The sequence below is a fragment of the Tasmannia lanceolata genome, unplaced genomic scaffold (assembly GCF_043159265.1).
Source record: "Tasmannia lanceolata isolate RefF3 unplaced genomic scaffold, GAP_Taslan_0.1 ptg000008l, whole genome shotgun sequence".
In the NCBI taxonomy this organism is placed as follows: Eukaryota; Viridiplantae; Streptophyta; class Magnoliopsida; order Canellales; family Winteraceae; genus Tasmannia; species Tasmannia lanceolata.
The window spans coordinates 4,525,502-4,579,645 of NW_027518685.1; the positions used below are offsets into that span (position 1 = coordinate 4,525,502).

Sequence of the window (54,144 nt, forward strand, 5' to 3'; positions counted from 1 at the left end):
TTGGATACCTCGTGTTTTTGTATTTGGATTTGGATGAGTTGGATACAAAATACATCAACCATACTCATGCTCATGTTATACGAGGGAGGGAGGTACGGACGGACGAATGTCTTGCTGCTGTTGCTGCAGCAAGGTCGAGGAGCAGCGAGGGTGAAGGTAATTGCCACAAATATGGATTTCCAAATAATGTCTGGCAAAAAAGATTTGAAAATCAGATTTTTTATTTCCCCCACTGTTGTAGCTGATTTGGAAATCGAAGGATCCGATCGAGCTCCAAATCTCAACTGCAAATGTGAGAAATCCAAATCTAAATCTTGTGGGTATCCAAAAGTGGCCTTACTTATTTTCTCACTGTAAAGTTGCCTAATAAGTTGTTTATATGACATTTTCTTACTCAATAGTCAATATCCCTCAGCTTTGCAATGGAAAATGATTCCGCTAGCGCTGTAATGGCTTGCGTCCTGCCATGGCGGTGCAAGCATTGGCCGTTGTGGTTTAAAATATTGTGATATACCCACCATATCAATACATATCTATATCAGAGGGGTCGGCAAAATAGATTTTTGTTTTTCCAAAATTTTCAGCCACTTAGCACCATCTCCTCACTTTTGCCCTCTCAAAATCCTCACTCCGGCCCTCTCAAATTCTTCCCCTCTCCCACCACGGGATGAAATAATATTCCATGGGAAAACAATTTCATTGCTGCCAAAAATGGCCCAAACATTACTGACGAGATTATCCATCCATTAGGTGTAGGACTAGATCTCATGTTGGAGGAGAATAATGCTGGAACAATGATAGTCCATGCTGGTCTCTTATATAAATAAACATAAACAGCAAGTACATGCTTTCAAAAGTACAGGTAGAGTTTAATCTTTGCCATTGAATGATCCTTGAATTTGTAATCTGTAAAAATGGAAGGCTCAGATGCCTTCCCAAAAACCTACAATCCAAAATGCATCCTTGATCACTAGCCGAATAAGTCTAACCGGTGCCATATTTACGAGGAGGCGGCAGCATCCCATCGCCAGATTGTGCCATCTTCACAGCAGCTAAGTATGGTACTGTAACAGATCAAGCAACCAAGTTACTCTTTTTTTATTTTGGGTTCTGGACTAATGACCTACTCTTTCTTCATTATGTCACAGATAAATAATACTTTTAACAAATTCACCGTATACTGTATTGTATTGGAGAGCTCGCTATACGCTGAACTGATGTATTGAACATTCATTGATGCATAAAAACAACTGAAATGGATCAGAATTAATACCTTCCGTCGAATGACATGGCCGTCTGTCTAATTGTAGACTTACACTGAACATGAGACAGCCTGCAAATAAATAAGGAATTTCAATAGCCAATATCAATAACAATCAGATTTGGTAAAGAAAATTAAAAGTGTAGTAAACCTATCGATTACACTGACTTGGCTATGAGAACAGGTGGACTGGATTGGAGTTCCCAAATGTATATCTTGCCTTCCCTGTTCCCTGTTAAACACAAAATAGCACCTGATGAAAACTTCTGAATATCTACCTAGAAGAGAATCATTATTGAATTTTCCAAAGTTCTAATTCCCGGTACGGGGCAATGCTTGGTCCATTAGGTTTCTTTTTTACTGCTATTGATTAGGTTGATTTCTCATGCATCATGAGCCAAGAGGCAATTTCACGTCTTTGCTAGAATTCCCTGACCAACATAAGCAATTACTGACTGTTGGAGGGCATAGTGTACTACATACCTTTTGATCCTGTTTCAGCAAAAGTTACCAACAGTTTAATGAAATTAAATACTATAACTACTCTTACCAACCATCTGGATTCATAGTCCATTTTTGTTTTTATTTTTTTGCCTTCTTCCTTTTTTTTTAGGTTCTGTATCTTCACTATTTAATATTGTTTAACAGTTTAATAAACAATGTTAGGATGCATGCCTGTTATCCCTGCTGAGAGTACATAACAGATTCAATGCACAGGGGATCTACAAATAAAGTAGTACAACATCCTTTACCTATTGCTGCGGCATTGTAATGAAAATCACACGAAAACTTGATAAACCAAATATCACATTCCGGCACAGGATATTTCTGAAGAACATCAACCACACCCTAAACAGAAAAGAAGATCAGAGTTGTCAAAAAAATAGTGCAGGGATAACCAACTTGAAAGGTATATGGCTGTTGGTCTATGCAGATGGAATGGAAAATATAGACCTGTGAACAAAGTCAAAACAGTCTATAAACTCTTGCATTGCCAAAATAGAATACATGTGCAAAAGGAACCCTCACCTCTCCAGGACTCTGTTCCTTGGTTATTGGTTCCCACAGAACGATTTCATTATCAACGCTCTGCATTATTTCCAAAAAGTTGCAATTAACACAACTGACACCTTACTGAACACTCATTTGATTAGGTTTATAATATATATATATATATATATATATATATATATATATATATATATATCAGCCCAGGGATGCAAAGAACCAAAGAACAGTGCACGCGGTACGCATAGGTAAGAGAATCAATTAGATATGTATAATCCCGCAACCCACCCACCCCCCCCCCCCCCCCCCCCCCCCCCCCCCCCCACACCCACACACACACACACACATTAATATTAATAATATAGGAGGGGAACAATCGACAAGATTCCTAGGCAGTTTTTAAAATTGAGGGTGCTCCCAATAAATGCAATAAGGTGGCTTGAGGTGAAATGCATCCTCCTAGGCAGCAGCAGTACCCCAGGTTTTATGCAAATATATTTTGAAATAATAACAGAAAACTTCATAATCCAGGTTTTATGCAAATATATTTTGAAATGATAGCAGAAACTTTATAAAAACAGAAACAGAAAATACAAAGCTAATCAGGAGATTACCCTGCAAACATAAGAGGATCTAGATTCTAGACACAACCCTCTTAGCAAGAGCCAGCAGTTCTTTTAGCATCGCGGAAAATATGAGAAAGTGTAGAGGCTGGGGGTTGCTGTCAATGATCACTATAATTTGGCAAACCCCTCTTAGCAAGGGAATCAGCATTTTCATTAGCATGTTGGGAAATATGAGAAAATTACAAATGTTGTGTGCTGCTGTCAATGATCTCTTTAATTTGATCAATAACAGTAGCATGCTTTCACGGACTCAGAGTATTGCATCTAGTCCAGGAAATGGCATTAAAAGAATCCACTTCCACGAACAGGGGAGATCTCCAAGGTTATTGATGAATATTTGAAGATTACTGCCATTCAAAGAATATATATTTGAAGATTGCTCAACAAAATTTGTGCCTCCGCTTCATTATAATCAGTTCTGCTGGTCAGACCAAACGATTCTATTTTTTTTCTTTCCGCCCAAATGGTCCAGACCACCGCAAAAGGAACTAACTGCAAAATTATCCTGCCTCTCTTGAATGTGGGAGCATCGCCAACTTTCAAGGAGACATTTGAAGGACGTAGCTCTTTTCTTTTCCTAAGCAACCTGCATGCAATTCGTTGATAATCTGCTCTTGTAGTAAACATCTTGCATAACTGATTCTTCGTTGAAGACAAAACCACCATGAGCATGCAACTCTGCTGATTGCTCCATTTCACTTAGCCCAAATGTCTTTGAAAATTTTGTCTTCAGCATATGGTTCCTTTAGACGGTCAAAGTCCACAACTATATTAGCCATGCTGACTAATAAACTTGTCCCTCTACTCAACGTGCCTGGCACTTTATTCTTTTAACTAGCTTTATGCTTCAGCACAAAGGTAGAGAAGAAATCCATCTAGCATGCATCTGCTTAACGTTAATCTGACTATGAATAAAATTTAGATCTTGATGTTCAGTGTAAAGAATAAACTTCATCTGGATCAAGACTTGCTTCTAATGCTGCAGGGACCTGATACACCACATAAAGCTCTAGCTCGTTAGTCAACCACGTTGTGCAAGCACCACTCAACTTCTCACTGAAGAAAGGTGAATGGCCTGCCCTCTTAGGATAGGAAAACTCCCATGCCAACAAATGATGCATCACACTCCACTACAAATAGCTTCTCAAAGTTCCGCAATGCAAGGCAATGGCAGAAATTTCAAACAAACCTCCTGTAGAAACTCCTCGTCTTTAATGGTTTTACATGTCGGTCATTCCTTGATAATCCTTGAATACTTGAGTTGCTCCCAATATAGCCTGGAACATGGGGCTGTCTATCGTAAAACTATACGTCATGTTTATAAAAAAAGTTTATTCTCTTTCAATACAGCAAGTACCTTATTTGGTGATCAAAATACTCTTCCTCGCTATGACTGAAAATCAATATATCTTCAAAATAAATCACTATGCATAGACAAATGGAGTAGACCATAAGGATTTTCTTTGGTAGACGATGTCCTTCAGCTTGTTTGGTCACTTCTTTGTGGGCGTCATGATCGCAGCTCATGATGAATCAACACGAGTAAAATTCTTGTGGTTGCCAGATATTTGATCCCTTGCATTGGGCTTTCCCAACCAACTGCATCTCAACCATAGTCGTCATCTTGAAAGTGTCGGATAGGGTCCAAATCAGTTGTGCATCATAAGTCGATCCTGGATGACCAAACGTAATCTACCTATTTTTTTGACTGATGAAAAGCATATTCTACCTATAAACCTTGCCACTTGGTGTGATTCAGTTTCTGCCATATCGTTACGTGAGGACAATTGATAAAATTCCTCGTTGTATTTTCTCACGGAACGACTCCCTCGTTTGGAATTTTGGTATTGCTAGAACAACACTTGATCATAATCGTGTGGTAAGGCTTCAAACACTGCTACCATCATGGATTCGATCTTCGGGAGCACGGTTTGCGTAGTTGTGGCGATTTGAACCATTGTTGGCCATTGAACCAGGAAAGAACTTGCTCTGGTACAAACAGGCATAGCGAATGTCGCAAAAAACACAGAATAAGAGATCACATCTCCAACCTCAATCAACACCTTGAAGCCAAGGGAAATTAGGGAAAGTTACATTGTATTCAAACACTATAATCATTTTGGGTTACAATGCACTATCTATGCCGCAAACTCCCAAAACCCTAACTTGACCTGAAATATTAAAATAGAAAAAATCCTAATGCACTCAAAACTCTTTGTTTGACCTTTCATGAATGTGAATTCTTAAAAATGATTCAGAAGCCCCAATATCAACTAAGATAGAAACTAAAAATAGTACACTAAAAAACTAAAATTTGACCATCTTCCCGGCCTTTTTTGCAATGATACGGGACTCAGACTGATGACACTGTTCATCCCTTGTAGGGGTCATCAAGACAATAACAACAACAAATCATGAACCCCAATAGCAAAAGTCTGATCAGAAGTTGGTTGTTTGAAGCTTTGATCCTTTGAATGACTTTCATTTGATCCTGGTCGTTTAGAAACTCTTCAGCAACCTGTTCTACATCCTCCATCTTGATTCCACCACAAAACTCTTTTAACCATTGACCTTGATCCGAAAGACCTCTTCAAACCACCAAAAGGATATAACTCAACTAGTGAATTTGTGAGCAAGAATCACCACAAAAATTGAGTGACATCTGCATATTGCTACTGAGATATGGAAGGAAGTCCCCTCCCCAAAGATAAACCTTCAAAAATCCCAACTCCTCTACTTTAGTAATGAGTCTATTAAGAGCCAAGAGAAACCTTCAAAGAAACCCGACTCCTCGACTTTAGTGATGAGTCTACTAAGAGCCTCCCATACTAACGTAAACAAGAAAGGTGAGAGAGGATCTCCTGTCTCAAACTCCTAGAACTCTTAGAAAGGCCACAAACTTTATCATTGATGAGTATAGAAAAAAGAGGTGAGGACATACATCCCATAATCCATTTCAGTCATCACTTTTTAAACCACAATCTAATCAAAAGATAGTGGATGAATTCCCAGTCAACTCTATCTTAAGCCTCCTTCATATCTAATTGCAAATTAAACTTGAGTGCCTGTTCTTTTTCCTTGAGTCAAGGCATTCATTAGCTATAAGAACACCATTAAGGATTTGTCGATCATCAAGAGAGAGGCCCATTGGTTCGGAAAAATCTGATCTTCTATCGCCTTTATCAACCTGATTGCCAGAATCTTTACGATTATCTTATAAAGACTACTCATCAAACTAATGGGAAGGAAATCCTTCACTCCTTCGGCTCCCTCTTGCTCAGGTATGGAGTGATATAAGTGGCACTGCAATCTTTGCCCCTGGTGCCACGATCATAGAAATTAGCATACATTCGTCACATGTCCTCCTTAAGGAGCCTATGATTCTCATAAAACAGCAAAAGTAAAACCTTTGGGACCCAGGGCTGTATCGTTTTCAACAGCACCTCTCTAATCTCCTCTCTTTCAAAGTATGCCCTTCCTTCTGCAGGGAGGATCTCCCATGTCCATAGGAGGCCAATAACTAACAGCTAAATTGACCAATTACAGAGTGAGCTGTGTAGTTCTTTAAGAACTTAACAGAGAATGCTAGACAGAACATTTTGGCAAGGTCTTACATTTCAGTTTTATCATTGTAATTTTGCTTCTTTCAAAAAGGTTTGATTTTCGGCTTCCCCAAAACTAATAAACGAAAAGAAGAGTTTCCCTGTCTGTATTTTTTTCACGTAAACTTAACTTTGTAGTTCTGATTTCATGCCTATACTAATGCTGAAAGCATTCACCAAACATTCCGATTTTCAATGATTGTAACATGATCAAATAAACTCCCAATATAGATAATAAAATCAATTGATAATGAAAGCAATCACAGCTCATGAAACTATGGATGCAGGAGTAATTCACCTTTGACAGGATGAAATCACCTAGCCATCTATTGCAATCAACATAGTTGGAATGAACTGAAGCTATGAAAACCTGGAAGTATAAAAATCATCTCAGCTTGAACGGCTAATACTCTTTCTATAAAGAAAATAAGCAAATGACACTTACAGGAAACTGAACATATTTCGTTGGGAATTTGGAAGGAAGGTCAGTCCATGTAAATGACTTCTCAACATATGTCCAGAACTCTGCACAAGGTTGCATATGTCATGGCAAGGGAAATTATCACAGCAAAACCAAGCTAATTGACTTGTATCATAAAACTAACACACAAGAATCTATAACATATATTCACTACCTTTCATCGACCAAATCTTAACAGTGTTATCCATGCCACAACTCGCAATGCGGTATATGTCAGAAGGATGAAAATCCTGCAGGCTAGCATTTGAACATTATCTATTCTATCATAGTTCATGACCGAAATTGTTAAAACGGAAAAAAATGGAAATGATATTGATACCTCTAGTTTGTTACTTACAGCCCCACCAGTTGGTTTAATGTTGAAAAGATGTGAGCAGAAACACTTTAAAAAATGTATAAATAGGTGGGGTTGTAAACATCAAAAGAAGGGAATGCAAATATCACCCTGAGAAAAATGGTTCCTTATGTCAGCACTTACCACACTCAAAACTTCATTGCGATGGCCACCAGCTCCAGCAAATATTAAAATGCATATCCCAGTATGCACATTCCATAGACGAACAGATTCGTCCTGTTTCAATATTCTCTGGATTATCAGAAAGATCCATGTAAAAGGCAAACAACGTGTAACTACCAAAGGTAGGAGCATTTACCTTGCTTGCAGACACTATAAGTGAAGGTTTCAAAGCTTGAGTCCTGATTTCATTTATTGACTCCCCATGGCCAACAAAACTCTGCATGTGTAAGAGCATCCAAAATAGCATTTATTTCAATAAATGATATAAACAGTAATATAATGGTGCGTGCATTTTAGTAAGAATATGAAAATTTCTTACAACACAAAAAGAATGTGGATCTCTCATGGTCGAAAGGGTTTCCGATGTTCGTTGAGGTAGCATTGTTATTTCTTCTTTGTTTGTCTTCTTTGTTCATTGCCCTATACTAGCTCGGTTGAGTGTCTTTCTCTTTGCTTTTTAATACATTCCCATCATTCAAAAGAAGAAAAAAAAGTTTCCCGTGGTTATTAGCAGTGTATGGAATGGTTATAGTTCCCACTTTCACGTGTTTTTCCATGTAAAATAGATAATGAATATGAGGATGGACACAGTTTTTGCCAACCAAAGGAAAATGTAAAATTATAATCACAATAAAAAAGTCTGACATGGAGAATTTGGATAAGGAAATACCTTATGTATCTTTTCATTGCCAGCATCAATGACACGGATTATACCATTGATTCCACCTGCAACTAAGAATGGGGTCCCATCAACATTGCATGCCCAACTTAGAGTGTAGAATGACTCATCCTTCTGAAATACAAAGAACACGAAAATCAAATAAATTATTAGAAAAATCTGAAAAACACCAATAAATGATAAGACGTTCATCTTAAACGGAAGAAGCTCCAACTCACGTCTTCATCGACATATGCTTGCAGAACCGCGATTACACCTCCCTCAAGGCATTGGTAAATAGTCGCCTGAAAAAACATGACACTTTTTTCATCACCTTTATATGCAAAATTGGAGAAACAGTAATAGACTACGTAAAACTGGCAAAGAGCTCAACTAAAAATCAATGTGTCAATTACATAGAAATAAAAAATCTTAAGACAGCTATTATTTTTTAGTTGCAGTTTATACATCAGGGCAACTAACGACTCATTTTCAGTTTGATGTAGATGAGTGCTAAGGTGTCTGGTGTATATGACTTATTAGGCTATCATCAATCATCCACTTTCTGAAGGGATGTTGAATTACGAGAGGGTGCTCTAATCATCCACTTTCTGAATTGTTTTGTTTCACTTGACTCTCATTTTTTTTGTGGGATGTAACTAGAAGAAAAGAATATGGAGTTAGATTTCGAAGGCTGAGTTGTTTTGTTTCACTTGAACCGCTATCTTTTGGTGGGATGTAACTCGAGGAAAAGTTCCTTGAAGGCTTTAGAAAAGCTTAGCAGTGCAGAGACTGCGAAGACTGTAGAGGATTCCGGTACATGCTTTGAGTGTGTGTAAAGAAATATCATGCTTGTCTGAGTATGCAATCTAATTGGAGTGTGGGTGCAATTTGTATCTGTAACTAATCTCAAAGGGTGTGTTTGGTTGCACAAAATCCCAGCAGCAGTCGGAATTTTGGTTGGATTTGGGATGTCATTCCTCGTTTGGTTGCCAATATTGCATTGAACTCCCCGACGACTCCTTGTGATGTCTTCTAGGTAATTATTGCACGTCTGCTGAAGTGGAATTCTTGTCCTGTCCTTATAGTTTTCAAACCAAATTCCTCAAAAAAGGTGGAATTTTGCTTCAAAAATCTTGGGAATGGTGCTCTCTCTCTCTCTCTCTCTCTCTCTCTCTCTCTCTCTCTCTCTCTCTCTCTCTCTCTCTCTCTCTCTCTCTCTCTCTCTCTCTCTCGTATATATATATATATATATATATATATATTGGAAATGACACCCGCATAGGCTCATACCTATTCCCCTACTCTCCGAGTCTATGTCGCGCAACCAAACACTACTAAAACTATTCCCCGAGGTAATTCCAACCAAATCCAATGCTTGTCTCCTCCCTGTTGACTTCTTATTACACTACTCTCCGAGTCTATGCCCCGCACCCAAACATGCTGAAGGGTAATTTGTATGGAATCCTGCAATCTTAAAAAATTAGATTGCACATTTGCACACAAATTGCACCCAAATCTAATTATACCGCACACCCAAACTAGTCCGTAATCTTAAAATGTTTAAGGTTTCCATTGGATGTACGTCCTAATGTCCTATAGCCAAGAATGCTTTAGGTTTCAATTTGATCATTTTTTTTGCAGCAGTTTATACGGAAATTGTAATCTAAAAAGGTCCAAATTACATCCAAATTGTCTAGTTGCTCCCTTAGGGGCTGGATCATGTGTTCATCAGCCCTCGATCAAAGATCCATAATAGTCTAGTCGAGGCCATTGGTGAGAACAAGATGAAACCCTCAATGCCAAATTTGAGAAAATAAATCAACTCTTTTAGGGGAAAATAGGTAGCGTAAACTAAAAATAAAATAAAATACATCCAAATCAATCAATGGCCGAATTTGAATGCTGATAAATGAATTTGAAAAGGCAAAATTAGATTTCAATACGTGCAGAGATAATCAAAAGAGAGGAATAATAAGACAAAAAAAAAGGGGGAATTAGGGTTTTTTTTTTTGGGGGCTTACTCGATTTCCTCCGACGGTGGCGAAAACGTTGAAATAACGAGCGTCGACGAAATTGAAAGCAATGGCGTAAAGAGGGCGTTTCCCTTCTTGAAGTCTGTTGGTGACTCTGTACTCTTTTTTTTTCGACACCGTTAGGGTTCCCACCGCTGGTTCCGAACCCAGTGCCGTCTTCGCCGTCGAACGCATACTAACTGTACGATAACCCTTCTTCCGACTTCCTACCTAGTATGAAGTACAATGGAAAACACTTTAAAAACGGAATTCCGTCTTGAAAATAAAAAAACGACAGTGGAAATGTCAATTTTCGTTTGTCCGATAGGCAGCCTTGTTTTAGGTCATATTTTATATGGTGTGTGAACGTATTGTCCACTACGGCTCACACCGTAGGATGATCCAAACCGTCCATTTGATGGGCTACAGCATAAATAAATAGGTTGTGGCCAAAAAAATCATTTCCATAGGATGATCCCAGCCCTCCGATCTATAGAGGTTTTCATAGTATGCATTTCCTTTATACATTGTGGAAATTATTTTTTTGGGCGGGCCTATCAAATGAACGGTCTGGATCATCATATGAGAATTAAAAACAAAACAAAGTAAATCTTCTAGGAACCAATTATCTTCTTAGACTCCGTTGAGCCGTCTATGAGCATCTCAAACTCATATATCAATCTTATATGCCAGATAAATGTTTAAGGTAGATGAATGAGCAACAAAAACTTAGAGAGTTCATACACACGCACCTTAAGAATAGAAATAAGCATAGTATGAAATAATAACAGGATCATGGGCGAGTAGAATTTCATAATACAACTCAACAGTTCAAATCGGAAAACAATAGAAATACCACATCTCTCGTGGTATAACCGCATTTAACCTATCCACTCAGCCAATGTCAAACGATGACATGTTACCCTCGTGACGGATTGTTCATACTTGATGATCGTGACACGAAAATCTCTAATACTCTTTGATGTTAGAGTACAGACAATAATCAAGAGGTCATGTACATGCGTTGAATCCAAGTATTTTAACACCGTATATGACAACATTATTTGCATGGTGTATAAACGAAAAGGAGGTTGTCCAAGGTTTTCTTTAATGCACAAGAACGTCGAAATCCGATAAGAAAAGAGGAAGATGTTATTTTTCGAAGTCGACAGAAATAAGGTTTCATGGCATATGAGATTCATACGGGGATTTTCGTAACATCAGGATGACCATTTCAAACAACATCCTAAACTCTTACAACAACAAATAATCTATTGAAAACTCAAAATAGAAGAAATCAAGAAACCATAACACATCCTAATAGATTTCCAAACCTAAATAGATGAAGGAATCAAGAGAAAGGAAATGGGAGAATGTGACTGATCCCTTACATGATCCGATCCTACTGAAGTCCCTGCGAACTTCGTTAATCGTCTCATTCCTCTAAGCGTCTGCAATAGCCACAAGAGAAAACCCTAATTATTTCACAAGTTGCATAAAAGCCTAGTATTTATAATATGTCCAACCCTATCATGAAACATCCAGGGGAGAAATTGTTTCTCCAAGGCAATCAATCTACTTGGGTCCACCAAGAAATTATTTTCTCCAAATCCAATTTAATTCATGGTAAATTGTAATAATAAGTTGAAAATTAGCCAAAATAACCAGATTCGTTATTATGTATCTTATTTACCAAGTAAAGCATGCGCTTTAACTAGTCACTCGTGACAGTTTACCTATTGTTAATTACACACAAATACCTAATTTGTTAAAGTTTTATTCGCAGGACTTTAAAAAAAATGGAGTCATTACATTTTTAGCCATTGAATACAGACACATTTTTAGCCAGTTGACTTTTGTTCGTGTTACGTGCCTAGATGGGTGCCGTTGGAGTGGAAAGATATCGGATTTTAGAAGATCTGATAAATTAGGCAGGTAGCGTAGATTAAGCAACTAGGATTGATTTGAATATTAGTCATTGTTAGGTTAATCTCTATTTAGTTATCTCCACTATTATCATAAGATATTTCTAGATCTTTCTATGTTTATATTTGAGTGCTTCGTATAAGCACTTGCTACTATCAATAGAAATCAGTGAAGAAACTTGTTCGAAAAGTGTCTCTTGTGCAAAAAGGAGGAGTGGATCAAGAGGTTCATCCTCCCTCTAAGAAGATCATAGCCATTGCAAACCGATTTAGGTAAGTCCTTCTTTTATTTTAATACACATCATCTTCATATTAAAAGTACCAAAATTATGCAAAATAAGAAAACTGATCACGCGCATTCATAATGCATCATGTTATTATCGTATTATGCTTCCCAAAACGTATTTTAAATATGAAGCAGGTCGTGACTACTCTAAGACTCTAAGCCATTCATGGAGTAGACTCATGCTAAATGGTTAAGATTTAGTGTTATAAGCCATTCACGTCTTAGATCAATATTCATAAAAATTGTAGTACAAAAATTGAATAGACATCGGTTTAGATCCAGCGACTAATAAAGACATTGGCATGTTTGGCTACCATGATTTTTTTCTTCTCCCGATAAACTAGTGTCAGTGCTGAGAGAGGGGTGGAGTGGGGAAGTGACTAAAACTCAGGAAACTAGTATCTCCAGATGGTGAGAAGTGACTAAAACTCAGGAAACTAGTATCTCCAGTTGGTGAGAAGTGACTAAAAATCTGGAAACAAAAAACTCTACTCAAAATACGATCGATTTTTTTTGTGATTTTTAGCCACTTCTCACCCTCATCTCATTCATGCCCTCTCAAATCTCTCTCATTCTCCATGCACCCTACCTCTGTCACCACTTGCGGAACTAATTTTTTCATGGAAAAAATTCATGGTTACAAACATGGCCTTAAGACATTAGCAAAATGAGAGATTTTTAGCCCATGGTCAATCTTACGTAGATCCTAATGGTTCATCTCAATATAGGCGCACCCAGTGTACATTAATATACCTGTCACAAGGACGCAATCGGTACTACAACCCAAACTCGCCTCGTCTTGCTGTGTCTTGGGAAGTAGTCGCTAAAAGCTCCTTTGGAGGGCACTCTTGGTTAAGCGGGTTGGTTGACCAAACTTTTTAGGGGGGAGTTGGCCCCCGTGACATGCTGACTCCTCCCCGATAGTCCTAGCAGGTGTAGGCCGAAACCTTGGTGGTTTGCTAGTGGGGTGTGCGAGGACTTGCTTGTGCGTGTGATGCACACAACAGGAAATCAAACTACAGCTCATGTGCGTGTCCTAAGGGAGCTTTGGGTGCGAACTGAAATCTATCCAAAGGAATGCTACCGTTTCTTTGGTCGAGAAAGGGGACCAAAGAAAGTGCACGTTGGGTTGGGTTCCCACTTCCACTACGCGTGCGGACGGTGCAGGAGGCTAACTATACTATACTATTTGATGTGCTTGTGATGCAGGGTGATCAAGAGAGCAGGTTCAAAGTTAGCCACATCATGGCCAAGTTGAGTAGTTTGATGAAAGGCTTGATGGTTGTGTACAAAGTATCTGGAGGTGCATTGCAAGACCTAAGCCTAGTAGCCCATTGAACTACTCAGAGATTGTGTGTACAAGTGAAGCATCAAGAGGCGTTTAGCGTGCAGTGCCTTCATAGCCTTGCATTGGTAAAGGTTGGCCTTAGCATATGCGTATGTTTAGGCGCCACAAGGGATATTCTGCTGCTAAAACAAAAGGCCCATGGCGCTGGGAAGTATGGTAACAAGGCGCATCTAGGAAGCAATCGATAATCATCTATAGATAAACTTCTAATAAACTTACTTGTGCCTATGATTTAATGACATTAGCAAAATGAGAGATTTTTAGCCCATGGTCAATCTTACGTAGATCCTAATGGTTCATCTCAATATAGGCGCACCCAGTGTACATTAATATACCTGTCACAAGGACGCAATCGGTACTACAACCCAAACTCGCCTCGTCTTGCTGTGTCTTGGGAAGTAGTCGCTAAAAGCTCCTTTGGAGGGCACTCTTGGTTAAGCGGGTTGGTTGACCAAACTTTTTAGGGGGGAGTTGGCCCCCGTGACATGCTGACTCCTCCCCGATAGTCCTAGCAGGTGTAGGCCGAAACCTTGGTGGTTTGCTAGTGGGGTGTGCGAGGACTTGCTTGTGCGTGTGATGCACACAACAGGAAATCAAACTACAGCTCATGTGCGTGTCCTAAGGGAGCTTTGGGTGCGAACTGAAATCTATCCAAAGGAATGCTACCGTTTCTTTGGTCGAGAAAGGGGACCAAAGAAAGTGCACGTTGGGTTGGGTTCCCACTTCCACTACGCGTGCGGACGGTGCAGGAGGCTAACTATACTATTTGTCTTATGCACCGCAGTTTGTCTTGGGGTTAAGCCAATCTCTAGGCTTCTCCATGAGTCCATGCTAGGGTGGCTTTGCCCGCCCTCACGAGGTGTAAACCTTGCGGATTAGTCCATGGGGCATCTTGCTTCTTAGATGACCAAGCCTCTGTGCTTGGCGGATTGGGATGTGGCACAATGCCTCATCACTTTGTGGGTTTCGATTATCCAAAGGGTCCCTTGATGTGGAGGTGTGAGGGCCTAAGTCTTTAGGCCTAACGGAGCAGAGCATGGCCGGACCTTGCCTTGCTTCTAGAAGGTTGGAGTTGCCTTGCGAGACTTCGGTCCCTGCGTATTGGCTCAAGGCATAGGTCCGCACTTTGAATTGCCGGCTTGTTGGACTTGGCGGATTTGTGTGTAGCATCGTCATGCCTTGTCCTGGATGGACTTTGCATCGGGCTTAATGGCCTTGTGTTTGATGTGCTTGTGATGCAGGGTGATCAAGAGAGCAGGTTCAAAGTTAGCCACATCATGGCCAAGTTGAGTAGTTTGATGAAAGGCTTGATGGTTGTGTACAAAGTATCTGGAGGTGCATTGCAAGACCTAAGCCTAGTAGCCCATTGAACTACTCAGAGATTGTGTGTACAAGTGAAGCATCAAGAGGCGTTTAGCGTGCAGTGCCTTCATAGCCTTGCATTGGTAAAGGTTGGCCTTAGCATATGCGTATGTTTAGGCGCCACAAGGGATATTCTGCTGCTAAAACAAAAGGCCCATGGCGCTGGGAAGTATGGTAACAAGGCGCATCTAGGAAGCAATCGATAATCATCTATAGATAAACTTCTAATAAACTTACTTGTGCCTATGATTTAATTATCCTCCCCCCCCCCCCCCCCCCCCCTTTTTTTTTTTTCGAGCTATAATTAGGGGTGCAACTCGGGTCAGGTTGGGTCCAACCCGACCCGAGTTCCAACACAACAAGGTTCAACCCGACCCGACCTGACCCGAGGGACCCCTTTTGCCAACTCGAACCCGACCCGACCCGACTTCAACCCGACCCAACCCAAGATTTTAAGCTTAAAAAATTAAAAAAAAATATTAAAAATGTTAGGTTCACTCGGGTTGGGTTGCCAAGCCCTCAACCCGAACTCAACCTGGGTTGAGAAAACCCAGCCCGAGCCCGAGCCCGAGCCCGAACTTGAACCTGAACCCGAACTCTAACCAACCCGACTTTTATCTGGGTTGAACCCATTGGGCTTGGGTTGAGCCAACCCAAGTTGCACCCCAAGCTATAATAGGGTAGTGATATATTGACCCCATTCCTTCCCCGGGCTACTCCGCCTAACGTATTTATGACTACTATATTTACATTACACAGGTTGGGACCAGGGAGGAAAAAGGGACCAATAGATCAATCTCCTAGTCACGTATCACCAACTAGGGGTAGGGGTGCAACTCGGGTCGCGTTGGGTCCAACCTGAACCCGACATGAGCAACCATTTGGTCAACCCGACCCGACCCGACCTGATCCAAGTTCCAACCCGAGGAACCCTTTTTGCCAACCCTAACCTGACCCAACCCGACTTCAACCCGACCCAACCCGAGATTTTTAGTTTAAAAAATTTAAAAAATTATTAAAAAAGTCGGGTTCACTCGGGTTGGGTTTCCTAAGCCCTCAACCAGAACCCGACCCGAACTCAACCCGGGTTGAGAAACCCGACCCCGACCTGAACCTGACCAGAACTCAACCCAACCCGACTGTTTCCCAGGTTGAACCCGTCGGGTTCGGGTTGAGCCCGCCCAAGTTGCACCCCTCTAGGGGGGCCCAACTTTACTCTTTTTGGGCGAGCGTATCATAATTCATAAACGACCCCCTTGTCTTTCAGCAGAGGTCCTATGACTTATGTTAGATGGAAAATTGGAAACCTCACACGAAGCAAGACAGAGGGTATTTTCGTAATTCACGTCTCTTGTTGGGGTCCGAGTCCCGACCTCCTTTATCGTCTTCTTCTTTTTCAAGGGTATTTATTCCTTCACTCGGAAATCACTCCTAAATTTTTCTCGTTTTTCTCTAAATTAGGGTTCCCATCTAGGGTTTCATATCACTCTCATCTGATTATTTCCTAACACTATCTCAATCGCTTGCAAGAATCTCGTCCCAGTACTTCCCCTCCATTCGGTTCGAAAATTCTGATTCCTGTATATATTCTCATCGATCGGCGTATAATCCAAACCCTAGGTTTTCTCGTTTTTTCTCCTCTTCTCTCCGAGGAATCGAGATTGCTTATTTTCCACAATGTTAGAAAAGAAACTATACAAAACGAAGCTCTGCATACTCTATGAGAGAGGCCACTGTCCACGTCAGACCTGTTCTTTCGCTCACGGAGACGCCGAGCTTCGACGTTTCTCTGGTTCTTTCAGTGGTAGGAACTAACCTAGGATTAATTTCATTTTAGGAAATATACTCAGTAGTAAAATTTTGGATTCTTTAGTTTCTTATTTTTTTTAATGCAGCTTTAATTGTGGTTAATGCGTGATCCATGTGCCCGCTAGGGTTAATGTTAGTGAATGAAATCGCGAGCTGTAGGAAGTTTTTGGATTTAATTTTTGTTGATTTTTTTTTTTACTTTTTTATACAGTTCATTCTGGATTTTTATTGTTTTTTTTTTTCTATGTTTTCTCATTCATCCATTGTTTATTTGATACATAGATTATTAAGATTGGTGTTTAGGTTATACCCTTGTGGTGATGGACTGATGGCTCACTTGTTTGCTATTGCATTGGTTTGAGGAAATGGGTTGAACTGTGATGACCGTGGATTGGAATTTGATATTTAACTCCTTAATCATATCTGACGAGGATGGAAAAGCGCTGTCAGTTTATTTGATGGAGAATTGCACACTACAGTGGTTCAGCGTATGGGATTCTTATAGATGACTAACTTGATGCATTACCCATCACTGGAAAGGCTTATGAATAAATTGTTTTTTTTATCTACCAGGTCCCAATTATATGACACTTCCAATTTGTTTATCTAGTTTCAGGTACTTTAGATTCATAACTCAAGCATCTTCTTTCGTGATGGTAAACAATGATAAAATTCGGATGCATGAATCGAAATGCATGTGTGAGTTTGTTCCAACTCAAGGATGTAGATGAGATTGATAAATGTGGATTGGAAATAAAATTGGAGATTTTAACGAAACCGCTTTTCAATGTGGCAATGCAGGGTCCATGATCTAGATAACATTTGTGGTTGCTTGAATAGTTTATGGAAGATAATAAGACTGAGAAACTTAACCAAATCAATGACTGAATATGGAGACCATCCTTTGATTTTGGTTTGCTGACAAATAAGCAGCAGTGTTTCATCAATTGCCTGTCCTCCCCAGCTGTTGCAAATGATGATATAATTGCTATTGTTGCTGTTGTCCTTCACCTGTTATTTCTAGTTGAATAACTAAGCAAAGTTAGAGAACGTCACATGCTTGAGAAAGAACTGCATGAAAAATAGTACAGATTCATAAAATGTTAATTGCAAAAATGTACAAAAACACACAGGAGTGGTGCAAACTGCATGGGCCACATATTGCCCCAGTAATGAAAGCACAACATCCTATGCTTTAACTTCTTAAAAGATATATTGTAGCTCATCTTTCGTATTCAATAATCTTAAATAAAAGGTTAGAAGTGTTCTTCTGCTCAGCTTTTCTTTTCTTCTCCTTTTTTTTTAAGCTTGCTCGTTTTTCCTGTAGTTTGAATGTTTATCTACTTTACATGCTGTTTGTGATCTTATTAGCATTTCCCTTAATTTATTCTAAATAATTTTGCAACTGAATATCATTGTCTGATGAGAAGTTACACTTGTAGTTTTCTTCAGAATGAGTCATGTCAAAATACTACACAGATGAAATATATTGCAGAGCATATGTGGAGAAAATCCTGGTTGTTTGAGTTAGTAGTCAAACCGATGATGCACGCGTTCTTTTCAACAATATCAACTACTATTATAGCAGCGACATGGGATGGCTTTCTTCTGTATGAAGGTTATATTAAGTGAAAGATTTAATATCTTTTGCATGATGAAGGACCTTGCTCGCTGGTGTTTCTTAATGCAGCCACCCATTGCGACATCTTTCCATGGCTACTCGTCCTTAACATGTCCTGGTAATACTCCCTCTAAATAAGGGAGAAAATTTATGTGAGATCTTAGTAATTAGGTTTTATATTTCATGATTTCTTAGATAATTAGCAGCAGGTTCAGTGAATATCCAAATGTTTTTTGTAGTAAGTCATACAGTCGGTTCAATGGTGGAGCACATGGTATTCACTTCTTCTATGATATCCTTCTTGAATATTATGGATAAGGCATTCCCAGTATGGAGAAATAGTGCAGCTTATTATGGGATGTTCCGGTTAACAAGGCTTTGGATGGGAGATTCTTTTAATTATTATTTCTAATTATGGCACTGGCAGGAAATCTATACAGTTCAGGTTACATTATTTTTCTTATTGCTCCAGAAGGCAGCCGTATCAGCTATCCTATATAAGTTGGTTCTTTGATATTCAAAGGATTTTCTCAGTGTTATAAGCTCAAACAATAGTAGGATCATATCTATTCATTTTTATTGGGGCGTTATTTTGCTTGGTCTTTTTTTGGTACTGGGGTGGTGGCACTATTACTATTCATTGTAATGTTTCTCATGTTACCCGCGGTAAGCGTAGCTTTTTATATGGCTTTGTCACTTTTGTGGGTTCCCCCACTTGAATTTTAACTTTAAAAAAAAAAGGAAAAGCTTCTCCTCTACTGGAAAATTTTTATTCGTTTCAGGTAGGCGGGATTATCGAGGCAGCGACCTAAGGGAAAAGCTCGACAGAAGGCATTCTCCTCGTCGGAGGTATTCCCCAGCGAGGGATACAAGGGGCCGGCATACACTTCATGGTCAAAAGCCAGTTCCTTATGACAGGGGTAAATGGTCTCTTGAGTATCTCATTTCTTTTTCCTACTGATTGATAAAGCATTGCTTGCTATACAGAATTTGCATTATTATAGCACATTGAAGTTGATGTTTTGATTCAGCATTATGTGATTTTGAGAGTTTTGATAAGAATTCTACATTTTTATCTCCTGCACTAATGTCCACTTCCTGATCCATCCTGCTGGTTTTGTCCATTGCATCTTCGTTTGCAGGTTATAGCCCTTCAAGGTCACCTGAGAAAAGGAGGTAAATGACGAATTCTTCATGGATTGGGCTCCTTATACCATTTGTCTCTTCATTTTCTCTATAAATGTTTTATTTAATTTAAAAAGTTTTTAGATATTCTTTTGTCGGCCGATGGATGATGCTTGAGTACTACTTTGATAGAATATCACATACGCATCTTATTAAAAAATACGTATCTACTTATGTTCATGTTATTATGGAATTGAAAAGTATACAACCATCAACTCCCAATGTAATGCTTAGGAGTCAAGAGGGATAGAATGACTGGTTTGCTGGTTTGCATGTGGCTTATGTTTTTGTTTTTTTTCTTGCTCAGTGGATACACATATTTACAGTTTGAATGTGTGCCGCTCTGGTCATAGGTATGAAACTCAACTGCAAAGAAGGGTTGGGACACAATATGTTATGCTATCGTAATAGGATGATGTCTGATTACTATAACAAGCTCCACTGATGTAAAAGCCAGTTTCCTTTATGGCCTAATGTGACTATAACTATTTACATCCTCATCGAAAATCAAGCTACATTTCCATGTGATTTAGATTTGACATAGAATTTTAAAAGCCATTTCCATGCTGACATAAAGAGGGCGACCCTTGGCACAACGGTAAGGTTGCTCCATTGTGACCTGGTGGTCACGGGTTCGAGTCACGGAAAGCTCTGCAAAGCAGGGGTAAGGCTGCGTACATCTAGCCCTTGCCAGACCCCGCAATGACAGGAGCCTCGTGCACTGGGCCGCCCCTTTTTTTTTTCCTTCCATGCTAACATAAACATGTTAGTTTCATTGTGTGTAATACACGGGGCTAGAACTCAAGAGCTGCCTAAAATTGATTGCTGGCTTACCAATGGGAGGAAGGAAGGGGAAGGACGGAGGGGGGCGCATGTATTTTAGCGTAATATGAGATCTTCAATATTCTTGATGTTGTTGACAATTCTATGCTGTGTAATGAACACTAACTTAGCTGATAAAATAGTGACTAAAATAGTAATGCATTACTGTTGATGTGACCTACCGTGCTTCCTTGCTGTTGAATTCATTGCTGCGATATGTTGCCTGAACCAGTCATTGTCAACCCATCATCCTTTGCTTAATACCCATCATTTTCTAGCTAGCACCCTGAAGAGATATGCTTTCTTCTTTCTTTTTAGGACAATGGCATCATGACATTTTACATGGGGATTGCTTGGAGAAGGATCTTTCGAATAGTGTTTCCCTCCCTCATTCTTTTCCATGGCTGTGAAAGGACTTAAGAAACAGGACCAACATCTTCCTTTTTATGATTACCTTTCTAATGGAATTAAGGTGTTTTTTGTTCTTTAAGGGTCTCTCTAACACAATTTACAATAGTTGGTGTTGTCTGAATGGAAGATCCATGTTTAATTGACCTGATTTAAACTTGTGCTTTACAAACATTCGGGTAGTTTCAATCATGATGGGATCTTTTTTTTTAATGGTAAACTTGATGGGATCTTCTTATGTTTTGAAATTTTTTTGGTCTTCCAGTTTTTGTTGTATGAACGAGCTATAATGTCTTGATTTATATGGCCACCGAATCTAACAGTTTTCATACACTGAGCCCCTTGTACATGCATATGCAATGTGGCCAGATGTACGAGTAGCTCAGCTCGTGGGTGCATGTTCCCCTAGTGGTATGATTGTAACATCACCAATTGTCACTATGCAGTGTGATATGCATGGTTTTAAATTTCGGCCGAAATACCGAAATTTCGGATTTCGGTTGGGACCGACTCCGAAATCACCTAAATCGGTCAAAATCCGAAATTTCGGTATTTCGGCCAAAATTTCATTTTCAGCTATGTCCGAAACTGAAATTTTAAACCTTGATGATATGAAACTGCAACTCCCAGAACTAACACAGCGTTATGGTATGATTGTAAGAGCCCCAATTGCCACTATGCTGTATACTATGAAACCGCAACTCCCAGAACTAAGACTGCCTCATTTTCAACATCATATGCTGACGAGTAGGGATTCTGTTGCAGTTACTTTAGACGTGTGTTTTGCCATGTCATTTGAAATAGTTTGTGAGTGTAGGTTTCTGTATTACTCATTTAATTGGATTTGTGTAAATGACAATCATGGACATGGTGAGGGTAAAGAGATTGGACATCAGTAGTCTGTTGGCAATGTTTTTTAGGTGGCTGATTCATGGACAATCTTCTCCTTCATTGCTCTTTCTTCTCCTAGGTTTGGAGATCTCTTTCGAATCGTATGTCTGATCAAATATTGATATAACAATAGGCAAATTCCATGAGATGATATGGATGGGATACTCCAGTGACTGTAACCTAGGGTGTAGTTGTAAACTCTGAATTTTTTCCTGACTTGATAGGCTCAAGTCTAAGGAAGCAGCCTCTTAATGGCTTATATTCACACACAAAGGTGAGGAAATTCAAAAGTATGTGTGCTTGCATCCAGGAGCAGGTTATATCCTTTTGCTTACAGATTACCAACTTTATGTCACCTAAAAATCAATTGAAATCCTCCGAAATGGGTATTTCTTACCAGACAACTTGGTCTGGTTGTTTACCAACTTTTGGCTTGAAATTCTCTGTCAATCAACATTCTTGGTCCCAGGCTTAGAAGTGGGTGTGGGGAAGCGTTGGGGTCTAGAGGAGTCTTAAGGTGGGGAGCACCGTTGGAGCGTTCACATAATGATCAAATATTTTCATGCTTCTCTCAGGGTGCGCGCAGGGGGGGGGGGGGGGGGGGTTTCTCCTAAGAAAATTCCCATTGTATATACCTCATGCATTAAAAGAACAAGTCATATGGGAGTAATAGGAGCACGTGGTATGGTGAGAACGACATCATGAGTAGGATTTGACAAGCTCATTGGTCGCTTCTTCTTATGAGCGCCGAATTGCAGTTCAGGAGCGGGCGCGGCACCATGAGGCACAATTAGCTCTTATAAGGTCACAGGGAAATGAGGAATAAACATTTTCTGGGAATACCTAGACTTCTGTTCCCGCGAGCAATCGCAACACTCGAGAAACAGCTTCCAATGGGTGGGGATGTAAGTGGAAATAATTGTTTCCAAAGTACTTATGGAACATAGGCCTGATAAAGAATCAAGATTCAATTGAATCAAGACACTAACTTACTTTTAGATGTGAATACTTGAATCCATGTCATTGCTAGTGGCATTGGTTGCTTGGGACCATTAGAATTTTTTTTGGTTTAAAAATTCTTGAACAATATTTATTTCATGCTTGTAAAATGAAATAGATGCATCTATGAACAATATTTTGAAACCAGGTTTTGATTTTTTGTATTTGTTTCGATTGTAACTGAAACATAAATATGTTGGTTTCGGATGGAAATTTCGGTGAAAATCTTATAAAATCACGGACATGTATGGAAACATATGCAAATGATGGACATTTAAGATGAAACTTCAGGAAAAACTAGAACAAGCACAAATACACACTCCCAAACTATCACGTAAGTATAAAAACCACCCGTAATGGTTTAACATCGAACACCTAGTGATATGCTCCGTCGCACACGTCTGATAATTCAGTACATACTAAATTACTCATGTAATTCATATAAATATTGGAAAAGTGTTGCTACTCGGTCTTGTAGCTAAGCTTATCTACTCGGTCGGGTTAAATACAGTGGGGGTCCACATTGTTTGGGTGATCCAAACCATTCATTTGAAAGCCCCTTACCTAGATAGGGTGTCCACAAGAAATCAGATCCATAGGATCATTCTAACCCATCCAACAGTGGAGGGAAAAATGGGGAAAAAATGGACAAACACAGTGTGTCCACAAATCTGCCCATTTTCCCCTCCATTGTTGGATGGGTTAGGATCATCCTATGGGTCTGATTTTTTGTGGACACCCTATCTAGGTAAGGGGCTTTCAAATGAATGGTTTGGATCACCCAAACAATGTGGGCCCCCACTGTATTTAACCCGACCGAGTAGATAAGCTTAGCTACAAGACCGAGTAGCAACACTTTTCCGTATAAATATTTATACATAATATATACATTACCTTTCACATGCAATTCATATAAATAGAATTTATTTTTTGAAAGGCCCATTCTTAGATAATATACCTCTAATACAGTTACAATTTTGGTTTCAGTATGTGTTTCGATGGGGATGGAAATTGAAATATTTCGGTTGTTTCATGTTGGTTTCGGTGGAAATTTCAATCCATGTTTTTTTTTTAAAGATGACCTTTTCCATAAATATTGAAGTAGCATTCGGGACCAGTAGTAATTTCAAACCATGTTTGAAAACAAAGAATAAGTATTTCTAAAGAAATGAGAAGATTTCTTCATTATGATTATATTCCAAATTTATAATTATTCAGTTTACTGAATTTGAGTTTACAATGATCATATATTGTTAAAATCAAAAAGAAAAAGAAAAAGATCATAAATTTTTTACTTTCCAGTGTGAGGAGACACAGGAAGAAACAGCATCTAGATGGGCAAAGTGATGCTTCTGGGAGTCTCAAGGCATCAGATGGTGGTGAAGATCGAATTAAAGAAGGCAGGCTCGATGACAAAGATGATCTTGAAGAGCAGGTTCAGTTAGCTTTTCCTCTTTGGTGGTACTGGCGCACGCAAATCAATGAAAAATATTGCATATACTATCCTTTTTGCTATTTTTTTTTACTGGAAAACTGGTTTTACATTTTACTTATTATGAAACTTTATCTCACCCTAATTATATGTTGGCATGGAAATTATGTTCAGTTAAAGCAAGTGCAGTTGGATGTTGACACGCTTGATGGCTATAAATGTGAGATGGAGGTTAGTCCTGGTTTGCTCTTTGTTAGTGCTTGGTTACAAGTTGTTTCAAAGCATTTCCAGGGTGTCTGCAAGCAGTCATACTTGATTAAATGACAACACTGTGAAACTTTATTTTAGGTCGTGTGATTTGGGCAACAGTTCTGTTATTATTTTCTATAAAAAACACAATTCTTTTGTTATCAGATTAACTCCTGACATACTTTTATCAAAAAATTAACACCTGCCATACTATGATAGTTTTCTCCTTTTTTCTTTAAATTCGTTTTCTTTGCTTGTCAATATCCGCCTTTACATCTTTGCTTGAATATTGCAACTGCTTCACAGTTATTTATTACATGTCATCTTTTGACAATGTATATTAATTGAGGTTTTCATCCACCTGCTTTTCTAGTTTGTTTTCTTGCTTATGGATTTTGATGCATATTCTGGATATGAGGAAATATGCTCTTTTGTGGGGGGGGGGGGGGGGTGGTTGGTGGGGGGTTTAGAAAAAAAACAGTGTAGGTAAATTCATAGTAAATAGAATTTTTTAAATTGCTACCACAAAAATGCCACTAGGATGGAAATGGGGAAGTGAGAAATATGGTAATAATGTGTTCAGCTAAAAAACAAGTATTTCACGAACTTAAAATGTAAGCATCTTGCCATCTCATTTATTTTTCCATTTAATCAATGGTACACACTAATTTAAATACATCAAAACAGATGTAGGGACTTTTGTTTAATCAGGGAATAAGTAGAGGTCTAGGCTCCTAGGTGGATCCCTCTTGGGCCTTGGGAAGTTGAAGTTTAATTTTGATGGCTCCGGTTTGGGTAATCCAGGGCTGGCTGGCGTTGGAGGTCTACTAAGGGATGAAAGGGGGCTAACCAGGTGGGCTTTCTCGGGTCCAAACAGGATTACGGACTCCAATAAAGTGGAAGTAAGGGCGGTCCTTCAGGAGTTCAGGATGATAGAGAGCAAAGGCCTGGCTAGGTTGATTGTTGAGGGTGACTCCCTTAATGTCATTAGGTGGCTGGACGGAAGTCACCCTCACCCGTGGTGATTTGTGCATTTCATTGAGGAGATTATGGTTTGAGAGATGGATTTCCACATCTCTTTTCAGCATGTTAGGAGATCGGCTAACAGCTAGGAGGATAGCCCGGTGACGTTATATTTTCTTCCTCCTTGACGGGATGACTGGTGTTTTATAGTAGTGTTATCCATTTCTTATCTTGCTCGATTTCTTTGTATTGACTATCTCAGTCACATGGTCCTCCCCTTCTTTTTTTCGAATAAAATAATCCATCATTCAAAAGAAAAGAGAAGCAGCCGGGATCATCTTCCCGTAAGCATTTATCCACTTGCAAACCAGGGAAATATTTTATAGCATTTGCCACGTCATTCCAGCTCCGCTCAGGTTCCTTTATAACACCTACTCTGATTTAATTTTTCCCTTTATAACACCTACTCTGATTTAATTTTTCCCATTCTCCTTGGGGTGGAACCAAGTTGTATTTGTCGTCCTGTTTAACTTTTCTCCATGCATCCAAAATTCAGGCCAATATTTCTAAGGCCTGATTATAGAGGGGATGGGTCTGCAAACTGGTTCCAAAATGTTCCAATTTGCTTCCCGTGCCTCAAGTGGTAAAAGATTTTTATTTATTTTTTGTCATTAAATTTGATTGCTTGGATGGAGGTTCACCTCCAGTAGAAAATCTATTATTGCTTGGGAAACTTCACCCTTTATAAGCAATCTTTCTGGTGTGGTGGGGGACTATTTTATTTGGATACTCCAGTTGAATTACTGTGCAAATGTTTTGCGAGAATTGGGTACATGTTTCAGCATGATACTTTCAGTACTCACACATGCCTACACACTTCTTTCATAGTAAATAATGCACTGGTCTATATGTGGAAGTGTGCAAAGTTCGAAAATGTGGGGAAACTTTTACCACTAAAACATGTTCCAATTTGTGTAATTTACTTGCTGGATATTTAGTTCTTATGCTCATTTTCCATTCCAGACTGGTACTTCATTTCCTCACGACCAAGGGTTGTTGTCACTTCTATTCTACTGGTAGAAAGTGCACATCTATAAGCTGGGTTGTTCTCTCACATTTTCTTTATGTCTATGGGCATACTATGCGCTGTAGAGGACTAAGAAATGATACAATGAACGTTAGCTTTGTCATGTTTTTGGTTAGCTTTGAAACTAAGCCTTTCCGGTTTCTCACTCTTTTATTTGGGTAAGAGAGTCCATGCAGTTAACAAGCATCTAGTGTTGAAGATTATATTTCCATGAGATCCAGAGAAAGTTTTAAATTGAAAATTTGGCTGCCCAATAATGATTTTAAGCTGCATTGTTTTGATGACAAAGTGAAGGGATATTTGTTCTTTATTTTATTTTCCATTTGGTGCATATATCTGTGTAAATGTTGCTATATATATTTTATATGTCTTCATAATTTTGAACTTGACTATCTGCTGTTTAGTGCGTAGCATAAGATGTTTGTTCATTGTCGTTCCCGTCTTTGCTTTAAAATCTTTCCTTACTGTAACTTACTAGTTTTTGGGCTTTCTTGTTTAAAGATTGTCCTGGCGGAGAAGGTGAAAGAAGCTGACAGCCTTGCTGTTAGAATTGAGGAGCTTGAGCTTCAGTTGAAGAAAGAGCAAGAAGACTCTAAAAGGTATTCGTGGGTATTAATTTTTGAATTGCCTACACCAATCCTTGAAACCTCAACCTATAAGGTTTAGGAAACATTCCAAGCCATCGCGGCAAAGCGAGGATTGGTATTCATGAGTATTAATTGTGCAATTTTTTTTGAATGGCATTTAATTGTGCAATTATGTTCTCCGGCATACTGAAAATACTGTTGCTTTTAAATGTTTCATATAGAAGATGACATTTCTTTGTTTTCTTCCTTTTTTTTGTGAAATATTTCAGGATCACCTTAAAAATTAAAAAGTTTGTTAAAACATATAATCGTCACTCACGGACACAGGAAGAGCTAAAAAGGTCGGTATCAGTTTGTCTATTTAAGTGGTCCTCTTTGTTTTTTCCCCTTTTTCTGCATGCGGTTCTAGTTGAGCAAGTGTTGTCTTGGATAGGAATATGTTTAGATTCTGGGATATGCTAGGAGTTTTACTTTTCTTAGGCATACTTTCTTTTTAGGATTTTTTTTCTTATTTTTTGTGTTAATGAAACTGCACAGAGCACAAGCTCGACTTCAGAGGCTGGGGGATCAACTTGGTTCAGATACTTCAAGGCCAATTGCGAATGAAGAAGATTCAAGTGTTAATATTGTTAGTGACGGAGAGCCTGATGGTAATAACCAGATGAGCCCAAGGAACGAGCTGCAAAATTATGCTTCACCAAGCAAGAAAAGGTTGCGGAGCAACTCCGGGCCTTTTGAAGAAGCAAAACCAGGTCACTCTTGAGAATCTTTTATGACAGAGGGTATTTTATATCTATATCACAATGGCAATGCTTTGGAAGATTCTCTCCACCTTCAATGTGAATTTCCGACTGTTGTTTCAAATACTTATTAAACTGCTTGACAACCATGCTTTGTTATTTCCAAATTGCCATATTGGATATGATTGCCAGCAATTAGAAGACAAACCTTTTTCACTTTCTTTTGATATTCTTTCGTATATATATTTTTTTGAAAGATGACACACACACACGCACACACTAAACATTACAACGGGAAGGGATCAGGAGGTCCCCCGCAATACATAGTATGAAAATGCAAAGGAGCAACTCCAATGCGAAGAGAAGATTGAAAAGAAATATAAGAAATAAAAACCTCCATTTCCAATAACCTACTCAGACCTCCAGTGAGGGACTTCAACTACGATCTAACATTCCTAAGACTCCACCAAAACCTTCATTTTCCACATCTAACCACCCCTGATTCAAACTAAGGACTCATACACAGAGACACGGCGAAGATTATCAGAGAGATAAATCCCTCAAGCAGCGAAGGACCAAGGTCCCTCAGCACACTCAGATATTCCCCCTACCGTCCAAAAAACTTGAGATATGAACAGACCAAACAGAAATTCTAATATCCTCCATCCACTACCCTTCCAACAACAACCTATGACCCCATGAAACCAGAAACCAATATCCCCCTCTCAGAAGACCAGCAAATCCACCCCAAAAGTCCTGCACCAGAAACTATTTACAAAATGAAATGCATGCTTAGTATATTAATATGCATGTTTAGTATACACATTGAATTGTGCATTTGGGAATTTCAAGTCCATTTAATAGTTCTGCTGTCATGGTCTGAGGCCTTAATAGTGTTTGATACTAGAAAGTCCACTCCAATTCCATTTAATAGTTCTGCTGTCATGTTTTGTGTTGAAGAGCTATTCACATTTTCTGGAAACTTGTTATGACTTGAATCTCTCATTGCTGTTAGAGCATAAGAATTTATTAATTAAAACTAAGAAGCAAACTAGTCATTGAACAGCTTCATAACATTTTAGAAAGACTCCATTGTCTTGTTATTTATGATGCTTCACATTTCCTTCCAATTTTTTCTCAATTTCTTCCCCCATAAATTTATGTCCTGCTTCCAACTTCAGTGTTTGGTCTACCCAACTCATGTCATGGGTGGTGAAATATTTGTATTATTCCAGTGGCTTCAAAGAAAAAGGAGGGAATTTCGGTGGGAACAACCAGATTAGAGAATCCTAGTCGGAGGGATGGACGCATCCAAACAGAAAATATCAGTAAGGAAGCCATGGTGCCTAACAAAATTCTGATTGGGAACATAGTTCGTGGGTCACTAGCAAATGATGGCAAGAAGAAACGAGGGAAGAATGCTTCTCCTAGCATCGCTTCTTACAAGGTATATTGCTGTCTACTACTATTTTTTTTTTTTTTTTTTGAATGGCTGCAATTTCGTTCAATGAGAAAAAGGAAGACCAAGGATGGTCCAAATTGTCCTCTTTCATTTGTGAAGATTTATTGCTCTCTGTTTTCTTTGTGAAGCATTTTACCCTTTTTCTGTGATGGCCAACATAAGCTGGAATATCCGTGAACTTTTAAGCTGATGGTCATTTACCTGTAATCTCACAATGGGCAATGGATGTTCTTTACTAATTTGGCTATTGTTACCTAATGTTGCCCTTTTGGCTTTTGGTCTTGCAGTATGAGGGTGACGATGAGGTTGTGGATGTGGATGGTTTGGATGTGGAGATGGGGGATGTAGATGTGACTGGTGAAGTGGAAATTTAACACGTGCGAGTAATGCACCTTCTTTCTGTTGGCGATCCAAAAAGAAATTGATGATGCAAGATAATCTCGTTTTGTACTATCCCCTGGCCTCTTGTAGTTGCAGACTTTTTCCAACTCTGTTTTTTGGTCCCTTCTTTTTTTATGTTTTGGTGTAGGCACTATTACTGTTGAAAGAATTGTAGCAGTGATTAATTGGGGCTAAATTAGCTTAATGTGTATAATGCTTGGGTGAATTATTTATATGCTATCCATATTTCTTAGTTTCACGTAATATGGTTGGATAACGTTTTTGTGAGCGCCCCCCTCATATAAGGTAGCGCTAGCGCCTCCTCAGGAACCCTTCTCTCTCTCTCTCTCTATATATATATATATATATATATATATATATATATATATATATATATATATATATATATATATATGAGGAAACTGTTGGTGCGCTTAAGCTCACCAAGCTTATGGTGCGCTTAAGTGCCCAATCACATGGGTCCCACATTTTCTGTGGTGATCCAAACCATTCATTTGCAAGGTCTTATCGTAGATGGGGGGTGTACCAAAAATCAGCTCCATAGAATCATCCTAACCCATCCATTTTTGGAGAATCATCCTAACCCATCCACAAATCTGCCCAGTTTTGTCCTCCACAAATGGAGGGGTTAGGATGATCCTATGGAGCTGATTTTTGGTACACCCCCTATCTACGATAGGACCTTGCAAATGAATGGTTTGGATCACCACAGAAAATGTGGGACCCATGTGATTGGGCGCTTAAGCGCACCATAAGCTTGGTGAGCTTAAGCGCACCAACAGTTTCCTCTCTCTCTCTCTCTCTCTCTATATATATATATATATATATATATATATATATATATATATATATATATATGCTCCCGTGGGAAGGATTTGTTAAGGCCTTGTTTGTTTTGAATTTTGAGAGCTGATTGCGAGTCCAAAACTTATTATTGGACTCATGGGAATGATCTGTCAAGGCCCTGATTGTGAGTCAAAAACTGATTATTGGACTCAAATTTATGTTTTATTTTGAGCCCATTCATCTGTTACAAAAATCCAGAACAAACAGGCCAAAGAGTGGATTGTGGTGATTCCCTCGTCTATATCCTAAGCGAGTTTCTTCTTGAGTTTTAGCAAAAGCCACTCTACCAGGCTGTATTGATTGGTTGAAAGTCCCGAAAGAGAACGTTGTTCTTGGGGGGGATGATACCTGTTGGTACCGGATTCAAGGGATTAGTGCACTGTTCGAGGCAAGACAACAACATTCCTTTGATGCCCCTTGAAGCATATATGCGATGGTAAATTCCTGTAACCATGTCATATTTGTTTACTTGAACAGAAAACAGAATGTAATAACAAATCTAAACAGATAAATGGTTTGGATCTTTAAACAAGTACCCTTGTGTACTTTTATCTGCTCATATTTTTATAGCTTCACATTCAATTAGCAATAGTATAGCATGTTTATTGTCCAATCAAAGCGGCAGTGGCTCATCCACATTGGGCCTAGGTTCTTATGAAACTAGATTTAGGATTCACAGGCATGTTCAAATCTGATAGATTACAAAAAGCCACCCAAGTGTGGTGGCTTTTGCGTGGACTCTGGTCTATACAGGCATAAACGCTTGTGATCGCATGAAGAAAAGAAAAGTCCAGTCCGCTTGGCAAGTTGGCATGTGCTATGCCGTCGGGAGGAGCAATTGTTGGATCATCTCTTATTTCATTGTCCTTTCTCCTATAGCCTAAGGATGGACGCGTTAAAACCTTTTGGTGTGGCATGGGTATTTCAAAAAAGCATAAAGAAGGTTTTGCTTCATTGGGTCGGTGGTCCTTTTGGCGAACCGGGGCAATCGATGTGGAAAGTAACTATTGCTTTAATATGGAATATTTGTTTGCATCCAGATGAGCCATATTTGTCTGCATCCAGGTAAGTAATGGGCTCTCTACATGGATTTGTATAGGTGTACTTAGGTTCTTTAGGTTAGGTTTCAGCTTTTTGTGTCCCTCTTTAGCTAGTAATGTGGGTTAGTAATCTTTACTAAGTTTTGGGGCTTCGAAGGTTCTGGGTAATAGGAGAAACTTTGGTGTCGGAGAGACTACCTTGGGTGTTGGAGCACAGACAGATAGCAATCCCTTGGGTTTGGTTGTGACTTGAGATTTATTGCTTGGTTGTGGGAATTGTAAGGGAGGTAGGCTATAGTTGGATATTGATAGGAGCTGTTATTGGGATAGGACATTTTAGTCACAGAGGTGGGATTGGTACGAGAAGAGGTTTCTTTTGGGAATTATCATTCGCGGGTTTTTTAAAAATTGTATCCTGGTTCAGTGAGGAAATTTTAGTATGAAGATGGTAGTAATAGCAGTAGTAGCTGTCCCATAAATTGTCTGCATCCAGATGGGCTATGTTTCGACCAATTATGGCTTGAGAGACCATGGTCTCTTGGTTAGATTGGCTCTTTCGTCTTGGATCATTCTACTCTGCTATTTAAATTGTTGGGAGGAGTGGTTATAAAAGAAGTACTGAAATCTTGGTGTCTTTTTAGTGACGGTGTTAATAGGATAAGTTGGGGATTAGTTTGTAAAGAAGGATTGGTGGAAGAGTGGGGTAATATGAAGCTCTCTTGGGTTGGTTTAGGCATATGTCTCACCATTGGCATGGTGAAGGAAGACACGTCCCAGTTATTTTGTTTCATTTTTTGCTTTAAAGTTTCCTTGTCCAGGTATGCCCTGGCCAGCTTCTCTGATACTTTGTAATACAGGATGGAACTCCTCGTACCCATTGTGACCTTAGTATCAATGAAAATATGTCAACTTTCAAAAAAAATAAAAAAAAATGGAATATTTGGAATGAGAGAAAATTCCTTATGTTTTAATATAGAATATTTGGAACGAAAGAAATAACCGGATATTTGAGTAGAAGGAAAAAAGATGGCATCACATTGCTCTTGATGTTAAACCTTCCCTAATTGCATGGACAAGACATAAGGTGGGTATAATGTATACTGTTGGGGAAATTCTTCGTAATTGGTAAGCAGTGATGAGGGAAAAGAAAACCAAAGATAAGATATCTCCCAAGTGGATGGCTCCCCCTGGTTGGTTGGGTTAAATTGAATTTTGATGCTAGCTCTATTGTGAACTCGGGTTGTGGCAGTATTGGTGGATTGATTCGTGATGCAAACGGTGTGGTCTTGATGTCTTTCTCTGGTTAGGCCGGAGTTTCTGATGCTAATGAAGCCGAAGCGAAAGTCTACTATTCTGCCTTAGATGGTATGCATTGCACAATTTGGGACGGCTCATTATTGAAGGCGATTCATCAAATGCGCTAGCCTGGGCGGCCAATAAATGTCGGGGTCCATGGAAACTTGATAATACTATTGCTGAGATTCGTGATTTGATGCGCCTATTTGATCCGCAAATTCAACATATGAGAAGATCAGCCAATGAGAAGGTGGATCGATTGGCTAAGGACAGGGTGGAATTGGATTCTAAACACCCCCAGTTAGGGTGCCAAATAACTTCTCGGCGTTGATCATCTGATGTCTGCTCTTTTTTATTTTCTTTTTACATATGGGCTCTATTTTGGGTTTTCGTTTAGGCTCTGTTTCTTTCGATGTAAAAATGGACGTAAATTTTGTTTTATGTTTCATATAACAAATTTTACGTCTATTTTTTACGTTGAAAGAAACGGGGCCTTAGCTGTAAATGGATGTTATAAGCCTTGGTAGGTCTTGTTTTAGGGATGGGGGGACACCTTGTCCCCTTGGATGTATCTTTTTTACTTATTTGGAATATAATCTGTTACTTTAAAAAAAAAAAAAGGTTAATTTTAGTACTATTTTATTTGGGAGATGCTATCCACATCCCTTTTTTTATAATGGCAATCAATGCTTTATCAACAGTTATCTTTGATTGGATGCTGAGTGCATCTTGAGAATTTGTAAGGCTTTTAAAAAGTTAATTAATATAGGGATTTCAAAGTTCTGTAGTATTTAAAGGGCTTTAAGAGCTTTTTGAGAACCGTAACATTCTTCTGACAGCCCTTTAAATACTACACGACAAACATGGGAGCGCATGTTTATCAAAACATTGGAGTGCTGAAATCATTTCCCTTAATATAATAGAAAGTAAGGAGTGAGATGCCATCCTTGAAACAAAGGAATGTGGTTATAAATTTCCTTTTTATCAGCATTATTGAGTCTTAATTATAAGAACAGTAATTTTATATAACAGATATGTAAATTTGCAATAAGCAGTTACATAATTTTACAATTACCCCCATAGCAGAAGGAATTTCACCGATGGTCCCTTGTGAATGAGGACAAAACCTGCTGAGAAGTAAACCTCGGTGGCTGCTGTCATATGCCTTCTCATATGTTGAATTTGCGGTTCAATTAGGCTAACCAAATCCCAATAATAACAGTTAATAACTTTTAATTTTGCTATTAGATATTGGGAAATTTTATATGCCCTGTGCGCGTGAAGTCCAGTATAAACGTACAGTGGGCCCACTTCATAGGATCTTAGGCCCAATGGAGTTCACGCTTATACGGCCTATAAAATCTCCCATTTCATATCTTCCCGAAAAGGAGTGAGCAGAGACGGACCGGAGTCATTATGACTCGTTTGACTCGCCTACTCGACCCAGTCAACCCGCCCTACGCGCACCGATTTGGCCTGAAATCTCCCCGGAATCTAACCGCCGTAATTTTCTCCGGCGAATCCTCTGTCCCAATTAAACCTACCACGTCACCACACACTACAAAACCCTCCTTTCCCAATCAAAACTTCACTTCTCAGACCCCAAACAATCGCCTGAAAAATCCACAATCACTCTCATCAATGGATTCATTGGAAAATACTTTCCCGGAATCTGAAATCTCCGCCCCGGAGGATTTCGTCCACGTCCAAAATCCCAGCCCTAAGGAAACAGAACAAAACGCAAATACTGAACATGAAATCTCTCAAAACCCTAACCCTAACCCTATACATTCGTCTCTACACGTCGATGGAATCGACGATTCTTCTCGAATTTTCTCTGAAAACATTGCTTCTACTGTTGATTCTGTTAGCGATGATTTCTCTGCGGCTACTGAATCCGATGGTTTTGAAAACTGTGTTCAGGAACATGAAATTTCTCAAAACCCTAACCATAATTCTATACCTTCGTCTCCACACGTTGATGGAATTGAGGATTCTTCTCGTTCTTTCTCAGAAAACATTGCTTCTGCTTCTACTGTTGATTCTGTTAGCGATGATTCGTCTGCGGTTACTGAATCTGAAGGTTTTGAAAGCTCTGTTCAGAGAGTCGAAGAGAAGAAAGTTCTTCCGGAAGAGCTCTCGAAGAGCGTTGTGTTCTTGGAGTGTGAATCTTCGGCCGAAGGCGGTTCTTGCGTTGTTTACTTAGTTGGAACTGCTCACGTTTCTCAGGTAATTAGGTTCGATTTAGTTTTGTTTCTCCTCTTTTTCAGTCAATTCTATGAAATTGCCATTGTTCTTGTTTGAAAAAAATGCATCATTCAAGATATGGATTATCATCGGAATTAAATCAGCACTCGCTTTCAGATTTTGAGACTGTAATGCATTACTTTTCTTTGAAGAATTCTGGTAATTGTTATGTTTCTGTGGATGAAGCTGTTTGATTTTACAGTCAACACGTCACTAGTATTTAGAGATCTGGTTGAAGTGAATGCATTCCGAAGGAATTCTATTCGCATTTTCTCAGAACCTTTGGGGGCCGTTTGGATACACGGATTTTAGAATCTTGGATTTCCTCAAAATCTTGGATGGGAGACATGAGAAGAAGGAGACCATCCGTCGTGTTCTGATTTCTTACCCTTCTTTCCGTCGAGAGAGAGTAGGAGATCGTCCCGTGTTTCCAGGTTTTAGAAATCTTAGGATGGGGGAGAGATTTCTAAAACCTAGATTTCTTATTTAAAGTACAGGATAATGGATTGTAAAATCCACGTATCCAAGCAGCCCTCGTACTTAACATCCAGGATAATGGATTGTAAAATCCACGTATCCTAACAGCCCCATAGTGTTTTTTGTCTCTAGTATCTCATGTTTTGAATTAGAGTTTTCTGTTTTGAATGTTTTTATGAAATTATACGAGTTTCCAATGCTCTTATCTTGTTCGGCGGAGTACCATAGCACAAGGCTTTGATCCTTCTGACCACCCAGTAGTTTCGACATACAACTTGCAATTTTGTGTTCATGGGCTCAATTCATCCTCACCCACTGAAAGAAAACACAATATCACCTAAAGAAGTTATGTGCTTATTTTTGCCTATTTGGTTGCAGGAATCCTGCATAGAAGTTCAAGCTGTCATCAGTTATTTGAAACCGCAGGTGCTTCCCTTTTGAAACTTACGAAACACTTGATTGATGGATGGATCATTTTGCAGGTTAGCTGCCTGCGTTAAAATGTTTTTCTCTGTTGCCGCTTTTTTTGCGGCATACTTCAAAGTTGGCAGTGCATCTGATATGCATTTATTAATGTCTAATTCATTGACTGTAGGTTGTTTTCTTGGAGTTGTGCTCAAGTCGAGTGGCTATTTTAACCCCACAGAATCTACAGGTACATGTATCGTGGCATATTCTTTGTTTTCACCGAGACTATACTGTTTCCTGCATTTCCATGATTTATGTCATGTCAATACTTTGCAGTTGTGCTTGTCTCACAGAGAGGAATATCTGATAAATGGATATTTCAATTGCCATTGTTTTGCATCGTGGAAAGATTAGTATCTCAGGAAAATCCTGGAATGGTATATGTTATGTAATTTCTTTGTATGGATCTGTTCACTATTTTCGTTTTATTTGTGGTATTCACTTCAGAAAAAAGTAGGAGAAAGAAGGAAATTGGGAGTGGTAGGGATGTCCGGATATTTATAAGTGAAAATTATTTTACTATGTGGTTCTTAGACATGAAAGCCCATTACTCTTGCATTTGGCAATGGTCTTATAGGATGTAAATTAGTTTTTGTAAGCCTGATCGATTAGTATGGTGTGAGCAGTTTGGTACTGATCTATTAGCCAGTTCTTGCATCTATGTTACCTGAACACAAGTGTGGGTATCGGATACTGTGAGGGTCTGGTACTGGGATTGTCAAAGTTCCAAATAGTATATAGACACGACAAGGGTCCGAAGAGTTGCATGCATAAGTAATTATAAACGATTAAAAATGGGATTAGAGATTGAAAAATCACTCTCGTAATCTCCTGTTAGTGTTGGAAGCCAAGAGCTTTCATCAATTTTCAATCTCCATTGAAGATAATTGTTAAAGAATTTAGATCAAAGTGCATATCAACATACTGAAGTATCATCAACAAACATTTTTTGTAATATTTGCTTTATAAATGCAAGAATTATATAATGCAGTTATTGGATTTAAATGATCAGAAGGGTTGTTTTTTATGTTCTTAAAGCATCGTGCTATGGAGATGTTCAATGGAATGAATTGTAGCTGACTTTCCTATTCACGTTCAGGGACTTATTTCAGGGGAAGTGCAGGCTTCTGATTCCTGAGACTTTCGTTCCTATGTTATCGGGTTCCTTGTGCAATCTTCTGGTCCATATGGAAAGAAAAAAATCAACGAATCTTCAAAGGGATACGGCTGTTATTGGAAATCAAGTTTCTGATTGCCAGTTGGGCATTAGGTAAAGAGAATTTTAGGGGGTTATCTTCAAGTCTTTTTCAAGAAATGGGGAGATAGAGGATGTGGGGAGATAGAGGATGGGGGAAAAACAATGGAAGACAGTCTCTTGGGTTCTCAAGCTACTGGTTTGGTAAAGCTCAATTTTAACGTATTTTCTTTGGGGAACCCAGGACCTGCAGGTGTGGGTGTTGTACACAGAGAGTAATTGCATTACTTTGTGGGTCTTTTCGGGACCCATTGGTAATACTGATTCCAACTTAAGCTAGGGCCGTTTTGACCTGTCTTTAGATCTTCTATTCCAGGTTCTAAGGTCACCTTGTGGTCAAAGATGAATCCCAAAGTGCAATAAACGGGGGACCGAGGGGAGTAGAGAACCTTATTGATCATCACTGCACTCTCGAACTTTTCAGGTGGAAGGGGTTTTTCTTTCTTTTATTTGTTTAAAGAGGCCAGCGACATAGCTTATTCATTGGCCAAAAATGGTATTAGTAAAGACTCATCAGTAGAGAGGCAATCTATGCCCTGCATATAACACTATTCTTGTTTCTCCTTTTTTTCCTTCAATAAAATCATAATCTTTCTACCAAGAAAAGTTCAGTTAGTACAAATTTACAATTCCTTTATGTGGTGCATCTTCATCATATATAGTTGTCAAAGTGTTACTTGAACATTTCCCTAACTGTTTTTCTTATTCATATTCCATTTCTTACATCGTGAGTGAAACATATAGATATAGTTCTAAGTGTCAACATTATTTATCTGAATTCGATACAAACTTGTCCTGTTTTTATTCAACAGGTACCGACCATGAGTGAAATGATAGATATGTGGAAGAAGAAGAAAATGAACACTTTTGGAATTCTATACAGCTGGTTTCTTGCCAAGGCATGTCCTTTATTACTTATGCACATTCATTTCTTATTGTTGTCCAACTAAATGGTACTGTTCAAATTCCAAGAGTTCATATCTTCCCAGTTTCCAGTTTCATTTAAACCTTAAGCGTTGTTAATATAGTATTATATTATATTATTTCTGGAGTTTTTATATGGTGCCCGACCGTCAAGTCCCTTGTGGGTGGTACCACCCGTGATGTTTGATCTAACAGCAGACCACTTTTTAAGAGGCTGCTGTTGGATCAAACATCAAGGGTGGTACTTTTGAAGTACCACCAACAAGGGACTTGACGGTCGGGCGCCATATAATTTCTCTTATTTCTGTGCTCTTTGTCTGATCCTTTTATTTTCATTTATTTTTTTAGGTTGCTAGTAAACTTGAAGTTCTCCCTGGTGCTGAGTTTCGTGTGGCATTTGAAGAAGCAATGAGTTATGGGGCTAAGGTTATACTGGGTGATCGTCCCGTCCAAGTAAGATTTGTCATCATTGGCTCTTCGAGCTGATTGGCTTACTCTTATATATGATTCAAAATGCAATTATAATGTACTATGAAATTTCTGAGCAGAATCGCTACCATGCCCTCGTATCCTCCTCCTTTGGTGTTTGTTACCTTTGCATTTGTAGTATATACTTATCCCAGTTACTTGCTGTAGATACATGTTTGTTACCTTTGCAGTTGTAGAATGAATGACTCCCAGCCCTATACTATCTGATTTCTGAACCTTGAATTTGGAATTATTTGGTTTCCAAAGCAAGTGTGGATCTTGAAGGGAAAATTGTGACATTTGTGATCCCGATGGATGTTCTGTTTGTTTGTCTATTTTATCCTTTATTTTCCTCGGTCTGCCTGCCAGTTAGTCAGTCTCATGTACTTATAAAGCAGAGGTGCTGTTATGATGTTATTGTAATGGGCTGTCTTATTTATGACTATCTTGTTGACTGAAATAGATCACGCTACGAAGGACATGGGGGAAAATGAAGCTGTGGCACAAGGCAAAATTCCTATATTACATACTTTTTCAAGCAATGTTTTTACCTAGCCCTGAGGATCTCAATAAAATGGTATGTGGTCTTTATCCTCATATTTTGTGTAATAATTGTTCTTATGTATCCATACCATGTCACTTGGAATTCAAAAACCCATATTATGCTGATCAATTCCGTCAACAGGCTTTGTAAGTCGTGAAGTGCTTCTTGACATTAGATGTTCGCCTACTTTTATTTTATTGATGATTTATACTAGGCTTCACAATCTCAGGTGATTTATACTGGTCTTGGAAGTAAGTGGTAACAATACGTTTATAAAACGGGTGACCTGGTTAGGTCAACATATTCCTGCCAGTATGCATCCATTCTAAAACAGACCAGCTGTGATGAACCTGAGTTGTATTCCTCAAATACCACCATGAAAACAGTCACAACAAGTTACTGAGTCATAACAGACTCAGTTGAGTGATATTAGTATTGTAGTTGGATGGGTCACACTCTGCTACTGGGATTTCAAACCTTGGTTTTATTTTTTACTCTCAAGATATTTGGTAATGGAAAGTGATTCTATGGTCGCACACACAGTGCTGGTGTTTATTTATTCGTTAATTGTCACTGCCAAAAGTAATAAATCGTGGTACTTAACCAGATTCTATATATAAAATAGAATTTGAAAAAGCAAAACATAGTTGCTCACTATGATACCCAGATACAGATACGAACACAGACACGGGAATGGACATATGTCTCAACATTTTTCAAAATGTAGGACATGGATAGGAGACAAGGCACTAGAAATATATAAATAAAATAGGGAAGTGATATATCCGCCCCTTCTGATAACTTTGGACACCCAGCAGCAGTGTATCAATGACTGCAGAGGGGCTGATGTACTTCACGTCAGAAGGATTCAATGGGGCTGATTGCCATGCGCACTGCTGCTGGGTGTCCAAATAATCAAAAGGGGTGGAATAACACTTCCCATAAAATATCATAAAACTTAACTAAATTTAACTTAGATAATGGAATTGATAATAAATTTAAAATAGCATTTGTGACCTACATACTCAAAATTATAATTCCAAATATAAGGCAATAACAAGCAAAAAACACGATATTTAATTTAAATAGAGAAAAATGTTTGAAACAAGACAATTATTTGACCAACAACAAGTGTCCATGAAGTATCCTTAAGAGTGTCCAGGTATTGTGTTGTGCCGGACGCGATACATTGGGCCTCTAGAAGTATCTGAGTATCATAGGTTACTCCTTTATATAACAACAAAAATATGTATTTCATCTAACATTGATGATAATCAGATAGTTGGAGGGGAATCTCCCTCCAACTATCTAATTGAATCCTAATAATCCTCTATAATCGATATCCTTGTAAAGGAAGGTGGGCTATGAAGCTTCACTCAAATTCATAATGGAAAGACCCTTACCCTCAACTGTGTCCTCATGCTGTCATTCCATCTGGAACAGCATAACCAAAGACAGTGTTGGTCATCATTATATAAAAATGCCTCAGTGTGTCTGGTATGGTGGATCTTTAATGGCTACTTATCTCATGATTACATTTGCAGCTATCATCAAAGCTAAGCCACAAAACAAGATGAACTCCCCGTACATCCTAGTTCCGCCCGTTGATGTGTAAACCCGAAACAACCCCATGTCTTAGTAGCGGAGATCTTCTAATCAAGGTTCTACCACCACTCCTGCTTCCGAAACTCGTCTTGCTCCTACCACTAGCTACTCAACTGTAATCCCACCAAATTCAACTTTTTTTATCTAAATACATCCCATCTTCTGAACCAGTTGCTCGATAGCTTGATTTCTATATTTTATTAATCATACTACATGTTTTCAGTTATTTCTTATTATTATATATCGAAAATTCCTTCTTGTTACGTCTGCTTTGCTTGCACACCCGAGTCATTTCACACAAAGCCTCCCATCACATCTATTGTTTTGTCCATTTATGTGTGAACCCTAAAAATCTTCATCAGTTACTAGGAATTATCTTCTACATAGGATGCTGCTCCCACTTGGAAATATCTTCCCACTGTTGCATCGAGACCTCTTCTCGCTCCTACCACTAACTGCTCCGTCCATAATTCTACTCAGGATGCCGTTAACTCAGTCGATATTGAATTATTTTGTAGTTTTAATAGTTTTGTGTCGAAATTTTCTTAGTTTTAAATACAATCACTCAGTAACTTAATATATTTTATTAAATCAAACACAAACTTAAATTCTTTGTTGTCATTTTATGCATATGCTTCCTTGTTGCTCTTGCTTCTTGAAGTATCAGATCCCACACCAAATCAGCTCCCTTTTCATATAACCAAGCCTTATGCGTAAATGCTTAGTTGAGCCAGAGATTGCTCTAAATGCAGGCTGGAAAATCGATCTCTTTAGACCTTCGAAAAATGATTGTTCTAGTCATGTTCTAAACTAAAAAAAAAATTTACCATGGAAATCCTGGATTTGATCCCTCTCCATTATCTATTTATTGGTGAGAAAAGGGCCCATTACAAGCCTCACCCTCTCAGTAACAAACCAGCATATTCCACTTGTTTCAAAAGCCGAACACCAAGTTTGTGAGATTCCAATTTTATGTATATGTTATGTACTGAAATGAAAACATTTAACAGTTGTGTCCATAGGCGCAAATGAGCTTTTCTTGTCAATTTCCCACAACTGGTGACCTTTTAACTTTCAATATTCCTTTTCCAAGTGGATGTCTCCCAAGGTCCAAATTCAGACATTGGATATATTTAAATTATTGATTGAATATTTAGTCTCATCTATCATTTTTTTTTTGAAGAAAGAAAGCAATAAAATCCATAAAATCGACTAAAACCCTAATTTCAGTTCCTATAATAAAACCCCTTAAAACCCTAATATCCTATGCCCATCTTTCTTATTTGATAAACAAAAATTCATCATTTGTCAGTAAGCCCTCTCAAGATGTTGTGTTGTCCTTTTTGCCCTTTGAATGACATTTGCTGGCCATTTAAAATAGAAAAAAGAAGAAGATGTCTTGTTGGGGTCCAACACCAAGTGAGGAACTGAGGATCATATTCTCACACACTTCAATTTGTAATATCCAGACATTAATCCATGACATTCTTATTTGATGAACATTGGACATTAGATTCAGCATTTTGTTCGTATATTTCTTTTCTAATTTCCAACAGAGGAGGAAGACGGCCATCAAATCGTGAAGTTTAATGAGTCCAGTGGAAGCGTTAAAGGAAAGGGTGTATTGATATCGCCTAATTCTGAGGAATCTGGTCACCGAGAGCCGGAGGGCTTTAATGATGTCTTAGCAATTGGAGATGTATTTGGAATCTCTTACCAAGAGGATATAGGGAAGACTAGAGAAATGTTCCTCGCAATGCAAGCTAGAGACGCAGAGGAGAAGAAAGAAAGAGCCAAGGAGGCTGAAATGGAAGCTGGAATATGAGATTAAAAAGACCCTATCTTAAGAGGTTACTATTTTGAATTGTATCAGTGAATCCTTGCTTATTGATTCCCGAAGTATCTAGTTAAGTTGATTTCATTAGCTGTGGAGCATTGTAATTGTCTACTAGCAGAGTTCTCTTACACATGGTTCTTGTGGTTGGTTCTAATTAGTAGTAGTAGGACGGAAAAGGAGATGGTTAAAGGAAGTTGGGAATTTATTTACTTAAATTATGGAACCTATGAAGCTGGCCTCAGTTCTATTGGTGGGTGCTAAGGTAATATGTTAGAAAGATGTGTAGGAGAGATCGCATGAGTAAATATTTGTCTAGGTAATATTAGATCCTACGTGGGCCAACAAAAGATTTAGAATCTCAATAGCTTGAGAGACCAATGTCTTTCGCTAGTCGAGGCAATGTTGACTGGAAGTTCTCTTTGATGTGATTAGTAAAAAATATGGTGATGTTGCTGCTAGAGAAATGTTGGGGTTTTGGGAGAATATATGAGGAAGATGAACAATGCTGGTTGTAATGTCAGCAGTGCAGGACAGGCGGTTGTGCATGGTTGGGGCAGGCTTCTTTGAATGGATGTAAGTCTCGGCCATGGTGCGGTGTATGAAGAAAGGGTCTCGACTTTTGTTGTTTTCACTTAGCCTTCCTGGTCTAGGACCTTTTTATTTGATTCTATGTAATGCTTGCTGGGACTCCTGGTCCCCAATGTAATTTTCATAGTATCAATGAAATATGTTATCTTAAAAAAAAAACATATTAAACACTCGAGAAGCAACTTTTAAATCACATGTGTGATGTGTCTCTTTAGCTTAAAGTAAAAGAACCTATTTGAAGTGCTATAAATTTGGTAGCACGTCTTTCTTAAAAGTTTTGTTATTGGTAGTAATTCTGCTGCTTTCACATTCCATGGCTCATCTTTTGCTTATTTAATTGCGGTTGTGATTTGAAAGCAGCACACAATTTTATTTTTTAATCAGTATAAGAGATTTTACTTATTACCATTAAAAAAAAAGAAAAAAAAGAAAGAGATTTTACTTATTCGACCTGTTTAAGTTCATTAGCCTTTTAGCTGAAACATCTTGCCGGTTGGAATTCTGAAGTTTTTACTTACCTGAAATAATTCTGAGATGTGATAACTTTGCTGTCTGTACATTATTATGATTCTAACGTGATTGGGCCTGTCATCAGCTGAAGGAAATGGACGATGTAGACATGTTAACTCTAGTGATTCAAGAGATGAGCAAGGAATTCCCAACTATGATGCAGACACTTCTTCATGAACGAGATTTGTTAGTATACTTATCTCTCTCATATATATTGTGGAACATCTGACTTTGATTGTGAATGCTTTGGCATTTATGCCTGAAATAGTATATATGAGCGTACTTATAAGAGAGAGACCCCCTTGGTAACCAGGTCTTAATATTTTCCATTATTTGTCCATTAAAATTCCTGTTGTCCCACATTCTGTTGGCAACTAGAACTATTCAGCTTACCTTTTTCTCTTATAGTATATTTTTTTACTCATTTCATGTATATATGTATATGTATATGTATGTATATGTAGGGTGGACTACCGGTTTAGGTGTTGCATTCGTATAAAGATAAATATGTGAGTATAAAAAACATATAAATTGCTTAGGATCAAGTTGGGCTGGTGGAGGGTTTTCATTCTAGATGTCTGATCCCCACTTCATTTTGTAGAGTGGACTATCGGTTTTATTTATCCTTATATTTTTCCCTCTATATGAAAGCTGTATTTTTATTGGAAATGTGATGAAACCCCATGCATTATCATGTTTTATATCCTTTTAAAAAAAAGGTACCCACATAGGTTAATAATACATGTTGCATAGCACTGGTCCTCGGGGAAAGACTGTCACTTTTGGACAGAAAGTGGAGAATGTTACAAAGGGACAAACAGAGGGTGGGGATTAACATATGTCAGACCCAAGATGCCAAGTTTCTATGTACTAGTCACACCCAAGTTTTGCAAACTGCTAGACAGGGAGTTGCCTTTACTGTGGATATGAGAGATCTATCTCAAGTCCCAACTCGGAAGCTGCAGGCTGATTGATTCATTTCTTTGAAGTGGGACATGAAATGCCAAGATGGATGAAAATTTTTATTCAGCCAATGAATAATCACGAGTCATCCTCAATCAGATGCCTTGAATGGCGTACCTAATTCGATAAGTTTAACCTCTACCTCATCTGCAGGAGCTTTGCTTGTTGGGCTGGCTTAGCAAGAATGACTACTACTTTGCTAGTCATTATTCCACCAACTCCTGCATACCCAACCATCCTTATTGATACATGACTTCTTTACATTGCCATCAATTTTGAATCTTGGGCTGCCAACCCCCTGAAGAGCCTAACCATGAATCACAAGGTGTCATGGGAGTGGCGTAGTTCCTACAAGAGCCAATCCAATCTTGAGATATTGCCCCTTGAAACTCCATTGGAATTAAGCTGCTAGATGGCCTTCTTACAACACTGGAAATATTTTTAGCCTTTTTTCTTTGGTAGTTCAGTGGCCTTTATTCTAATGCCATCGCTCTGCATAGCCATCCTTCTAAGAAACACCTTGCATTTCTCTCCGACCATGTGCTACAATTCATTGAGGGGAAAAAGATGTGACAAATGCATTTCATCCTTGCATTTCCAATTGGGAAACCCGATTTGCTTCAAAGCTCGGACAGAAAGTTAATAGAAGTAAAATCTATAAATATATTAAATTACTAAGGAAGAAATCAACAACCTTTTTCTTCTATAATGGCTATGAACAAAGCCGTGAGCCCTTACTACCTCTAAATAACTAACCGCAGGCATCACTGTGGAAGTGTGACATTTGATTAATCACTCACCAGTTGAGATGTTAGCATTGAATGCTAGCCACATAAGGCGCTTAGAATCAATATTTAAGGTGAAGTAATTTGGGAAATTGCTGTGAGCAACAACCCAACTTGGCTCAAACACTTGAGGTTCCCCTTAAGGTAGGCTCCTTTATGAGGGCTTGGGTCATCATTCTAAGTCGTGCAATTATTTGGACCTTCCTTTTTTTTGAGAATTAACAGTGAATTTTATTGAAATAATAAAAGGGACAAGGTGTCCCAGTGCATCAGTAAAAGGGGGAAAAACCGATATAGGCCTATTCAGAGTCTAGAGAATCTGTACAAATTACATTTGTTCCCGTTTGAAAAACCCCTTCTTTTGCCAAAACGTCCGCCGAACAATTTGCAGTTCTTCTACGATGAACTAATTGTGGACGAATGCTCCGAACAAGGTCGCGTATCTCATCAAGAATATACTGCAATCTCCATGGCCCACCTCCTTGATTACCTGCCCAAGCTATCACATTTGACGAATCACCTTCCACAATTAATGGACCTAAATTGTGACAAGTGTACCACCGGAGACCAAACAACAACCCCCTAGCCTCGGCTTCATTTGCGTCACATGTTCCTGCAGATCTGGAGTAGGACATTATCGTTCTACTAGATGAATCTCGAATCAAACCTCCAAGACCGGCCGGTCCAAGGTTGCCTAGTGAGCTTCCATCAAAATTAAGCTTTAACCACCCCTCTTCCGGAGCCACCCATGTTGGAGTAATAGCCACCCGAGGTCTTCTTTCCTTTAGAACCACCTTGCAGTTTCTCAACACCATTCCCGTGGAGTATGGAATTTTACCTTTCGTCTTCGCCCAGGATATGAGTGACAATTTTATTTCCAGAGCTAATTGCTTCCAATGTCTGCTTTTTTCAAAGAAAATTCTACTGTTCCGTTCCTTCCAGATGTACCAGATAATTGCAAAAGGTAGGGGGCTCCATACGGCTTCGCTTAAACAATCGTAAAATGCCCCTCGTCAATTGAGAATGATTTCGGATATTTGTCCCTGCATTACCCATTGAACTCCGAACGATCTAAACATTATATTCCATATTCTGCTTGCATACAAGCAATGGATGAAGAGGTGATTCACAGTTTCCTCCGCAGCCCCGCATAATGTACATTTACTTGCAAGATGAAGGCTACGCTGTTTCAACCGATCATCAGTATTTATGCAATTATGCGATACTGTCCAAGCAAACGCCGATATTCTCGGCGGAATAGGTTGACCCCATATGTTTTTACGATTTGCAACACCCCTTTTGCTCAGTGCACAGTTGATCGAAGAATGATCGAACCGTGAAGCCCCCCTCCGATTCAGGTTGCCATAAAATACAGTCTTCTGTGTTAGCTGAGAAGTAGCAACCTTCCAACATTTTGAGGAGTGCTATGTAGTTTGTAATTTCTTCATCTTTAAGGTTCCTCCTCAATTGAATATCCCACACCAATTTTCTGGCCCCACTCCTTATATTAATATTATCAGCCACGGTTGCTTGTTGATCTCGCACTAACGTAAATAAGTCCGGAAAGCAATCTTTAAGTGTTTGTTGCCCTGTCCATAGATCGAGCAAGAACCTGACGTTTGTCCCGGGCCCCACTTTAAAACGTATTAGTGGTAAGAAGAGCTCCTGAACGGAATTGATGGACCTCCAAACTCCCGACCCTTTACCGCGCGGCAGGTTTCAACAGATCCAATCACCCGAGCAATTTCCATATTTTGTACCTATGATGTTCCGCCATATAGCATTTTTCTCGGAACCGAAGTGCCATAACCATTTTCCCAAGAGCGATTTATTCCTTAATCTCAATTTCCCAATTCCTATCCCGCCATCTCTTTTTTGCCTACACACCGTTTCCCAATTAAGTAAATGTTTAAATTTTTTCCCGATTTCCATTCCTTCCCAGAGAAAATCTCTTTGCAGCTTCTCTAATCTCTTCGCCACCGGTGCTGGAATCTTAAAAAGTGACATGTAATATACCGTTCTTGGCTCATATACAAATAGATGACCCGCTATTTGTGTGGGGGATGCTAGACAGGACCTTAAAGAAGGTCTTGTCCCTACACTACAATTTGGAAGACACATTTGTGCCATGGAATGGTGTTCAAGACTTTAAGTCCAGGGGGACATTCTCAGTGGAACCTTTCTGTAACTCATATTTCTAATAACAACAGCCTCATTCTATGTAGCTGGGAACCTTTGCTCGCATTAGTTAACAGGAAAGAGGGTGGGTTGCCACCCTTTGGCATTTGGAGAGCTCAAAATCAACCCTGGCCATATTGATCATTACTAAGAGGCAAAACTTGTAAATGCGATTTCTTTATGTTTTTCTCCTTTCTTTTAGCTAACTTCAACCTCTGTAGTAAATGTCATAAAATTGTAAATAATTTTTGATTGTTAACTTGTACGATTTGTACACCCATTATGTCTCCATGACCATGTACCAAGTGACTAAATTGATAAAAGCTTGAGAGAGCAAATTTTTAATCTGGATTCTCATTGATTTTGGCATTGGACTAACTTATTTTAGTTCAGGTGAACTTGAGTAGAAAGTGAGAATCATGTGTTAATTTCATTTGGTGCTCCAGTGGTGGGGGCAATCCTTATAGTGATGGGAGATCATGGCCTCTCTTCCTGTTAGTTACCAGTCTTCAGTCTTCCTGAATACAGTTACTTCCTGAATATAGTTACAACTTGGTGTTTCCCGAAACATGAGAATATACATGTCAGATTGATGCAGGATAATACCTAATTTAGGTTAAATCCTACACTCGTAATGGGATTAAGACTTTAGGACAATTTAGGGCTTACGCAGAAAACTAAAAGAACACTTAACAATTAACCTATGGCTGAATTAACGCCTAATTAATCTATGGACAGCAGCAATAATGAGACCTAAATAGCATAAATAATTGTAAAGATCATAATTAAGCATCAACTAAACCTTATACAAATCAATCAAAGCGAAAAAGATTCGTAAAATGAATTGATAATAGAATGATTAGTCCGAAACTGGCCTACGCATGCAAAAGATGAATTGATAATAGAAGGATGAGTCCGAAACTAGGCTTGCGCATGCAACCAATTAAAAGAACTAAAATATAATATAAGACTTATCAATTAGATGTAACAAAAGCATGAGAAATTAATAATAATCAATGAAGAAAAATAAAAAAAATGTCAGCAACAGGAATTGGGTCAAAACAGTCCAGATTTAAGCCGTAGGGGTATTCTGGTAATTTTTGCAAATTTGGAAATTGAAGGAAACTGCTCCAGATCTTATGTAAGGGTGTAGGTAGGTAAAAGAAAGGTAATTTTAGGGTTGAGGTTCTGATTTGATGGTAGGTATAGGCTATGGATCTTTAAAAGGGGTTTCCGGGCTTCAAAAGGGTAAGAACTTGCAATAGGGTTCAAAAAGGGTTGAAAGTTGGAAATTGAAGGAAACTGTTCCAGATCTTATGTAAGGGTTTAGGTAGGTAAAACAAAGGTAATTCTAGGGTTTAGGTTCTGATTTGATCGTAGGTTTAGGTTATGGATCTTTAAAAGGGGTTTCCGAGCTTGAAAAGGGTAAGAACTTGCAATAGGGTTCAAAAAGGTTTGAAAGTTGAGATTCTTGTGAGTTTAGGTGAGGTTTAATCACTAAAACAATCCCTCAAAATCTTAAAACAAGATCTTGAAGAACAAGGAAGATCTATGGATTTTGGGTTTTCTAGTTTTAGGGTTCAAGAATAAAGAAAATAAAAAATCTGATTTACTAACCTTGTTTGTGCTGATTTGATTGAAGAAATATGTGAGAAGAGATGAGAGAAGATGGTTCCAAACCACAAGAAGAAGGGAGAAGAAGAAAGCCCAAATTTCTTGCTTCAAGTAAAACGTCAATTCTATTCAATATTCAAAAGTCCCTTACACTGCTTTCATAAGATGTATTTATAGGAAAAGAAACGTAGAAGATAACTTTTAAAACCTAAGCAACTAATCTCTACCATTCATCTAATCTAAAGCAAACTAAATAAAGTTAAAAACTTACCAAAAATAGTAATCCCGTAATAGACCTATACCACTTCCTAAAAACACTAGCTCATTATCCCGTAATAGCTCAAAACACTATCCCGTAATAGCTCAAAACACATCCAAATAATGTGATCTTGGGCTCATTAGATAGGTAATTGAAAAACCTTCTAATAATACCAAACAGATGAGATTTGATTCCTAAAAAGTAGGCTACAAATAAAATGACGAAAATAGAAAGTAAATAATAAAAAAAAGACGCCCATGTCTGTGGCCCATGCTAGAGTCCCCGTCACCAGTCTCGTCCACGTCTGCCCTTGTAAACCTTGAATCCACGCCCATTGTTGATGTCCCCATCATAGATGTATTATTCCAGCATGTGGATGCTGAAGGGAAACTAGCTCTACTGGTATATTTGACTATATGGATCACAATATGTAAGAGTAAAGAAATATCCACCTTTATACGGTACCAGTTTCGATGATGTATTGTATTCATGGAATGTTTTGGCTGGAAGGAAAGTGCAAGCACTGCTCCACAGCGTTCCAAATTGAACCTCTTCTGGAAGAATAAAAGAATGGAAGTTCAGAAGAGACTGTGATTTAACTGAACAAATCAAATTATTGCTAACTAATACAAGCTAGCTAACTGATTAGATTCATAGAAACCCTCTTCTAACTTTGGAAAGGTAATGTCTAGGGTGCTGTAAATTTTTTTATGTATTTCTTAGGAATTTTCTGTAGTTGAATAATAGTTTAGTCAAGAATAGATGGGAGTGCTCAGATTGAAGCCCGTTTCAGTTGATAAAGGGTGTTTCCCTAATTTTGATATTTTGGATTGGACTAGGACTTCTCTTCTTAAGTGACTTATTTTAACTCCTGTGTATATTCAGGTACATGTCATCCACATTACTAAAAGTTGCTAGTGAGCATGCTTCTGTTGTTGCTGTTGTTGGCAAGGGGCATTTATCAGGAATTAAGAAGCATTGGAAGCGGCCAGTTGAGGTCAGTACTGTTTTCTTATTTTTATCTTAGTTTCTATAGGGATCATTAATTTCTGGGGACCTTTTTGCCCGAACTGATTTGTGGCGCTGGGGTTGAGCCAGTAGCTCAGCTGGTGAAGGCTTTATATGCTTCACACTTGAGGTCGCAGGTTCAATCCCCATCTATGTACCCAAAAAGAGTGATTTGTGGTGTCCCCTATCTCTTTTAGATCTTTTTTGATCTATCACTTGAACTTTTATTGAATAATATAACTCTTTGATCTTGATAAAAGAAATAGTACTTGAAATTGCCGAAAACATCTGTATCTGCTCCAGTGCATTTCTTGTAATTGTTGTTTTGGCTCCTTCTTAGTTGAAACATCTCATGGAGTTTACAATATCAATAAATAGAGTCACAATTCTGTTCTTTCTCCCAAGTTTGACGCGTTACATTGTTAATTATCTTCTATTGATCACTCAAATTGAAATGAACATATCATGGTTGGTTGTTCTATTCGTCTAGTGACCCATCATCAGGCATCAGGTCCACGAATTAAAACCCTCAAGGAGGTCTCATACACCCCTGTTTGTTGCATAGAAGGAGATCTGCTAATTTTGGGGTGGATGCTTTGGCAAAAGAAGGCGCTCTTTTGCCATCCACTCGACTTATCTTCGACCCGCAGTTCGGGAGGGGGCTTTGATTCTTCTTTTTGTTTAATCCTTTTGTCAACTTTCGGGGGTTATTTCAATAACTCACTTTTGTAATCTGGGCACGACTTGTCCCCTTCCATTTGTAAAAGCATGGTTATTGGAATGGAATCGTCAATTTTCCAAAAAAAAAGAAAAAAAAAGCTGGGGATCAAGGGAATAGCAATAGTAACTGAAAATCAGATTAATATTACCAAAAGTAACTGAAGAAGAAGAGGAATCCACCAAATCTTCTCTTCAATCAAACTTCAAAAGTTTTGAAGTCTTCAACTTCCATTATTTCAATATTCAAGGGTTCCAACTCCTCACCCCCTTCTTCTCATGTTTATAGTAGAGAGGGCTTACAGTGGTAAAGAGAAAAGAAATAACTCCTAATGCTAAGTTCTAACCATGGGAAATGAAAAAAAACATTTTTCAAAGCATAATAAAAGCTAATCCCTAAAACCCAAGGCAGACTGGACTCATGGGAGACCATAATGTGAAGAAAAAGAGGAAGGAAGATGGATGGCACCCCTTTTTGGTTGGACTTCCATAGTGAAATCCCAAAATTCCCTTCCCTTTTTCAATTCACTCATCCTTTGTGATATTCCAAAATTATCTGTTGTTCTTTGCCTTAATTGCAGCACCTATCCTTCTTTGTCTTCTTCCTTTTATGCCCCATGATTTTTATAGAAATTGAGCTATTTGATAGTGCTTGAATCCTCCTGAAGGTACCCTTTACTTTGGTTTCAACAGGTGCATTTCATTGCACACCCAAATTATGATAACCTAATAAAAAATAGGATCCAAATCAATATTAATTCCAAATTGAACTTCATGCTAAAAACCTCTTGGTCACGCCAAATTGAATCGATAAAATCACTTGAAAATCCCTATTGAATTCAAAAGGGGTGGGAACCGTTTTATTTTCGATTTTCATTCTCTAATCACATCGTGCTGGATAATCTTTCCCTTCATACAAAAGGAACTCCACGCCCTCTACCCATCATTTTCTGACCTTGCAGAGAGACTCCAGCATTCCTCTCTTTATAAATGATGGTCTCATTTACGTTGCAGATGGACGGTGACACCAATAGGTAGAAGGTTGAAGGCAATGCTGGGGCTCATGATAGGATGTGATTGTGTATTTAACTATTTATTTCTAATGTGAAGGAGCCAAGCAGACACGCATTGTGATAAAATTACACCACAATTTTTTTTGATAAGATAAAATTACACCACAATATACTTAAAAAAACCACTGATGGCTCACTGCAATCTCAATCGTTATACAATTATTTGTGGTTGTGCAAGGAAATGGTATGTAATTTTACACATTTTTCTATCGTGCTTCTGTCTTGCGTGCCTCAATAGATTACATCTAGATTTCTTCTAAAGTAACAGAGATGGAATTACATCTGTGGGTATTCTGAGATTTGATTTTCTCAGTGTTGATTTTCTTTCCATTGATCAAAAGAGAAAATGGAGAGGAAGAAGACCTTAGAGAGTAAGTGTCTACAGAAGTTCAAACTGGATGTTTTTTGAAGCTACAATGGTGCTCTTCCTTGTTAATTTTCTCCCCTCTCCTATCCTTTCTGAATTGATAACAATTTTCTATCAACATGGGTTGGCAGTGCACGTCGGCTAGCATCGTGGGTTTGCTCCCCATAGACGTGAGTTCGAGCCCTCGGAGTTGCCCGATCTATGTGGTCTACGGGTGATTGCGTGCATCCACAGGGATTAATCCTGCCCTAAAATGAAGTGGGGATACCTTATGTCATAAAAAAAATTAAATAAAAATCTATCAACATGAATGAGAAGCTACAGAAGCGAACATGAACAGCTACTTTAACACCACAAACTAAAACAAACTATACCAATTGAAAGGTTAATGAAAACCAATGGCGATTCCGCCCCTGGGAACACCCGCTTCCAGTTATGCAGTCTGTTTCCAAATTCACCTCCTTGATAATCTTTGTATTGAGCTTGCCTTTAGAACTTTATTGAGTTAAACAGGATACAAGTCACAAAGGGTGCTTTCAGTGCTTTGGAGGGAAGAACATAAACATTTCCTTCTATCCTATTTATGTTGTTTTATTATCTGAAGTTTTTGTTCCATGTATTGCAGGTAAAGGATCTACTGGAACTTCCTGCGGGAAACTCAGGGTTGTCTGCCATGAAGATCCTGGCCTCTGTTGGTGTTGCAGCCACTGGGGTGGCCATCATTTCGGGCATTTATCTTGCTGGAAAGAGGTAACAAGTGGAACCTATGATTTCAAGCTTTTAATTTTATAGTGATAAACAGAGAAGCTAAGTGTTCAATTTTTAAAAGTGCTATGTTTGAGGAAAGGGAAGTATCACAATCCTTTTTTAACTCTAAAATTACTGTTACTAGTGTTTATTATCATTGTTATATCTAAATAAACATTCGATGCAAAAAAAAAAAGAAAAAAAAAAGATACTCCTGCATAAAGAAACCCAAAAGGTACACCAAAAAGGGATGCACCAGCTATCCTTAGTAGTGCAGTTCTTATTCACTACATTATGGTGCAATTCCCATGTACTGGACTGTAAAGCAATGGTTAATAATCGATTTTTGGCAATACTTTTTTTAGATGGATTGATTGGTGAGACTTTTGCTGTTGAATGTTAACTGATGTCTTTTCACGGAACATATATTTGGAGCCACTTGATAGAACAGCTTTGTATTCAATCACAACCCAACATTTTCATCACTCCTATGATCTGCTTGGTTTGTGCCACCAAGTAGATGGTCTTTATCACCGATTAAATCCGTCCATGTTGACAATACATGGGAATATATTCTGTGTA

General features: G+C 38.6%; 3 protein-coding genes across 5 annotated transcripts; 2 read left to right on the top strand and 1 right to left on the bottom strand.

Annotated features, from left to right (window-relative positions):
• Positions 1–787: 787 nt before the first annotated feature.
• Positions 788–10,480, bottom strand: FIE (Transducin/WD40 repeat-like superfamily protein). The gene is made up of 13 exons (XM_077387380.1): positions 10,178–10,480; positions 8,393–8,458; positions 8,166–8,288; positions 7,632–7,712; positions 7,457–7,549; positions 7,133–7,208; positions 6,943–7,022; positions 6,796–6,867; positions 2,291–2,350; positions 2,014–2,110; positions 1,430–1,493; positions 1,274–1,333; positions 788–1,064 (listed from the first exon to the last, which is right to left on the bottom strand). Exons 1-13 carry the CDS (start codon positions 10,361–10,363, stop codon positions 1,001–1,003), a joined length of 1,122 nt encoding a protein of 373 aa, XP_077243495.1. The 5' UTR covers positions 10,364–10,480; the 3' UTR covers positions 788–1,000.
• Positions 10,481–16,472: 5,992 nt separating this feature from the next.
• Positions 16,473–29,989, top strand: LOC143884025 (Zinc finger C-x8-C-x5-C-x3-H type family protein). 3 transcript variants are annotated; one of them, XM_077387383.1, is made up of 12 exons: positions 17,188–17,386; positions 17,472–17,514; positions 18,341–18,637; positions 19,302–19,439; positions 19,662–19,695; positions 24,127–24,259; positions 24,431–24,487; positions 27,057–27,154; positions 27,412–27,483; positions 27,680–27,894; positions 29,118–29,329; positions 29,632–29,989. In XM_077387383.1, exons 3-12 carry the CDS (start codon positions 18,496–18,498, stop codon positions 29,716–29,718), a joined length of 1,188 nt encoding a protein of 395 aa, XP_077243498.1. In that variant the 5' UTR covers positions 17,188–17,386; positions 17,472–17,514; positions 18,341–18,495; the 3' UTR covers positions 29,719–29,989. The 3 variants fall into 3 exon arrangements, with proteins under 3 accessions (XP_077243499.1, XP_077243496.1, XP_077243498.1); XM_077387381.1 differs by lacking the exons at positions 17,188–17,386; positions 17,472–17,514 and adding an exon at positions 16,756–16,893; XM_077387384.1 differs by lacking the exons at positions 17,188–17,386; positions 17,472–17,514; positions 18,341–18,637 and adding an exon at positions 16,473–16,893.
• Positions 29,990–34,167: 4,178 nt separating this feature from the next.
• Positions 34,168–53,926, top strand: LOC143884026 (uncharacterized). Its single transcript, XM_077387385.1, has 9 exons — positions 34,168–35,157; positions 36,031–36,078; positions 36,248–36,307; positions 38,188–38,274; positions 38,648–38,752; positions 39,231–39,344; positions 43,937–44,037; positions 50,536–50,647; positions 53,441–53,926. Exons 1-9 carry the CDS (start codon positions 34,345–34,347, stop codon positions 53,567–53,569), a joined length of 1,569 nt encoding a protein of 522 aa, XP_077243500.1. The 5' UTR covers positions 34,168–34,344; the 3' UTR covers positions 53,570–53,926.
• The last annotated feature ends 218 nt before the right edge of the window (positions 53,927–54,144 follow it).

Excerpts from the sequence above, each read along its gene's own strand:
- LOC143884025 (XM_077387381.1), top strand. The coding sequence starts at position 18,496 with ATGGCTTTCTTCTGTATGAAGGTTATATTAAGTGAAAGATTTAATATC. Across the intron at positions 19,440-19,661 it reads GCCAGTTCCTTATGACAGGG|GTTATAGCCCTTCAAGGTCA; the intron begins GTAAATGGTCTC and ends CTTCGTTTGCAG. Across the intron at positions 27,895-29,117 it reads TTTTGAAGAAGCAAAACCAG|TGGCTTCAAAGAAAAAGGAG; the intron begins GTCACTCTTGAG and ends GTATTATTCCAG.
- LOC143884026 (XM_077387385.1), top strand. The coding sequence starts at position 34,345 with ATGACTCGTTTGACTCGCCTACTCGACCCAGTCAACCCGCCCTACGCG. Across the intron at positions 35,158-36,030 it reads GAACTGCTCACGTTTCTCAG|GAATCCTGCATAGAAGTTCA; the intron begins GTAATTAGGTTC and ends ATTTGGTTGCAG. Across the intron at positions 38,275-38,647 it reads ACAGCTGGTTTCTTGCCAAG|GTTGCTAGTAAACTTGAAGT; the intron begins GCATGTCCTTTA and ends TTATTTTTTTAG.
- FIE (XM_077387380.1), bottom strand. The coding sequence starts at position 10,363 with ATGCGTTCGACGGCGAAGACGGCACTGGGTTCGGAACCAGCGGTGGGA. Across the intron at positions 8,459-10,177 it reads CCACCGTCGGAGGAAATCGA|GCGACTATTTACCAATGCCT; the intron begins GTAAGCCCCCAA and ends ATGTTTTTTCAG. Across the intron at positions 2,351-6,795 it reads GTGATTTCATCCTGTCAAAG|AGCGTTGATAATGAAATCGT; the intron begins GTGAATTACTCC and ends GAAATAATGCAG.